General features: G+C 45.7%; 1 protein-coding gene across 1 annotated transcript; it reads right to left on the bottom strand.

Annotated features, from left to right (window-relative positions):
• Positions 1-30,570: 30,570 nt before the first annotated feature.
• SNRNP70 (small nuclear ribonucleoprotein U1 subunit 70) lies at positions 30,571-48,012 on the bottom strand. The gene is made up of 10 exons (XM_077259704.1): positions 47,838-48,012; positions 42,528-42,683; positions 42,250-42,312; positions 41,848-41,902; positions 41,659-41,723; positions 41,442-41,504; positions 40,843-40,924; positions 33,060-33,161; positions 32,572-32,659; positions 30,571-31,669 (listed from the first exon to the last, which is right to left on the bottom strand). The coding sequence occupies exons 2-10, from the start codon at positions 42,672-42,674 to the stop codon at positions 30,901-30,903; spliced, it is 1,434 nt and encodes a 477-aa protein (XP_077115819.1). The 5' UTR covers positions 42,675-42,683; positions 47,838-48,012; the 3' UTR covers positions 30,571-30,900.
• Between the last annotated feature and the right edge of the window lie 16,215 nt (positions 48,013-64,227).

Here is a 64,227-nt window from a genome sequence, read left to right as displayed (position 1 = left end):
GGTGATGATAGGCTGCAAGGGAGCCCTTTGGCTGTCACGGTCCTTCCTGCGTAGGCTACATGGGCCACGCTCTTGACACCACTTCTCGATGGCTTTCTTCATGCCGATCCAGTAGAACTTCGCGCGGAGTAGACTCTCCAACTTCCTCCAAAGTGTCCTGCCCCATCGTGGTACGATCCCAGAACCATTGGTGCGTCTTGCCGTGGGACTACTATCTGCCATACCAACTCATGAGTGCGGGGGTCAGTGCTTCTTCGGCACAGCTTACCATCGTGAATGAACAGTTTGCCTCTCCCTTTCCACAGTTGTTGGGTCTCTTGTGGATCATCCGGGCCGGGATGCGAACCTGCCTGTGTCAGGAGCTCTTTCACCCGACGGACCGCAGGGTCACCGTCCTGGGTCTCTGCCCATCCGTGGTGGGGCAGGGGATTTAGCATGGCGTCCTGCTTGTTCTTGCGCCTATTCTCCACCTGATGGGAACACTGGGTGGCCTTGGGGCGATGGAACGCGGGCAACTCTATCTCTTCAAGTGCTTCCGAGTCTTCTCCCATTTCCGGCAAGTTGGGCATCCTGGACAAGGCATCGGCATTCGCATTCTTGTGCCCTGCCCAGTACTTGATGGTGAAGTCGAAATTGGACAACCGGGCCATCTACCGCTGTTCCAAGGTGCCAAGTTTTGCCGTGTCCAGGTGTGTTAGAGGATTATTGTCCGTGAAGACGGTGAATTTTGCCGAGGCCAGGTAGTGCTTTAACCTCTCCGTCACTGCCCAAACGATGGCAAGGAACTCCAGCTTAAAGGAACTGTAGTTGTCAGGGTTCCTTTCAGTGGGACGAAGCTTCCTGCTGGCGTAAGCAATTACCCTCTCCTTGCCTTTCTGGACTTGGGACAACACGGCCCCCAATCCCACGTTGCTGGCATCCGTGTACAGCACAAACAGTTGGTCATATTCAGGGTAGGCCAGTACCTCTTCTCCCGTTAGCGCCGACTTTAAGCAAGTGAAGGACCCCTCCAGTTCGTCATTCCAGTCAAAGGGGGTATTCCTACACTTGGTCTTCTTGGGCTGGCACACCAACAGGTTTTGCAATGGCATGGCTTTCTTGGTGAAGTCCTTGATAAATCTCCTGTAGTAGCCTACCAACCCGAGGAACTGCCGGACTTCGTGGAGGTTGCTGGGCTTCGGCCAGTCCTTGATCACGGTGACCTTGTCGGGGTCTGGGGCCACTCCCTCAGCACTCACCACATGGCCCAGGTACTGCACTTTGGGTTTTAGCAGATGGCACTTGGACGGTTTTACCTTTAAGCCGAAGTTGGACAGGGCTTCAAACACCTCGGCTAGGTGCTTCAGATGGTCTTCATAGGTCTTGGAGAAGACAATGACATCGTCCAGATAAAGTAGCACGGTTTCAAAGTTCTTGTGTCCCAGACAGCACTCCATCATCCTCTGGAACGTTCCCGGGGTGTTGCACAGCCCGAAGGGCATGTAGTTGAACTCGCAGAGACCCATCGGCATCGTGAAGGCCGTCTTTTCCTTGTCCGCCTCTGCCATGGGAACCTACCAGTACCCACTGGTGAGATCCAAGGTAGAGAAGTACTTAGCAGATTTTAGAGCGGCCAAGGACTCTTCTATCCTAGGCAGTGGGTATGCATCCTTATGTGTAATGCGATTTAGCTGCCTATAATCAACACACATCCTCATTGTGCCATCCTTTTTCCTAACGATGACTAATGGAGCTGCCCAGGGGCTACAACTGTCTTTCACTACCCCAGCCTCCTTCATCTCTCGCAACATGTCTTTGGCACACTGATAATGAGCTGGGGGTACAGGACGGTATCTCTCTTTTATAGGTGGGTGATCTCCTGTGGGGATATGATGTTGAATCCCTTTTACCTGTCCAAAATCTAGGGGGTGCTTGCTGAATACCCGCTCATACTCATGAACCACGCTGTAGGCTCCCTGTTTCTGGTGTCATGGGGTTGAATCAGTGCCCACATGCAATTCCCGACAAAAAATTTACCGTTTGTCCTGCAGAGCTGTTGTTTTCCGCCTGGGTGGATGGACGCAAGGGTTCTGGTGCCTGTACCACATTATTACCAACAGTAAACAGTTTAGCAAGTGAGGCATATTTGGTTAGGTGGACCTCTTCCTCTCCACAATTAAGGATACGTACTGGCACCCTCCCCTTGCGGACTTCAACCATTCCCCTGGCGGTCAGGAGGGTAGGCCTGCTATCTGAATACACAGGTTCTACCAGGGCCTGGTAGTCCTTACCCCTGAGGCCTATTGCCGCTCGACACAAGATTAACATTTCACTCCTGGGGGGTATTGCAATGGGGGTTGAATCACTCACGGTGACACAACCAATTTCACCACCAGTCAGCTCTACCTGTTGTCTCCGCATCAGAGCCCGAATTTCCTTCTGCAGGGCCCGTTGCTCACTGTAACCAGCTGTTTCTGCTACCTGCTGTAACAAGACAATGACTTCTGCAAGACAATTTTCTATGACATTAGTACCAATGGTCATCATGGGGTTACATTCACGCTGATCAATATCAACAATTACAATTCCTTGGGCCTCCAATTCTACCCGCCCACTTTAATGGTGACCTCTTTGTACCCCACTTGTGGCAATGGCTGACCATTACTGGCTATTATGGTGAAATCATCATCGGGGGCACGAGTGATGTCGGTGTCCTCCCAATAACGTCTATAAAGGATGTAGGGCATAGTTGTCACCTGAGAACCGATGTCCAACAAGGCATTCATGGGGATACCGTCGATCACAATGGGGAGAACTGGTCGTCCTCCAATGTATTTGGCTCTCCAATTTTGCGGGCCTGGTCGTCCTACTCCTGGGGGTTAGCCCTCTGCCCCAGGGGTTGCTCGTTTAAATGACAGTACCTTGCGATGTGGCCCACCTGGTTGCAGTGGCGGCAGATGGGTCGTCCGTCCTGATGAAAGCGATCGCTTCTGGTCAGCGGAACCCTCCTCTGTCGTTGCCAGGGAACGTCCTCCGGTCCGGAAGCCAACTTGATCTTCTCCTTGGGGGCCTCCTGTAGGGACTGGACGGTCCGGGCTAAGGCAGCAACGCTCTTGGTCAGCTCCTGCATCTGGAGGCATAGTCCTGCAGGGGAATCATCTTCTAGGATCTGGGCATCGGCCTCGGCAGAGACTGGAGCATCGGATGCCACCTCCTGGTGGTACGTGAGAGCTTGATGCCTAGGAAGTACTGCACGGCTGGGCTGTCGCTCCTGGAGTATCTGGATGGCTTTGTCTTTAAATTGCGTGAAGGGCAGGTCAGGGTTCTGCATAGCCATGAGGTGCAGCTGGGCCCTTTGATGACTGCACAGGAGCCCCTCGATGAACCGCTCCTTTAAGAGTTTATCCTCATCTTGCATGCCGTTTGGGTCATCCTGCTTAATGGCCCGTAATGCCTCTTGGAGATTAAGGGCATAGTCCCGTAAGCTATCCTGCGGTCTCTGTTTGCACCCATAGAACGTCAATTTAATTTCTGTGGCGGTGTGGGTGTCAAAGGTGGTTTTAAGCTTTGCAAAGACCTGCTGCGCAGTTCTCTTATCCACAGCGGGCCAGGACTTTACTTCCCTCAGGGCCGCTCCAAATAGTTGGCCCGTTATCATGTGAACTTTCTGAGGCTCGGTCAGGGGATAAAACTCAAGCAGGCTGCAGATCCCTTCTTTAAAGTCAGTTAAGGTATGCGATTCTCCCGAGTATCGCGGGAGCCAGGCTGCTCCAGGTATGTATGGTATGGAGAAGGGCATTATGGCCACCGTAGCTGCGGCAGTGTCCGGCTGGCTGATGGGGGCGGCAGTCTCTGTCGGGACCGGTGGCGGTACCAGGCCCACGGCTGCGTCTACCGCGGGGCTCAGTGGGGCTTCTGCATCTGCGGCTGCGGCCACCGTTGCCTTCCCTTCCAGGTTGGACATGGCCGTTCCTCCCTTCTGCTAACCTGGTGGAAGTTGGGAGGGGGAAATCCTCTCGGGGTCAGCACTTCACTGCGTTTCCACTTCCAGCTTTCCCGGCAGCAGCGCGGCGCCGGCCTTCCCGTTTTGCGCTCTTTTCAGCCGGCTCCACCCACAAAGCTGTGGCTCCTCCCCTCGCGCTCCGCGCGGCAATGGCGGATTTTGGCAGCAAGTGGCAATACACAGTCTTTGCAATAAATCACAATTCAAGCACAATTTAGACACAGTTCCAAGGCACACATGACCTGATTCTCAGGCTTAAGTAGATCCTGTTCGTGACGCCAAATTTGGAGCGCCCCCAGACGCAGGGCAGCGGGGTACCAGGTACCGGGTCTCTCTGTCTCGGTCTTGGGGATGTCACGGTGGCTAGACCTGGTCCGTGGCCCTGCTAAGGGGCGTCCACTTAAAGGTGATGGTGAGTGGTGCAAGGCGCAATGAATAACGAAGACACAGGGTTGCAGTCTCTTTACCTTTTTACTGAAGGCTTCGGCATCCGCAATCCAGAGCACTGCTAACAGGGCTGGCTGAGACCGGCCGGTCCCAAGGCACATCCAGAGTTCCCTTCGCAGGTGGAAATCAGTAGCCTTCCTACTAGCGCCTGTGGGTTGTAGTACCTCCCTTCTGAGCACCACGGGATAGTCCTCACAACTGTCGTGTATATTTCTGTTCTTTCTCTCCGTCCCCCAGATGGTTTGGATAGGACGCACCCGTATGACGGGGTCGGCCTGGACTTATTTTATAGGGACCCTAGGTACGCCCCTCTCCCACAACTTGCCTCCGTTGTCTTCGTAGGTGTAAAGGGTGGACAGCCAACTTGGAATTAGCTGCCCCTGCCGTGATCTGGAGTAATGCATGTAGTCAGTACTCCCTCGGTGTTCCGGCCACCTGCTACGCGCCTCAGAAGGATGTTGCCGATCTCGGGGCACGACTCCTCCTGGTTCTATCTCCTAGTGCTGTGATCTCGGTTCTCACTTCTCCACAAAACACTTCGCTTCTTGTCCTTTCTTAGGAAACTGCCGCGATGCAGTGCATGCGCAGCTCCGTAACGATCTCTCTGTGCTAGGCCGCTGTCAGGATCCCACACCTGACAGGTCCTCCCTGTAACTCTTCCAGGCTGCTTTCTGACTAACTTCCTATCCAACCCCCAGTTTTACCCGTGTGTGAGGAGTGGCCTAGTAGATAGGACCTTTAGCTCCCCCTGGTGGCCGGAGTGTGAAGTGTAGTGTGTGACTGCAATACCTGGTCAGGTGAACTCCTTTAGTGCCATCAGACGTACCATCACTCCCCTTAGCGGCAGAGCGACAATACTGCAACGACCAGGACTCTGGGGCGCTGCACATTGCACTCGCCTGTAACTCTGCACCTGGCACACCCACTCCAAAACACACCCCAACCCCTCCCTCCTCTCCCCCTCTATCTTCAAAAAGATTTGTGATGTCATTTCTGTCCAACCTCCTCTTTTACATTTGTCCAACCCACACTCCATTACACACATATAGATGGATGGATGGATGGATGGATAGATAGATAACAAATAGATAGATAGATGAATACATACAGATATATCTATGTCTATTTCCATAGAAATGTCCATAGCCATGTTTCTAAACCCCTTCACTCCTGGAGCTTTTTTTGTTTTCGTTTATCGCTTCCCTTCTTTCCAGAGCCATAATTTTTCCATCAAATAGACGTCGTGCACAAATTTCACAATGTGCGACGGTACGTAGGCCCGACGCATAGCGACGGACCTGTACCGACGCAAGTGTGAAAAAGGCCTTACTGAGCATTTAATTTAACCCCTTAAGCCCCGAGGGTGGTTTGTACGTTAATGACCGGGCCAATTTTTACAATTCTGACCACTGTCCCTTTATGGGGTTATAACTCTGGAACGCTTCAACGGATCTTGGCGATTCTGACATTGTTTTCTCGTGACATATTGTACTTCATGACAGTGGTAAAATTTCTTTGATATTACCTGCGTTTATTTGTGAAAAAAACGGAAATTTGGCGAAAATTTTGAAAATTTCGCAATTTTCCAAATTTTAATTTTTATGCAATTAAATCACATAGATATGTCACACAAAATACCTTCTAAGTAACATTTCCCACATGTCTACTTTACATCAGCACAATTATAGTACAGTTATAAGGGTTAAAAGTTGACCAGCAATTTCTCATTTTTACAACACCATTTTTTTTTAGGGACCACATCTCATTTGAAGTCATTTTGAGGGGTCTATATGATAGAAAATAACCAAGTGTGACACCATTCTAAAAACTGCACCCCTCAAGGTGCTCAAAACCACATTCAAGAAGTTTATTAACCCTTCAGGTGTTTCACAGGAATTTTTGGAATGTTTAAATAAAAATGAACATTTAACTTTTTTTCACAAAAAAATTTACTTCAGCTCCAATTTGTTTTATTTTACCAAGGGTAACAGGAGAAAATGGTCCCCAAAAGTTGTTGTACAATTTGTCCTGAGTACGCCGATACCCCATATGTGGGGGTAAACTACTGTTTGAGAGCATTGCAGAGCTCGGAAGCGAAGGAGCGCCATTTGACTTTTCAATGCAAAATTGACTGGAATTGAGATGGGACACCATTCTGCGTTTGGAGAGCCCCTGATGTGCCTAAACATTAAACCCCCCCCCACAAGTGACACCATTTTGGAAAGTAGACCCCCTAAGGAACTTATCTAGATGTGTGGTGAGCACTTTGACTCATTAAGTGATTCACATAAGTTTATAATGCAGAACCGTAAAAATAAAAAATCATATTTTTTCACAAAAATGATCTTTTCGCCCCCAATTTTTTATTTTCCCAAGGGTAAGAAAAGAAATTGGACCCCAAAAGTTGTTGTACAATTTGTCCTGAGTACGCTGATACCCCATATGTGGGGGTAAACCACTGTTTGGGCGCATGGGAGAGCTCGGAGGGGAAGGAGCGCCGTTTGACTTTTCAATGCAAGATTGACAGGAATTGAGATGGGACGCCATGTTGCGTTTGGAGAGTCACTGATGTGCCTAAACATTGAAACCCCCCACAAGTGACACCATTTTGAAAAGTAGACCCCCTAAGGAACTCATCTAGATGTGTTGTGAGAGCTTTGAACCCCCAAGTATTTCACTACAGTTTATAACGCAGAGCCGTGAAAATAAACATTTTTTGTTTTCCACAAAACTTATTTTTTAGCCCCCAGTTTTGTATTTTTCCAAGGGTAACAGTTGAAATTAGACCCCAAAAGTTGTTGTCCAATTTGTCCTGAGTACGCTGATACCCCATATATGGGGGGAAACACCGTTTGAGCGCATGGCAGAGCTCGGAAGGGAAGGAGCGTCATTTGGAATACAGACTTAGATGGATTGGTCTGCAGGTGTCACATTGCGTTTGCAGAGCCCCTATTGTACCTAAACAGTAGAAACCCCCCACAAGTGACCCCATATTGGAAACTAGACCCCCCAAGGAACTTATCTAGATGTGTTGTGAGAACTTTGAACCCCCAAGTGTTTCACTACAGTTTATAACGCAGAGCCGTGAAAATAAAAAATCCTTTTTTTTTCCACAAAAATTATATTTTAGCCCCCAGTTTTGTATTTTCCTAAGGGTAACAGGAGAAATTGGACCCAAAAGTTGTTGTCCAATGTGTCCTGAGTATGCTGATACCCCATATGTTGGGGTAAACCCCTGTTTGGGTGCACGGGAGAGCTCGGAAGGGAAGGAGCACTGTTTTACTTTTTCAAAGCAGAATTAGCTGGAATTGAGATCGGACGCCATGTCGCGTTTGGAGAGCCCCTGATGTGCCTGAACAGTGGAAACTCCCCATTATAACTGAAACCCTAATCCAAACACATCCCTAACCCTAATCCCAATGGTAGCCCTAACCACACCCCTAACCCTGACACACCCCTAACCCTAATCCCAACCTTATTCCCAACCGTAAATGTAATCCAAACCCTAACCCTAACTTTAGCCCCAACCCTAACTGTAGCCTTAACCCTAGCCCCAACCCTAACCCTTGCCCTAACCCTTGCCCTAACCCTTGCCCTAACCCTAGCCCTAACCCTAACTCTAGCCCTAACCCTAACTCTAGCTCTAACCCTAGCCCTAACACTAACCCTAATGGGAAAATGGAAATAAATACATTTTTTAAAATTTTTTAATTTTTCGCTAACTAAGGGGGTGATGAAGGGGGGTTTGATTTACTTTTATAGCGGGTTTTTTAGCAAATTTTTTTGATTGGCAGCTGTCACACACTGAAAGACGCTTTTTATTGCAAAAAATATTATTTGCGTTACCACATTTTGAGAGCTATAATTTTTTCATATTTTGGTCCACAGAGTCATGTGAGGTCTTGTTTTTTGCGGGACGAGTTGACGTTTTTATTGGTAACATTTTCGGACACGTGACATTTTTTGATCGCTTTTTATTCCGATTTTGTGAGGCAGAATGACCAAAAACCAGCTATTCATGAATTTCTTTTGGGGGAGGCGTTTATACCGTTCCGCGTTTGGTAAAATGGATAAAGCAGTTTTATTCTTTCGGTCATTGTGATTACAGCGATACCTCATTTATATTATTTTTTATGTTTTGGCGCTTTTATACGATAAAAACTATTTTATAGAAAAAATAATTATTTTGGCATCGCTTTATTCTGAGGACTATAACTTTTATTTTTTACTTGATGACGCTGTATGGTGATTTGTTTTTTGCAGGACAAGATGACGTTTTCAGCGGTACCATGGTTATTTATATCCGTCTTTTTGATCGCATGTTATTCCACTTTTTGTTTGGCTGTATGATAAAGCGTTGTTTTTTGCCTCTTTTTTTTTTACGGTGTTCACTGAAGGGGTTAACTAGTGGGACAATTTTATAGGTCAGGTCGTTACGGACGCGGCGATACTAAATATGTGTACTTTTATTGTTTTTTAAAAAAAATTTAGATAAAGAAATGTATTTATAGGAACAATATTTTTTTTTGGGGGGGAATTTTTTTAAATTTTTTTACACATGTGAATATTTTTTTTTTTACACTATAACATTGCCCCAGGGGGGGGCATCATGTTATAGTGTAAGATCGCTGATCTGACAGTTTGCACAGCACTCTGTCAGATCGGCGATCTGACGTGCACAGCTCCTGGAGGCTTCCCGGCGCCTGCTCTGAGCAGGCGCTGTGAAGCCACCTCCCTGCAGGACCCGGATGTCACGGCCATTTTGGATCCGGGCCTGCTGCAGGGAGGAGGAAGTAAGAGACCCTCAGAGCAACGCGATCACATCGCGTTGCTCCGGGGGTCTCAGGGAAGCCCACAGGGAGCCCCCTCCCTGCGTGATGCTTCCCTATACCGCCGGAACACTGCGATCATGTTTGATCGCAGTGTGCTGGGGGTGGTCCGTGACCGCTACTGGCACATAGTGCTGGATGTCAGCTGCGATAGTCAGCTGACACCCGGCCGCGATCGGCCGCGCTCCCCCCCGTGAGCGCGGCCGATCGCATATGACGTACTATCTCGTCACTGGGAATTTAGTCCCAGGTCACCTTGAAGGGATAGTACGTCATATGGGATTAAGGGGTTAATAAAAAAACTGGAAAAAACGGCGTGGGCTCCCGTGCAATTTTCTGCACCAGAGGGGGAAAGCCGACGGCCGGGGGCCAATATTTGTAGCCTGCTATGAATATCAGCCTGCAGCTGTCTGCGTAGCCTTTACTGGCTATTAAAATAGGGGGGAGGCCCCAAAAAAATGACGTGGGGTCACCCTATATTTTATAGTTAGAAAGGCTATGCAGACAGCTGCGGGCTGATATGTTGATCTGTAAGATGCACCAATTCCGGCACTTAGCCCCGCTCTTCCCACTCCCGTGTAGCGGTGGGATATGGGGTAATAAGGGGTTAATGTCACCTTGCTATCGTAAGGTGACATTATGCCGGGTTAATAACGAAGAGGCGTCAATAAGACGCCCATCCATTATTAATTCAATACTAATAAAGGGTTAATAAAACACACACACATTAGGAATATGTATTTTAATATTCTTCATTTAACCATACTTACCATACTTCAGCGCCTGCAAAAAACGTAAAATAATAAACCGTATACTACCTGTCCGTCGTAGTCCAATTAATAACGAATGTCCCACGACGATCTCCCCTATAGAACAGTGACATCGGGTGATGTCACTGCTCTATAGGACCCTCAGTGACACACTGACAGGAGACAATGGCTCCTGCAGTGCATCACTGAGAGGTTACCTTAGGACAAAGTCTCACTTTATGGCAATTGCTACCTGGGAAAATTTCTCACACAGCAATGCCATAAGTGAGACTAGGGTCTATTTTCTCACAGGGGAGTAGGAATACATTGTGAGGAATACATTGTGGAAGGATACCTTCCATCATTGTATCCCTGGAGCCCCTGGAGAGCGGTCACATCAGATGATGCTCCTGCTCTCCACGGGAGATCGTCGAGGGACACTCGTTTTAAGTGGATTTCTGCGGATCAGGGAGTATAGTGTTTGTTTATTATTTTAATATTTTTTACAGATGACACTGGCTTCGGGGATCAAGGTGACAAGTGATGGTGAGTATGTACTCTGTTATATGTACTGTATGTCTATATGTATGTTGTATGTATGTACTGTTAATATGTTAATATGTACTGTATGTGGCATGTCGCATGTCATGTTGCATGTCGTTGCATGGTGCATGTCGCATGTCATCGCATGTCGCATGCTGCTTGTCATTGCATGTTACATGTAATCGAATGTTGCATGTCGCTGCATGTCACATGTTGCATGTCGTCGCATGTTGCATGCTACATGTTGCATGTCATCGCATGTTGCATGTCACATGTTGCATGTCGTCGCATGTTGCATGGTGCATGTCGTTACATGTTGCATGCCGTCGCATGGTGCACGTCGTCGCATGGTGCATGTCGTCACATGTCGCATGTCATCGCATTGTACATGTAACATGTTACATGTTGTCGCATGTTGCCGCATATTGCATGTCGTCGCATGGTGCATGTCGCATGGTGCATGTCACATGTTGTCACATGGTGCATGTCGCATGTCATCGTATGTTGCATGTCACATGTTGCATGTAGTCACATGTTGTATGTTGCATGTCGCCGCATGTTGCATGTTGTCGTATGTTGTCACATGTTGCATGGTGCATGTCACATGTTGCATGTCGTATGTTGCATGTCGCATGTTACATGTCGTTGCTTGTTGTCACATGTCGCATGATGTCACATGTTACATGTCACATGGTGTGTGTTGTATGTATGTACTGTATATGTTTGGGTTTTTTTTACATTCAACACATTAGCCGGATGATGGGACTACTACTGTCCCATCATTGGCTAATGTTTCACTCACTGTCACTGTAGCAGGCAGAGCCCGATGGGACTTGTAGTCCCATCGGACGATGCCTGCACACAGAGACACACACACACACACCAATGACCACCCCCCGCAGCAGACCCACCGCAGACCCCAACACCGCCCGCACATACCGGCACCGGCCCACAGATACCGGTGCCGGCACACATACCCCCGGCGTCCGCACAATCATCCCTGCCTAGCCCCGCCAGCACAGCCCCGCCCGCCCCCAGCACAGCCCCGCAGGCAGCTCCGCCCCCAGCCCAGTCACTCTTGAGTGACTGCTGTCTGTGGAGGCTGGGTCACGCCTGCTGCTGACGTCACGTCAATTTTCAGAGTCTGGAAATTGACGTGACGTCATGGGAAATAATCGGTGGCTGCAGCCTGGGGGTCACGTGACCCGGACTCAGCCGCCGGAATAGCGCCGCTCACAGGCGAAAACGGCAACGGAAGGTATTTGCACAATTCATTAGGGGCCCCGGGGGGATACATTGGGGGGGTTAATTGAAAGTAGTGGACAACCCCTTTAATGACTTGCCTGTGAGGCCAAATATTTCACCCCAGACCGAAAATTTCCTCCCCCACTTAGGCTACTTTCACACTAGCGTCGTGCACTGCACGTCGCTATGTTTCGTTTTGCAGAAAAAACGCATCCTGTAAAAGTGCTTGCAGGATGCGTTTTTCTCCATAGACTTTTATTAGCGACGCAGTGCGACGCCACCGTTGCTTGTAATGTTTTTTGGTGCGTCGTCTGCAGCATTTCCGACCGCGCATGCGCGGCCGGAACTCTGCCCCCACCTCCTCGCACATCACAATGGGGCAGCGGATGCGTTGGAAAACTGCATCCGCTGCCCTCGTTGTGCGGCGCTTTCACAGCTAGCGCCAGTGCGCCGCAACATCACATAGCGACGTGCAGTGCACGATGCTAGTGTGAAAGTAGCCTAAGGCTTAGTTCAGACGCTGCGTTTTTGAAGCGTTTTTCAACTTTAACATTGCTTTCAACCACTACAAATGCATTTACTGGGAAATGTCATTGTAACATTTAGGGTACGTGTCCACTTTCAGGATGGCCGGCGGTTTGGATGGAGCGGCGAAGCCGCTCCGCCCCCTTCTGTGACGCGATGATGCCAGATGTGTTCATTGCACACATCCGGCATCATCGCACCGCACACATAGGGCCCTGTGATTTACCTTGCAGCGGCGCAGCGGCGCCGCAAGGTAAACGGACATGCTGCGATCTTAAAAGACGCGCATGTCTGGAATCGCAGGGCCACCGGGTGTGTGTTACCACGCATAGTGGAGACGGGATTTCATAAAATCCCCTCCACTACGCTGTAACATGTGGACGCTGCGTGTTTGATGCGGCCGCTCTGCGCGTCAAACACACATTTCCTGAACGTGGAAACATACCCTTAACACCCCTAGCTGTCCATGTGGTGTGTGACACATAAGCAGACCCATCTTGTTTCAAGTATGGAGGAGGGACTCAAAGTCACAGAGCCTATTTTTCCTGGTGCATCAGGCGGCATTAATCTTCTTAAAGGGCCATTATGAAACAGTGGTTCTAGTAAGCTTTTGTAGCCTATGCTGCGAGTGGATGGGCTGCCAGGAACTACGATGCACTACAATACCCCTCTCATAACATGTCCAGGGGGGTGGGGGACTCCTGAAAAAATGTTGCATTGAATGCAAGGCCTGCCCTGTCAACAATTCATATGCCCCCCCCCCCCCCCTTACTCCTTGGAACCCACATAGTGGATGGGCCCATGAAAATCCACTTCACAATATGCATTTTGTACTCCCGTACTCCTTTGTTTTACACATTGGCAGGAAGGCCAGCTCTGCTACATGGTCAGTCATATGCACCCCATTAGGCCTTGGAACCCACATAGTGGATGGGCCCATGAAAATCCACTTCACAATATGCATTTTGTACTCCCGTACTCCTTTGTTTTACACATTGACAGCAAGGCCAGCCCTGCTGCATAGTCAGTCATATGCACCCCATTAGGCCATGGAACCCACATACTGGATGGGCCCATGAAAATCCACTCATATTTTGTAATGGTATGATGGTTCCCTCTTTGAACAATTATTTACAGGAGAATTTGGCAATTTTATTTGCCATGATGTTAACACTAAGGTTCAGATACAGCTTTAAAAAAGGCTAATACTTGCAATACAACGCAATTTTATTGCTAACAACAAAATTGGATTGCCATGCCCAATTCCCCAATGTGGTGTCCTTTTTGGACTTATTAAAATAGTGCCATCACAGCCCCCTAACCCAAAATTCAGTGGCCTATAAGAGTACAGAGCACGTTCACCCTGGTGATCTAGTGGCAGTTAAAGGACACATTGCAGGAGACAGAATGAAGAAGTAGCCCAATGTAATGTCATGGCCAATTCCCCAATGTGTTGTCCTTTTTTAAAAAAATAAGAGTGCCATCACAGCACCCTTGGCCAAAATGTACAGCACAGACCACGTTCACCCTGGTCAGCATTTTCAGTTGACAGGCAGATGCGCTTGTTATAATTCCACCAGCGGCACTAAAAACCCTCTGACAGAACGCTAGCAGCAGGGCAGGCCAGGACCTCCAAGGCATAGAGAGCCAGTTCATGCCACGTGTCAAGCTGGGATACCCAATAATTAAAAGACACAGAAGAATCACGGAGGACGTTTGTACGATCTGCAAGGTACTCCCTCATCATCTTCCCATACATTGCACTTCTTGTGACAGCACCCCTTGCCTCTGTGCCGCCACGATGGGAGGGTCTGAGAAAACTGGCCCAGAACTTGGCCATAGTTCCCCTGCCGGAGCTGGATTGTACTTCTGTCTCTCTCGCTTGCAGTCTTTGGTTGTACAACAAACTCTGACGTCTGCTGCCAGCGTTCTCACATGGGAATTTTCTAAGTAATTCCGCTTCAAGGGCCCTCTGGTACTGCAACATTTTAGTACACCTCTCTGCCTCAGGCAGAAGAGACTGAAAGTTCTCCTTGTAGCATGGGTCAAGAAGTGTCACCAACCAGTAATGAGTGTCACCGAAAATTTTGATAATCCGAGGGTCACGTAAAATGCAGAGCAACATAAAGTCAGCCATGCGTGCCAGACTGCTAACAGACAAGACTTCCGTGTCCTCACCAACAGGACAACTGACCATGCTGTCCTCTTCCTCCCTGTCCTCAGGCCATCCCCGCTGGACAGAAGCTAATACAGATGTGTTTGTAGTACCGTCTATAGCACATGAAAGTAGCTCCTGTTCTTCCTCCTCCTCCTCATTGCCTACCAATCCACGTTGAGAAGACATGAGGCTGGGCTGAGTGTAATCCCCCTGTATGTTTCCTTGCTCCATGTCCTCATGCTGCTCCTGCAATGCATCCTCTTTGATTGTGAGCAGAGTTTTTCAGAATGCTGAGAAGCGGGATGGTGATGCTAATTATGGCGTCATTGCCATTGTCATATATGTCTGACATCCATGTCTACTCCTGAGGTCTTATGTGTGGAGTCTGACCTGAAATTCGATGGCCTTGTTGATGTTGGTAGTCAACAACGGCCCTCTTCTGCTCACAAATCCTTTCCAACATATGCATCGTAGAGTTCCAGCGCGTGGGGACATCACACAACAGTCAGTGAGCTGGAAGCTGAAAACGCTGCTGAAGCACGGCAAGGGCGGCTGAAGCTGTAGCTGACTTTCTAAAATGGGCAGACAGATGGCGTACTTTCACTAGCAGATCCGGCAGCTCCGGGTAGCTTTTCAGAAAACGTTGAACCACGAAGTTAAGCACATGGGCCAAGCAAGGTACCTGTGTAAGCTCACCTTGCCTCAGAGCCGCCACCAGGTTTCGGCCATTGTCACACACGACCATGCCTGGCTGTAGGTTCAGCGGTGTCATCCAAACATCTGACTGCTCTTTCAGCGCTGTCCACAACTCTTCTGCATTGTGCGGTTTGTCCCCTATGCAGATTAGCTTCAGCACAGCCTGTTGCCGCTTGGCTGAGGCAGTGCTGCAGTGCTTCTGAATGATGTGTTGATTTCAGAGATGGAGGATGAAGAGGAGGTGGTGCAGGAGCTGTAGACTGTGGGGTCAACCCTGATTGACGTAGGGCCAGCAATCCTCGGCGTGGAGAGGATGTGTTCCATCCCAAGGTCCGACTGGGTCCCGGCTTCCACTATGTTAACCCAGTGTGCTGTCATTGAGATGTACCATCCCTGCTCCCAAGCACTTGTCCACATGTCCGTGGTTAGGTGGACTTTCCCAGTAACAGCATTGATGAGGGCACGGGTAATGTTGTGGGACACATGCTGGTGTAATGCCGGTACGACACACCTGGAGAAATAGTGGCGACTGGGGACAGAGTACCTTGGGATGGCCGCCGCCATCAGGTTGCGGAAAGCTTCCGTCTCAACAAGCCTAAAAGACAGCATTTCTAGTGCAAGCAGAAGAGAAATATTAGAATTGAGGACTGTGGCCTGTGGGGAGTTGTCTGGGTACTTCCGCTTGCGTTCCAAAGACTGGGTTAGAGACGACTGAACGCTGTGCTGGGACAAGGACGGGCTTGCTGATGGTGCTGCTTGACTGTGGGCCACAACAGATGCAGGGCTAGAGGCATCTTCACATGCACGGTGGCCTGGGGATTGGCTTCTACGCAAAACAGTGGAAGCAGTGGTGTGACCAGCAGGCAGTGATCCTGGAGTTCGGCCCACAAAGTCAGGTGCTTTACTTGCATGTGCCTGATCATGCTGATGGTGGTCAGGCTGGTTGTTTTGCTACCCCTGCTGATGCAGGCATGGCAGGTGCTGCAAATGGCCTGTTTGGGGTTATCGGCAGAGTGTTTAAAAAATAGCCAGACTCGGGAAGATCTCACAGGTGGAATGGCAACTTCACTCATGTTGGTGTTACGGGTAAGGCTGGGGTCACACATGGCGTAAGACAATACGCCACGTATTATACGTCCGTACTACGGCCGTAATACGGAGAAATGTTCCCAAAATAGTGATCCGTAGTCAGGGTGTGTCAGCGTATTTTGCGCATGGCATCCTCCGTATGTAATCCGTATGGCATCCGTACTGCGAGATTTTCGCGCAGGCTTGCAAAACCGACATCTAATGGATTTATGTGCTCAAATGTTCGGGAAAACATATATACAGTATATATATATATATATATGTCATTGTGACACATATATATATATTCTGTATTTAGATTTCAATCAGCGCGATATCTGTGAACAGCCGGTAATTCAATTGCCGGCTTTTCATTTCTCCTGCACAAACCCGACAGGATATGAGACATGGTTTACATACAGTAAACCATCTCATATCCCCCTTTTTTTTTGCATATTCCACACTACTAATGTTAGTAGTGTGTATGTGCAAAATTTCTGCGCTGTAGCTGCTAAAATAAAGGGTTAAATGGCGGAAAAAATTGGCGTGGGCTCCCGCGCAATTTTCTACGCCAGAATGGTAAAGCCAGTGACTGAGGGCAGATATTAATAGCCAGGAGAGGGTCCATGGTTATTGGCCCCCCCGTGGCTACAAACATCTGCCCCCAGCCACCCCAGAAAAGGCACATCTGGAAGATGCACCTATTCTGGCACTTGGCCACTCTCTTCCCACTCCCTGTAGCGGTGGGATATGGGGTAATGAAGGGTTAATGCCACCTTGCTATTGGAAGGTGACATTAAGCCAGATTAATAATGGAGAGGCGTCAATTATGACACCTATCCATTATTAATCCAATTGTAGGAAAGGGTTAAAAAACACACACACATGATTGAAAAGTATTTTAATGAAAAAAACACAGCGGTTGTTGTAATAATTTATTGTTCTCTCAAATCCATTTGCAGTCCCTCGCTTGGCAACATAATAAACGCACAAGATACATACCTTCTGATGTACTGTCAGGTCCAACGATGTAATCCATCTGAAGGGGTTAACTAATATTACAGGCAGGAGCCCTGCTAATGCAGCTGTGCTCCGTGCTTGTAATTCCCCTGCGAATGAATGAAATGTAGGTCATTGACCTACATTTCATTCATTCGCGGTGAGGCGCCCTCTGGTGGATGTTCTCATGAACTGCAGCCTGGGAACTTTTTCCCACGCTCCAGGTCATATGAGGACATCCACCAGGGGGCGCATCACCGCGAATGAATGAAATGTAGGTCAATGACCTACATTTCATTCATTCGCCGGGGATTACAGGCATGGGGCACAGCTGCATTTAGCAGGGCTCCTGCCTGTAATATTAGTTAACCCCTTCAGATGGATTACATCGTTGGACCTGACAGTACATCAGAAGGTATGTATCTTGTGCGTTTATTATGTTGCCAAGCGAGGGACTGCAAATGGATTTGAGAGAACAATAAATTATTACAACAACCGCTGTGTTTATTTCATTAAAATACTTTTCAATCATGTGTGTGTGTGTTTAACCCTTTCCTACAATTGGATTAATAATGGATAGGTGTCATAATTGACGCCTCTCCATCATTAATCTGGCTTAATGTCACCTTCCAATAGCAAGGTGGCATTAACCCTTCATTACCCCATATCCCACCGCTACAGGGAGTGGGAAGAGAGTGGCCAAGTGCCAGAATAGGCGCATCTTCCAGATGTGCCTTTTCTGGGGTGGCTGGAGGCAGATGTTTGTAGCCACGGGGGGGCCAATAACCATGGACCCTCTCCTGGCTATTAATATCTGCCCTCAGTCACTGGCTTTACCGCTCTGGCGGAGAAAATTGCGCGGGAGCCCACGCCAATTTTTTCCGCCATTTAACCCTTTATTTCAGCAGCTACAGCGCTGAAATTTTGCACATACACACTACTAACATTAGTAGTGTGGAATATGCAAAAAAAAAGGGGATATGAGATGGTTTACTGTATGTAAACCATGTCTCATATCCTGTCGGGTTTGTGCAGGAGAAATGAAAAGCCGGCAATTGAATTACCGACTTTTCACTAACAGCGCTGCGTATTTCTCGCAAGTCACACTGCTGGTCCGTGTGGAATCCGTATTTTTCTCGCCCCCATAGACTTTCATTGGCGTATTATTTGCGCAATACGCTGACAAACGCAGCATGCTGCGATTTTGTACGGCCGTAGAACGCCGTATAATACTGAACCGTAATATACGGCTAATAGGAGCAGCCCCATTGAGAAGCATTGTGCCGTATGTAATGCGAGTTTTACGTACGTAGTTTTTGCGCTCTTACGTACGTAAAACACGCATGTGTGACCCCAGCCTAACGGATGCACGCCTTGTCTGTGGCCACCACACTGCTTCTTCCTGCCTCTTGGGAGGATATGCCCCTTTCCCCATTTGTGCTACTGTCCTCGCTATGCATGTCCTCCTGCCAAGTTGGGTCAGTCACTATGTCATCCACCACCTCATCTTCCACATCCTGCTCCTCCTCCTGACTTTCTGGCAATTGTGTCTCATCATCGTCCACCTCTTGTGACACTTTCCCCATCATCACCTTCGTGTGACTGGGGCTGGTCAAAGTTTTGGGCAGCTCTACATGTGATCACATCTTTTCCCACTTCAAGTTGACCGGCAGAGATTTCTGAATCTTGAAATGGAAAACTGAACAGCTCTTCAGAGTGTCCAAGTGTGGGATCAGTTGCCTCAGGGCACTCAGCATGGTGGAAGGAGGATCAGGGTGAGGAATATCCTGGCCACACTCACGGCTACTCAGACTTGACCGTGTGGAAGACATGGTGGTGGTGGCTAAGTGACTGGAGGGGGCAAACACTATCATTTTTTAGTTTCTTACTATTTATGTAAAGAATATTTTGGGATTATTTTTACTCTCTCTGGTAATGAGTGTCTCAATCTTTGCTGCCTTGATTTGCTTTTTACAGAATTTATTTAAATTTCTGTATTTATTTAATGTTTCATCACTACCCACTTCCTTTAATTCTCTAAATGCTTTCTTTTTGTCGCTTATTGCTCCCCTAAGGGTATGTGTCCACGTTCAGGATTGCATCAGGATTTTTCATCAGTATTTGTAAGCCAAAACCAGGAGTGGGTGATAAATGCAAAAGTGGTGCATATGTTTCTATTATACTTTTCCTCTAATTGTTCCACTCCTGGTTTTGGCTTACAAATACTGATGAAAAATCCTGACCAAATCCTGATACAATCCTGAACGTGGACACATACCCTTACAGCTCTATTTAGCCATATTGGTTTCCTCCTTTTTCTAGTGTGTTTATTTCCATAAGGTATATACTGTGCACAGGTCCTATCCAGGATGCTAATAAACGTCTCCCATTTTCTTTGTGTATTTTTATGTCTCAGGATATCGTCCTAGTTAATTGCACCAAGATCATCTCTAATCCATTGGAAAAATGATAATTACTTACGGGTAATTTGATTTTCCAGATCCATGACAGCACCGGTACATGAGAGATGGTCCCGCCCCCAAGAACAGGAAACCTGCATAGGAGATAAAAGATGGGGGCGGCACCTCTCTCCTCAGTTTGTTTACAGAGAATGTAAGGTAACCGCTATGTTAGTTTTGGGCATATAAAAAATTATATTTAACTCTAAGACTATTTATCTATTGTTATGTTAAGTGGGTTAGTACCCCATCTTTCATTTGTGTCTTTTTTTTTTTTTTTTTTTGAGAATTTTTTTTTTTTTTTAAGATTTTTTTTTTTTTTTTGAATCACACACCATCACCAAGATAGGGCGGGAACTAGAGCAGGGCTGTCATGGATCTGGAAAATCAAATTACCCGTAAGTAATCATTTTTTCCCTTCCCCATGACAGCACCGGTACATGAGAGGAAGAAATAGAAAGAACCTCTAGGGTGGGACAACAGCAGATAGTACTTTCCTACCAAAGGCAAGATCTGATAGCCCCAGATTCAATCTATAATGGCGGAAGAAAGTAGAGGGTGAAGACCATACTGCTGCATTACAGATTTGCTCTATCGATGCATTTGCCCTCTCTGCCCAAGATGTGGAAATAGCCCTCGTAGAGTGGGCCGTAACACCAGGTGGAGGGACCTGTCCCGAAGAGGAATAGGAAAGTGATATAGCCATACGGAGCCAACGTGCAATAGTCGATTTTGTGGCCTTTTTTCCCCTGTTTGCCCCCTGAAAGGAGACAAAAAGGGCTGTAGACTGTCGCCATGGTTTTGTCACTTCTATATATTGAAGAAGGCAACGTCTGACGTCCAAGCAATGGAAGGTTTCTTCTCCCTGGGATTTTGGATTGGCACAGAATGAAGGCAAGATTATCTCCTGGTCCCTGTGAAATTTCGAGTTGACCTTAGGTAAGAAGGCCGGATCAGATTTTATAATTACCCTATCCTCCAGAATTTCAGTATACGGAGGGTCAATAGATACAGGTCCTTCTCAAAAAATTAGCATATAGTGTTAAATTTCATTATTTACCATAATGTAATGATTACAATTAAACTTTCATATATTATAGATTCATTATCCACAAACTGAAATTTGTCAGGTCTTTTATTGTTTTAATACTGATGATTTTGGCATACAACTCCTGATAACCCAAAAAACCTGTCTCAATAAATTAGCATATCAAGAAAAGGTTCTCTAAACGACCTATTACCCTAATCTTCTGAATCAACTAATTAACTCTAAACACATGCAAAAGATACCTGAGGCTTTTAAAAACTCCCTGCCTGGTTCATTACTCAAAACCCCCATCATGGGTAAGACTAGCGACCTGACAGATGTCAAGAAGGCCATCATTGACACCCTCAAGCAAGAGGGTAAGACCCAGAAAGAAATTTCTCAACAAATAGGCTGTTCCCAGAGTGCTGTATCAAGGCACCTCAATGGTAAGTCTGTTGGAAGGAAACAATGTGGCAGAAAACGCTGTACAACGAGAAGAGGTGACCGGACCCTGAGGAAGATTGTGGAGAAGGACCGATTCCAGACCTTGGGGAACCTGAGGAAGCAGTGGACTGAGTCTGGTGTGGAAACATCCAGAGCCACCATGCACAGGCGTGTGCAGGAAATGGGCTACAGAGAAGCAGCACTGGACTGTTGCTAAGTGGTCCCAAGTACTTTTTTCTGATGAAAGCAAATTTTGCATGTCATTCGGAAATCAAGGTGCCAGAGTCTGGAGGAAGACTGGGGAGAAGGAAATGCCAAAATGCCTGAAGTCCAGTGTCAAGTACCCACAGTCAGTGATGGTGCGGGGTGCCATGTCAGCTGCTGGTGTTGGTCCACTGTGTTTCATCAAGGGCAGGGTCAATGCAGCTAGCTATCAGGAGATTTTGGAGCACTTCATGCTTCCATCGGCTGAAATGCTTTATGGAGATGAAGATTTCATTTTTCAGCACGACCTGGCACCTGCTCACAGTGCCAAAACCACTGGTAAATGGTTTACTGACCATGGTATTACTGTGCTCAATTGGCCTGCCAACTCTCCTGACCTGAACCCCATAGAGAATCTGTGGGATATTGTGAAGAGAAAGTTGAGAGACGCAAGACCCAACACTCTGGATGAGCTTAAGGCCGCTATTGAAGCATCCTGGGCCTCCATAACATCTCAGCAGTGTCACAGGCTTATTGCCTCCATGCCACGCCGCATTGAAGCAGTCATTTCTGCCAAAGGATTCCCGACAAAGTATTGAGTGCATAACTGAACATTATTATTTGATGGTTTTTTTGTTTGTTATTAAAAAACACTTTTATTTGATTGGACGGGTGAAATATGCTAATTTATTGAGACAGGTTTTTTGGGTTATCAGGAGTTGTATGCTAAAATCATCAGTATTAAAACAATAAAAGACCTGACAAATTTCAGTTGGTGGATAATGAATCTATAATATATGAAAGTTTAATTGTAATCATTACATTATGGTAAATAATGAAATTTAACACTATATGCTAATTTTTTGAGAAGGACCTGTATAGCCTGAAGCTCACTAATGCGTCTGGCTGAGGTAAGGGCAATCAGGAGAACTGTTTTTAGGCCATGTGCACACGTTCAGTATTTTTCGCGTTTTTTTTGCGTTTTTCGCTATAAAAACGTGATAAAAACGCGAAAAAAACGCTAACATATGCCTCCTATTATTTTAAGTGTATTCCGCATTTTTTGTGCAAATGTAGCCTTTTTTTCCGCGAAAAAATCGCATCGCGGAAAAAAAAGCAACATGTTCATTAAAATGCGGAATTGCAGGGGATTCCGCACACCTAGGGGTCCATTGATCTGCTTACTTCCCGCACGGGGCTGTGCACACCATGCGGGAAGTAAGCAGATTATGTGCGGTTGGTACCCAGGGTGGAGGAGAGGAGACTCTCCTCCACGCACTGGGCACCATATAAGTGGTCAAAAAATAAGAATTAAAATAAAAAACAGTCCTATACTCACCCTCGATGTCTTCCCGCCTCCACTGCACGCTGCCGTTCGGTTCCTGTAGCTGGTGTGCGGCGAAAGACCTGCCGATGACGTCACTGTCCTGTGATTGGTCGTGAGCGGTCATGTGACTGTGACGTCACGGAAGGTCCTGTGCGCACAGACCAGCTATAGGAAGAGGAGCCGGACGCCGGTGAGGAGATGTCTGGGTGAGTATAAGCATTTTTTTATTTTTTTTATTATTTTTAAACATTCTATCTTTTACTATTGATGCTGCATAAGCTGCATCTATAGTAAAAAGTTGGTCACACTTGTCAAACGCTATGTTTGACAAGTGTGACCAACCTGTCAGTCAGTTTTCCAAGCGATGCTACAGATCGCTTGGAAAACTTTAGCATTCTGCAAGCTAATTACGCTTGCAGAATGCTAAAAAAACGCGAAAAAAACGGAAAAAAAACGCAAAAAAAAAAATGCGGATTTCTTGCAGAAAATTTCCGGTTTTCTTCAGGAAATTTCTGCAAGAAATCCTGAACGTGTGCACATACCCTTAGAGTTAGCGCTTTTTCCGATATGGAGGAAAGAGGCTCGAAGGGAGAGGAGGTCAAGGCGTTTAAAACTAAATTTAAATCCCAGGGAGCGACCTTTGGACGAGGTTTGAATGGTCTGGCTGTAAAGGAGGCCCGAATGAACCTACACACCCTGGGGTGATCAGCCAATTTTTGGTCAAACAAGGCGCTAAGCGCCGAGACTTGCACTTTTAGAGTGCTGGTAGATAATCCCCTCTCCAGACCCTTTTGGAGAAACTCTAGGATTTGAGATATAGGGACCTTCTGAACGGTATCAGTTATCCCTCGGCCTGAGAATTCTAAAAATTTTCCCCATACCTTTTGGTATTTATCAGTTGTGACTTTTTTTCTACTGGACAGTAGAGTAGTAATTAACGGATCCGAGAACCCCTTTGCTAGCAGAAGTCCCCTCTCAAGTTCCAAGCAGTGAGGTGTAGGCTGTGAACCTGAGGATGTGTCACCGGACCCTGGTGCAGAAGGTCTGGGACCTCTGGAAGTATCCACAGGTCCGAGATGGACATACGTCTGAGCCAAGTGAACCAAGCTCTCTTTGGCCAGAAGGGTGCGATTAAGATTATGCGTGATTTCTTTTCTCGGATCTTCTTCAGGACTGTAAGGGATCAATGGGATTGGGGGAAACGCATAGGCTAGTTGGAATTTCCATTGGTGTAGTAACGCATCTACTCCTTCCGGGTTCTCTTTCGGGTTTAGAGAGTAGAACCTTTTTACTTTTCGATTCTGCCTTGTGGAAAAAAGATCCACTTGAGGAAGCCCCTAGACTGCACAGATTTCTCCAAATATTCTTTGATTTAGCGACCACTCGCCCTGGGGCAGGACGTGAGGACTCAGAAAATCTGCGACAAAGTTTTCCGACCCCTTTAAGTGTGTACTTGTGAGGGATAAAAGGTGGTTTTCGGCCCAAAGAAATAGTCTTCCTGCTTCTTCCATTAGGGAACTTGATCTGGTTCCTCCCTGTCGATTTATATACGACACCGTTGTGCTGTTGTCGGACAATACTACTAAATGTTTTCCTTTGAGATCATCTTCTGATTGAAGAATTGCTTGCCTTACTGCTGTCAATTCCCTCAGGTTTGAGGAGGCTGATTGCATCTGTGGATTCCATAGACCCTGTAGGATCCGATCTGATAGGTGTGCTCCCCAACCTAATGGGCTCGCATCTGTGGTCAGTATCACCGGATTCTGGATTGACCATGGGACCCCTTTTTTTAGATTCCCGGAATCTAGCCACCAGCTTAGAGAGTCCCAGACATGTTGTGACAATACGATTTTTCGGTTTAGATTGTAGGGTATTCTTGTTTGTTCTGACAGGATCTCCCACTGTAGGTCCCTTGAATGAAGTTGTGCCCATTGGACCGCCGGAATTGTTGCAGTAAGCATGCCTAGGAGGGACATGGCTTCCCTCACCGAGACGTATTGGGCCACCTGTATTTGTGTTATTCTTTGTTTTATGACCTCGATTTTCCTGTCTGGAAGGATACAGATCTGTTTGATTGAATTTAATTGGATCCCCAGGAACTCCTGTATCTGGGCCGGAATCAATCTTGATTTTTTTAAGTTTATTATCCACCCTAGTTTGGTTAGTAGCTCTCGTACTGTTGTAACTGCTTTTATGCAATCTTCTTGATTGTCTGCTATCAAGAGGAAATCGTCTAAATAGGGCACTAGCAGAATGTTTTCTCTCCTTACGAAGGATGCTACTTCCGAAATTATTTTTGTAAAAATACGAGGAGCTACCGATACCCCAAAGGGGAGACATTGGTATTGTAGATGGGTGTAGACCTGCCCCAGCTGCACAACCAACCTCAGGAATTGTTGATGCTCTCTGCTGATTGGCACATGATAATAGGCATCGGTAAGGTCTATCACTGCCATATAACATCCTGGATACAGCAGTTTTACCGCCGTTCTCAGAGTCTCCATTTTGAATTTTTCTACTCGGATGAATTTGTTTAATTCTTTTAGATTGAAAATAGTTCTTAAAGATCCATCCGGTTTTGGAGTGAGGAAAAGGGTGCTGTAAAATCCCCTTCCTATTTCCTGTGAAGGTACTCTTACCAGGACTTTTTTGTCTAGAAGAAGACGAACTTCTTTTTCGAGAACTGGTTCTTTTTGGCCACACGAGTAACTTTTATTCGGTGGGGAGGAAGGGAGATGAAATTTAACCGTAGACCGTCTGATAACAAGTTGATTATCCATTGGGACGGCTGTAAGGTTACCCACTGATGGACAAAAAACCGTAACCTTCCTCCCACCTGGAATATGGCGTCATTGTTTAGGATCTGGTTTTGGGGGTTTATTGAAAAGAAAACCTCTTTCTCTTTTCTCACCCCAGGGTTTCCCCCGTGTGGTTCTATCCGTTGGGCGGCCTCGGCCCCTACCTGATCCTCGAAAGGACCGACGATTGTCATACCAACGTCGTCTAAAGGGAGGTGGAGGGAAGTGTTTTTTCTTGTCCGCCGCTTTTTCTAAAATCTCATCTAAAGCGCTGCCGAATAAATATTGGCCCTCACAGGGGACTGCACAGAGCTTCACTTTGGATTGGAAATCAGCATTCCAGTTCTTTAACCATAACGCCCTTCTTCCTGAATTTGAAAGGGCACTAGCCCGGGCAGCAAACCGCACAGAATCAATGGCAGCGTCCGCCAGGAATCCCGCTGCATTTTGAAGTGGAGGGATGACTTCTAGAAGTCTGTCTCTTGGACATTTGTTTTTTATTTGGTCGCCAAGTTCCTCCAGCCATTTAACCATGGCACGGGCAGTACAAGTAGCCGCTACTCCAGGTTTAAACGCCCAAGTTGAGGCCTCCCAGGTTGATTTTAGAAAGGCATCCGCCTTTTTATCTAGGGGGTCTTTTAGGGCCCCCATGTCCTCGAAGGGAAGTGCTAAGCCCCTGGAGGTACTTGCGATAGCCGCGTCCAACTTAGGCGCCTTTTCCCATTTCTCGCAAATTTCCTCACTAAAGGGATATTTACGTTTTAAGGCCTGGGGAACTGAAATCTTTTTATTCGTTTTTTTCCATTCTTTTTTAATGAGATTTAGAATGTTATCATGAAACGGGAAAACTTTTCGTTTCTTATCCTCCAAATTACTGAACATAGAGTCCTGAACTGTTTGCTTCTCTTTTGGCGTCTCAACCCCCAGGGTGGACCTGACCAGTTTTAGCAACTTCCCCACATCTTCTGATAACACATAAGGCCGGCCACACTCTTCATCTGAAGAGTCCAGGTCCGAACCCTCGTCGGGCGGAAGCTCACCCAGTTCACCCTCGGATTCTACGTCAGATGCCTGGGCAGACGTAGGGAATGGGTTTACGGAGCTCTGCAGTCCATGATGTTTTAACTGCTCCTTTACAGTGCTTTGTACTTCGCTTCTAACAATATCTTTTATATTCTGAAGCAAAGATGACTCTTCAGACACAGTTTTTTCTATGCATGAGCGGCACATACGCTTTTCATACGTTTTGGGGAGGCTTCTATCACAGAGTGCACATACTTTATGCTTTTGTTTAGAGGTGACTTTTTTTCCCTGCATATATACAAAAAACACAGTGTCACTGACATGTTTTTTGCCTTACAAAGGCACTCACCCACCGGACCCTTAGTACCACGACAGGCTGTGGGATTTCAGCTGGGATCGTCGATTCCTTCAGATCTGCCATCCTGCAGGAGACTGTTCCCAGCGCCTGCTTGCCGCCTTGCAGTTTTAAATATGGCGGGCAGGAAGCGGTGTGTGCGCCTCTGAACTTTCTCCCCCCCGGGGAGTGTCAGCACACCGCCTCTTCAGCGTGTAGCGTCACTTCCGGTTCAATCCCGGAAGTTCCCCCATTCAGTCGGCGCCAGCGTCGTGATGGGTACGCTCACTTCTCCCTCGCCCCAGCCTCCGGCCAGGAGCGGACGCCGGGGAGTCCCCAGTGGGAAAGACGCATCTGCAGCTCCAGGTATGGAGGCGATGCGCACACGCCGCCACCGCTGCTCCCACCGCGGACCTCGGTCAGAGACCGGCAAAGCAAGGGAGACCTCTCCCCATGCAGCACCGCAGGTTCCCCGCAAGAACAGGAAACCAAACTGAGGAGAGAGGTGCCGCCCCCATCTTTTATCTCCTATGCAGGTTTCCTGTTCTTGGGGGCGGGACCATCTCTCATGTACCGGTGTTGTCATGGGGAAGGGAAAATTTGCCTTCCTGAAGTTTAGTGTCCTTGAAACCCCTCCACTACACATCTTATTAAAAGGTGCTATATACATAAATAACCAAAAACTTAAATATCAGGCTATAGCTTAAGCATCATGGAAGGCTTATTATTATTGTACATTTTTATGGCGCCATTTATTCCATGGTGTTTTACAAGTGAAAAGGGGGCAAATATTGACAAATACAACTAAACATGAGCAAAAAAAAGGCAGTTACATAAGAAAGGAGGACCCTGCCCGTGAGGGCTCACAGTCTGCAGGGGATGGGTGAGGATACATTAGTAGAGGGTATAGCTGGTTGTGCGGCGGTAGGTTCAGTAGGTTGAGGATCACTGCAGGCTTGTCTGAAGAGGTGAGTCTTCAGGTTCTTTTTGAAGGTTTCTATGGTAGGCGAGAGTCTGATGTGTTGTGGTAGAGTTCCAGAATATGGGGGAAACACGGGAGAAGTCTTGGATGCGGTTGTGGGAAGAAGAGATGAGGGGAGTAGAGAAGGAGGTCTTGAGAGGATCAGAGGTTGCGTGTAGGTAAGTACCGGGAGACCATGTCACAGATGTATGGAGACCGGTTGTGGATGGCTTTGTATGTCACTGTAAGGGCTCATTTCCACTTGCGAGGAAAACGGACGAGTGCAATCCGATAAAAAAAAATCGGATTGCACTCGGACCAATGTTAGTCAATAGGTGTCTTTTCATTTGCGATTTTTTTCTCAGCCGAAATCGGACTGAGAAAAAAAAAATCGCAGCATGCTGCGAGTCTCGGACAAGACTCGCCAATGCAAGTCAATGGGTGCGAGAAAAAAAACGCATGGAATACGGACCATCCGTATTCCGTCCGTTTTAAGGATACATTACCATTCGGTGGCATAGAACACTGTAAATGGTCCTGTAAATGACTATTAAAATAGTTGCAGAGAAAAAAAACAGATTGCATACGGATGTAAAACGGATGATGCGATTAAAAATCGCATAACACTCGCATGACAATCGCATACGCTAAATCTGTTTTTTCGGTCCAGATTACAGACCGTTTTTTCTCTTGCAAGTGGAAATGAGCCCTAAGGGTTTTGAACTGGAGTCTTTGGGCGATAGGAAGCCAGTGAAGGGCTTGGCATAGGGGAGAGGCTGGGGAATAGCGGGGAGACAGGTAGATTAGTCGGGCAGCAGAGTGTAGGATGGATTGGAATGGTGCCAGAATGCTAGAGGGGAGGCCAGAGAGTAGGAGGTTGCAGTAGTCAAGGCGGGAGATAAGGGCATGCACTAGTGTTTTTGTGATGTCGCGGTCAAGGAATGCGCGGATCCGGGAGATATTTTTGAGTTTGAGATGGCAGGAGGAGGCAAGGGCTTGGATATGTGGCTTGAAAGAGAGGACAGTCGAAGATCACCCCGAGGCTCCGGGGCGTATGGGACTGGGGAAAGTGAGCAGCCATTGACATTGATAGATAGGTTTGGTGGAGGGGTAGAGTGAGATGGGTGAAAGACAATGAATTCCGTTTTGTCCATGTTCAGTTTTAGAAAGCGAGCAGAAAAGAAGCCCGAGATAGCAGACAGACAGTGTGGGATTTTGGTAAGTAAGGAGGTCAGGTCCGGATAGGTAGATCTGTGTGTCATCGGCGTAGAGATGATACTGCATACCGTGGGATTCTATGAGCTGTCCCAGGCCGAAAGTGTAGATGGAGAAGAGTAGGGGGTCCTAGAACAGAGCCTTGAGGCTTAAATGAAGAAGCATCTAAATTTTTCCCTCAAACATACCATAGATAAAAAAAACAGATGTATCTTTCAAGAAAACCATATCCTTAAGGGTAGAAACTTGCACCACAGAAGCTATTATTTTTGGCTCTTTCCCAACAGACTAGCTCCTCCTTATCAAATTATATATCCTTTTTCACCTAGGGAAGTAGAATTTCCTATTACATTTATTCCTTTTTGGTTTTCCATCCTCCTAAAGCACTCCACCAGACATACCACAGTGGGTGACATGAGCCCACCAGTCACCAGAAGGTGAGAGGGATGCATGCATCCATCCATCTGCTCAGGGGAAGATGGAAACAAGGGCCATCCAAGACTACAAACTGCTCTTTGAATTTACTAGTTCAGCAGAAGTCTCTTCTGTCTGTAACACCTGGTGGATTAGAGGTCTTGTACATCATCCAAAGAGAGCAATTACTGGCAAAGGAGGTTATGGTCAGAAGAATAAAAAGAACTAGGAAGACCAGCAACCTGATGGCTTGATACTATCAAGATAACCTGATTAAACCCTAGTGGAGCTATGTAGGCTTGCAAAAGATTTGTCTTCATACAGATCGATCATCCATCAAGTCGCCATGGCTCAAAATTAAATCAAGCACGGCTTAGAAAACAAAAAAAAAAACCCAGGAACTCCTAGAAGAACAACAAGTTTCTCCAAATTTGTCCACTGACAGGAACTGAGGAGAGTGGGGGAACAGTCTCCCCTTTAAAAAGATACTGAGGTAAGTTGGGTTCCTGTTTATTGCCCAGATTCATGGACGTTAAGGAACCAAGTCATTGCTGTGGCAGAGATCCTCAGGACCATTTCTAGGACCGAAATAACAAGCAAGCCAGAACTCCCATGCTGGCCAGAGATGGGCCATAACTAGTGATGAGCAAGTGTACTCGTTGCTCGGGTGGTCTCCGGGTATTTGTTAGTGTTCGGAGATTTAGGTTTAGTCAACTCAGCTGCATGATTTGCGACTGCTACACAGCTTGATTACATGTAGGGATTCCCTAGCAACCAGGCAACACCCACATGTATTCAGGCTAGCTAGCAGCTGTAAATCATACAGTTGGGTCAAGAAAAACTAAATCTCTGAAACACTAACAAATACTCGGACATCAACCGAGGGTGCTCGGGAAAACCCGAGCAATGTGTACACTCGCTCAATCACTAGCCATAACTTAAAGAGACCTAAGTTGCACGGTCAGCCAACTGAGTATAGCGCACAAAAAGAGGTTATGGTTATGGAAGGAAAAGAACTGGAGTAACCAGGAGTCATGGGCTACACCACAAAACATCAATTCCATGACAGAATATGACCCATTACTGGCAAAATAAATGAAAGCACACATCCCCAAAACAGACCAACATTAAAATGATTTTATTTTTGAGAGGCCGTAAAAAAGGAAATAAAATAAATGCAACTTTACACAAATTCAGGGATGATTTTGTTACATAAACATGTAAAGCATACCCACCTACAAGACAAAAAAAAATTTCCAATGGCGAAGTCCGAAACTGATGGTAAATAGCATTACTGTTTAGTAAATGCACATTTAATCACGGTTGTGGGGGGATCCAAGTTGTATTCACAAGCGAGAAACAGTGGATGTGGCTTCTTGAATGTACACTACGAAGTCTGGCTACAGAAGAAAAAGTTCATTTGAGGATGGAGAGTTCGTCAGGTTAGACAAGGTCACTCCATAGGAGGCTCCATCACATAGCCATTCTCTGTGGATAAATAGCCATCTCCAGACTGCATGGACTCTTGGTCTAAGTATATATCTTGGCTGGTCTCCTCAGCTTGCTCCTGAATCATACCGTTATCTGGAATTCTCTCCTCCCTTTTCTCACTGCGGTCACCACGGTCTCTATCCCGTTTGTGATCTCGGTCCCTGTCCCTATCTCTGTCCCGCCTGCGATCCCTGTCCCGATCCCTTTCCTTATCTCTATCGCGGTCTCTATGGCTGCGTCTCCTGTCTCGATCCCGGTCTCTATCTTTATCCCTGTCCTTTTCTCTATCCCTCTCTCGGTCACGATCCCTACTCTTCTCTTCTGGCTCCGGCTTGAACTCAATTCCATCCAAGCCTGTATCAACACCCTGTAAGTCTTCAATAGTAACTTCAGCAGCTTCTTGACTTTCCCCTTCAACACGCTCTTCTTTCTTTTCCCGGTCACGGTCTCTATCCCGTTTCCGGTCCCTACTACGACTCCTACGTTTGCGATCTCGGTCCTTATCCTTATCTTTGTCCTTATCCTTGTCCTTATCCTTGTCTTTATCCTTGTCTTTATCCTTGTCTTTATCCTTATCCCTACTCCTTTCCCTGCTACGTTTCCTTTCATCCTTTTCACGACTGCGGGACCTTCTCCGACGTTCCCTGGAACGGCTTCTACGCCTCTCACGATCCTTATCGCGCTCCCGGCTCCTTTCTCGTCGGTCCCTTTCCCTTTCTCGGTCACGATCCCTGTTAAAAGAAGATGAGCCTTAAAATCATAAGGTAAACATTGAAAAAAAAAAAATGTATATAATATATATATTTATTTGAATATTACTAGTGATGAGCAAATAGCATTGTGCTCGGGTCTTTCCGAGCATGATCTCCGAGTATTTTGTAGTGCTTGGACACTTAGTTTTCCTCGCCTCAGCTGCATGATTTACGGCTGCTATCCAGGCTGAATACATGTGAGGAATGCCTGTTTGTTAGGGAAATCCCACATGTATTCATGCTGTCCAGCAGCCGTAAATCATGACGAAAAAAAAAAATATCCGAGCACTACAAAATACTCGGAGATCACCCGAGCACAATGCTATTCGCTAATCACTGGAAATTACAAAAAAGGACACAAGTGAATTATTTACAGTACTAAGCGTGTGCGGAATAGGAAAGGGATTTGAATATTTATATAATCCCGGCCTACATTAAAAGGGGGTTTCCACTACTTTTCTTACCTGCACGGTGTTTATGGGCCATGGACTTGAAGAGGCCTAAGTTGAACGGTCAGTAAAAAATTGTGTGATCCACATAACCCTTTATCAACATTGAGCCACCGCTTTTTAATCTACTTCCAATCTGGGCACCAAAATCGCACAGAATGAGAAGAGGAGGTCACTAATGGGGTCAACACAACCTTTCCATGATGGATACGAGTCTGAGCAGGCAAGCTCAGCTTATTGTTAAGACATATGAAAGGAGATCATGTAGTAGTGGAAAACCCCTTTAAACTTTTGAGGCACTGGACAGCTGACAAATATGGTTAAAAAAAAAAAATAGTTGTTATCTTAAAAACTTTCTTTTTGTAGGCCACAATTAGTTTACAGTGGTCGGTTGTACACTAGTGTCATTATACCTATGGATATAATCCTTACCGCTCATCATATCTAGATGTATCATCTCTGCCAGAGTGCCGTATGTTAACATCTGCTCCCCCACGTCTGGTGCCCCCGAGACCACCACCTAAAACATTTGGCAAGTTTAAAGATCGAAGAACATTTAATAAAGGCATCCTTTTGCTTCTGTTACTTGTGAAATTAAATTGCACCTATCTTAAAATTATGGTGTGTAAAAATGAGTATAAAAACAATGCCAACGGCTCCACTGCCTTCAGTTGGGCTAGTAGAGAAGCCATTTTCAGATTCTTTGCACCGCTGATGAGAGCAGGTTCCAAGACTAATAGGGAAATTTGCTCAATGGCAAATCGGTAAATTTTGTCACGAGAAGTCTCCAATTTTAGGTGCTCTAGAATTTATACCTACAAAAATGTAAGTATTATACATGTTTTTTTTTATGATGCCATCTGTTTACAAACTGCAGCTCCTTCAAGGGACCAGGCAGCGACTGACAACGATGTTCTTACCAAGTCTGCGTGGGCGCCAGCCTTTCACAGTACGTCCTCTCTCAACATCAACCAAAACACGCCTTCCATCAATTTTCTTTCCATCTGCATGCTTGTATGCCGCTGTAACACATTGTTTCCAGAAGGGGCAGAACAAAAGAAATTAGCCCGGGTGACCACCACATCTCCCCCTTTTCCCAGAACCTTAAAATTTACACAAGAAAAATAAAACCAGAATACTAAACGCAGGACATCAAGCGAGTTGCTCTTCCACGCTGTTCGAGGAACGGTTTAGAGCCGGCGGTGCAGCGTCTGGTGATCATACGGTCAATGTTCTCACCGTCTTCAGCAACTGCTTCCTCACATACCCAATTAAACACACAATACTCTGTACACTTAGACTGTTTTGATTAAAACCCCAAGCTAACGGGTTGAATTAAGTCAGGAAAAACCATGTCTTCTTAAAGAGACACGGCCACTACTGGCCATGTCACTGGGATGGCGATGAGCTGCAAGCTATGTTAACCTAATCTCATACAACCCCTTTAAGGTGTTTTGCATTTCATAGTAAAACATCCCAATCATAAGCGACTGAAGTTTGAATAACTGTACTTAGGGCTAAAAGTGACCAATGCTTTACATTTTTAGCTCATAAATCAAAAGGACACATGAATATAAGTAACTTTGTAATGTATTTTATCACAGAAATTTACTTCTTTCTCAGCCAGGATCTTTAATTTTCAAAATTCTCATTTCCCAGGAAAAATCTGTATTTTTTTACATTACTGCGAAAAGATGACTGTTGGTGCTCATAAGATTCTATGCAGATAGGAGGAGCCAGAGGCAGCTCCTCCCCTCTACATAAATGACAGTTGAAGCTAGTAAGATTTAATATAAATGGGGGAGGAGTTAGACAGAGCTCCTCCCTTCAAAACTGTCATTTCCTATGTAGAGGGGAAGAGCTCCTCCCTCAATCTACATAGAATCTTATGAGCACCAACTCATCTATTGCAGCAATTTAACATTTTGTCTTCACCGATACACATTTTACACAGGAATTGAGAATTTTGAAAATGATCGATCAGTCCTGGCAAAGCAAAAAAAAAAAGCAGATTTCTTGTTAAGATGAAATACAAAGTGGCTTATTTTGATATGTATTACTAATTTAGGAAATAAAAAATTAAAACATGGTTACTCTAAGCCATAAAACATGTCACCATTACACTGCCCAATTTTTATTTTTTTCTACTCACATGTTGCAACTATCCAAATAAACGGACATGTGATGTAGCAGAGGACTGGTATGTTCTTTGTCCGAAAGACAAATATGACAGCCAATGTAGCACTAACCTTAGGGAAGAGTCGGATGGCCATATAACTCCGATGAGGATCGCAACGCAATGCTTGGACTGGCCGTCGGGCTCTCCTGACCCCGATGGCTTATATTTCTATGCAGCTGTTATGCTCGGGTCAGGAGAGCTGATGGCCAGCCCGAACATTGCGTTGCGATCCTTGTCCAAGTTTTACAGCCGTCTGACTCTTCCCTTATAGCAGTGTTCCCCAAGTTCGGTCCTCAAGAGCCACCAACAGGTCATGTTTTCAGGATTTCCTTAGTATTGCCCAGGTGAGAATTCCATCATCTAGACAGGCAACAATTCCATCACCTGGGCCATACTAAGGAAATCCTGAAAACACAACCTGTTGGTGGCTCTTGAGGACCAGAGTTGGGGAACACTGCCTTATAGGAAAGAGTTTCACTAATCTGAAAACAAAATGGATACAGGGAATCGTCTCAACTTTTGCAAAATTTTCTTTTTTTTTTAAACAGACTTCATAATATACCCCCACCAGCTGAAAAGGAGAAAGCATATGTTATAAAAATAGGTTTCCTATTCTCCAGATAAAAAGAACTTAAATGTATGCCAACTTGTGTGCTTTTTTGGGTCCCATTTGGAAAAAACAAAAACAAAAAAAAAACAACAACTTTATGTGTAAGGCAGCTACATGTTTACCTTCAATGCTCGCAGGTGTCTACAGAATTAAACACACTGGTAAGTGAAGCGCTACAATAATATACGGCAAGAAGCACTAGACAAGACCACTAAAGTAATAAAAAAAGTTTACCTGATGAAACTACTTACAAAAACCTTTTCAAATTACCGCCTCAAATTCAACGAATTTCATGACGATATCTTGGGAAATGAGGTTTGAATCTTGGAAGGTCCGTTTTATTTTATTTTTTTATGCTGATCGGATGCATAAGGTCAAAGCTGAGAAAAGCTTACCTGTCTCAGCTGCTCTACTTATCTCCGGTATAATCATGATATAAAAGCTGGATCGGCACCCGACAGATAAACGAGGGCTCCATTTAAAAGTCTCTGCTTCGAAAATTGGCAAACAACCTGCCATCTCCTAGTATAAGAGTCCATAGAAATGTCTTTCCTGCGGATTGAACCGCCCGTCGGATGAATTTTTGTTTGGCAGGAATGACCCGTACATACCGGCCAAACTTCCCGGAAAGTTCAGGAGGCTAAACTAAAAAAATTTGCACATGGGTCGACAACACGGAAATCTTCTTTCTTAGTGACAGTTTATGAACCTCTACCAAGATTACCAAGCTTGGTAGATGGAAACCTCAGCAGTAGGATAGTCCTTTACCCCGGGATATTGATCATCATTACCATACCATACAGTTAAAACTTCAGCACTGGTAAGCTGGTACATATTTTAAATGCAAGCTTAGAAAGATCCCATGTCAACATTTGCAAGGACAGATCTATACCAAAAGTTTACAAAACTTTACGTTAGTGAATTGCATTGTGAGCAATTCCTTAAAAAAAAAAAAAAAAAAAAAAAAAAAAAAAGGCCTTGCATTGGAGCTGTTCCCTTTAAAAAGGGCCAGATGAAATTCGGGTGGCTAGCTAGCAGTAGGGTCAGATGAAATTCAGGTGGCTAGCTAGCAGTAGGCAAATCAAAGGGACTGTCTTTTCAAAGGCCGACATGACTCATCACCGATTTTCAGATTTCTTTTCCACGCAAAGGAAAAATGTATGCATGCTCTCTTGAAAAGAGAATTCCTTTGACGCCCCTACTTCAGTACTATTAGGGAAATTGCCCATATTGCAACTCCCTAACATACAAGTTTATCAAAAGGTGAACCTTCACGTTAAGTGGATGTAGAAACCTGGCCAAAGGACCGTAGTGGAGACAGAATGTTGTTCAGAACAGGTTGGATAAAAGAGGGGGAAAAACTGTGAATAAGGGTGGAAGGGAAGGTTGGGGAGAGAGGGCGCATTGGTATTAATTGCATCCATGGTCAAGGATGGGATAGAGGCCCAAGGAAGTTACAAACAAGAATACCAGGAACCCGATCAGGTGGTCGTGATTGTAACATCAGAATGAGAGGAGACAGTGCCTTACCACTGACCACAAACCTATTTCCCGCACCTACCCCTCTCCATCCAAGCAGTCTTCGGCTTCATCCTTTTAAAAAAAAGTGAAGATTTACCATTGCTGTTGGGCTGCCGATTCGTTATTGCCTCTATTTGATTGAAGCATCATGCGCCAATGAGAAGGCGAAAGGATGACTCCACGCAGTTCCTGTGGCTTACCTGGGCCCTAGGCCTCGCTTTGCTCAGGCTAACCTTACCTAGGCATGCTTTAATGCGACCAAAAACTTCTCGCTCTATGTCTAAGACCCTACAGTAATGAGCACGGAGGACTTGTGCTGCAAATTGCAACACTGCATCCCACAAGACACAGACTAACCGGGCTGCACCGTTACACGACTGTCACCACAAGGACAATGGAAACAGTGTGAACATGTTCTAAAACCGGGGACTGCCGAGCTACCCTAACCCAGGCCGTAACTTCATCCAGAAAATCTAGTTCCTGTTCCAAAAATCTTTTAGTGATGAGCGAATATACTCGTTATTCGAGATTTCTCGAGCATGCTGGGGGTCCTCCGAGTATTTTTTAGTGCTCGGAAATTTAGTTTTTCTTGCCGCAGCTGAATGATTCACATCTGATAGCCAGCATAAGTACATGTGGGGGTTGCCTGGTTGCTAGGGAATCTCCAAATGTACTTATGCTGGCTAAGAGATGTAAATCATTCAGCTGCAGCGAAGAAAACAATCTCTGAGCACTAAAAAATACTCGGAGGACCCCCAGCATGCTCGAGAAATCTCGAATAACGAGTATATTCGTTCATCACTAGTTAGGCTACGTTCACATTAGCGTTGCGCCAGGCGCAGCCGCGGCGACATGCGCCCCTATATTTAACATGGGGGGGCGCATGGACATGCGTTGCACTTGCGTTTTGTGACGCATGCGTCACTGTGGTGCATGCGTCAGGGCGCAGAGGACGCTGCATGATGCAGTTTTTTCTGCGCCAAAAACCATGCAAAAGTGAACGCATGCGTCACAAAACGCTGCGTTGTGCATGCGTTTACATTTGCGTTGTGTCGCCGACGCTGCACCTCACAACGCAAATGTGAACGTAGCCTTTCTATGTAAATGCATGTGTTTTGGGCTAAAAAAAAATAAAAAAATCATGTTTGATTTCACTTGATCCTTGCCGGTTGCAGAATAAGTATCAGTCAGTGAGTGCTTAACTCTTGTGTGTCCTCTTTAAGCTGAACTCGGTGGTCATGATTCAGCTTATTTTGTGATGATTTATGATAAACAACCACAACAAAAGATCAGGAAAAAAAAAGAAGAGGTTTCAAACTCTCCTGCCGGATTCTTCTATAAACTTGTTCATCAGCCGGCAATAGACTGTGCAAAACAAACATAAGTTTGCAAAATACAAAATTTATAAAGAAATCTAATTGAGAAAAACCCTCGACTAGATTTCATTACAAATTTAGCCCAAAATAAATTTTTTCTTCCTTAAAGCCCCCTCTAAATGCTCCGTTTTGCAACTATAGCTGGATACAAGTAGGACATAGAAGGACTGATGATTACCAGGACTCAAGCTTGTGATAACTATTGCTCCTACGTCCTCATATGCACACGAACATATCAGGAAGCCATGTGGCCAAGATCTCAAATATGTTCAGAATGCCTATCTCTTCTATAGGAGTGATCTCAGCCTGTTCCCTCGAATGCTACATGTCAGACCATATTCTACCTCGGAAGCACTATTTCTTGTGCTCCTAATGAGGGCTTTGTAGTGTTACGTAACAGCAAAGAATTACTTTTAGGCTACGTTCCCATGATGACTTTTTTTACGCTACGAATTTTTGAACAAATGTAAGAAATTAACCTATTTTACTTAATGGGAGCAGAAAATCTGCATCAAAAACTCTCCAAAAGTTCATTGTGGGAACGTAGCCTTACTTTGAAATCTTACCTTTCCAAGTAGTATTGTAGGTAAATATTGCAAAGCAGAAGTTTTAGCACAAGTGGAGGCTTACCGGCCAAATCAATGGCCTGATTCTTTCATTGCAATCTAATTTTAGCTATAAAAAAACCCTTTAAAACTCTACTGTAAGCAAACTAAGGCTCTGTGCACATTGCATTTTAAGCCCGACATTTAGAAAACAAGGTAATAGGGCTCCCAAAAAAATCTCTATTGGTACAACTTTTTAAACTATGTAGGAAAGTGCAACAAACTGCACTTTCCTACACAGAGGGCTATCAAAGACATAAAAATAAAAAACTAAATACATCCCCCCCCCCCAGTGTGCTGTGTACTTAAGCTATGGCTGCCGTGTGACATCGGAGGACTGTACGCCTATACGGTGGCATGCCGTGAAGCCTTCTGTCATGAAATATTCATCGAGAATGTCTACCTCATACAGAAGGCTTGATCGCCGTGTGCACAGAGCCTTAGACAATTATGTGTCATGATAATGGAACTAATTGTAAATGCTATTAAAAAAATAAATAAAAAGAAACAAACAAACAAAAACAAAAAAAGCAGTGTAGAATATCTGTAGGTGTACCTCAACAGTTTATCTTTGATGTATGGAATGGTGTGTCAACATAAGAAAACTACAGATTTCTAGCCTCTGCTCTGATCTCATGCTACATGACCCTAAGATGAAATTTTAGGCCGGTCACTCAAGTCTCCTATTCAGGGTTCCGAAAAAAATTATTAAATTAATAATAATTATAAAAATAGATCGGATTCAGTATTTCTTTGCAGAAAGCTGTGAACCTGTCACTAGATTTAGAAGGAATCAAAACATTTTTAAGAAAGGTCAGCAGTGGACTGTAGGCCGAGATGGGACTAGTCCGGCACGTCCGGTGGCTATTTTCTCCCAGTTCTAGGAGATTTCCAGGTCTCTTACTGTATATGGAGCAATTGCTGAGCCGAACTAGTCACATCTCTCCCCTGAGGTCCCTTTCCAAACTATGCATTTGCGAAACGCGACCGAAAAGGGTCCTGGCAGCAGTTACACAGCTTTTTATATAGAAATCCTGGAGGGTTAAGTAGGAGACCTGATGGTGCCATTTTAAAAGGGTAATTCCACCCAAAACAAAAAAAAGTTTGAAGTGAACAAAGTTAGTCTAAAACTAATTAAAAAAAAAAAAAAAAAAGATTCAGTGCACTAATACTTTATGAGCTGGCAATGTATCTACCTGCTTACTGTATAAAGGAAAAATAATATCTGCAAAGCTAAAGACATCACGGCTGCTAAGTTTTGGGTGGAGTTAGCCAGGACCAATGCCACTTGCACTGTCCTCCGTACCTTGACTGGCTGACCCTCCCTATTCGACATGGTGACAGTGATGGTGTAGTAAGTGACTTCTAGACTGATCTTGCTCGCCTGTGTCTCGTGTGTAAATGCTGCAAAGTCTTACCCATCATACAAACCCTTATACCAACCATACAATGAGATGTTGTAAAGGGGAGCATTAGCATCAGCTGCAAGCCAGCAGTGGCAATTGCCATCACAATGGTGGCTGCAGTGGCAATAAGAACACAAAATTAATACACCCCACTCACAATTGGATACTTTTTTTTGTAGAAAACAATTTACAGTACAAAGATGGGCAACAGATGGCTAATGTGGATCTTACATCTATGGTCATCAAGTGGAGTTGGGAAAGTAAGGTGAACTCCAACGTATACTTTAGGATTCAATGCATAAAACTATGTGGATTTAGGGCCTAATTCATGGCATTAATAACTACAGCAATGTTGCCCATCATAACGTCAATTTAGAGCAGGACCCGTGTTACATTAATCCCGAGTATATTTTCTTTTTAGCTTTATTTGGATTACAGCTAACCCCACTCTCTGACATCTGTATATTAGGGATTGCTCAGACAAGCGTATATTCGGTCAGGGTGCTCAGGCAGCACACTGACCCAATAAACTGAAAGCAAATTTTCACTATTTATAGGGAAGAAAAAAAAAGCATCCAACAGTCTGGTCTGTTTTACAAACCAGCATAGTGTATATGTCAAAGGCAGGAATCTCCTACACCGGTGAGCTGGACAGAGAAGCACACCGAGCCAGTCTTGTCCACAAAATGATTAGCTCTTTGTTGTCTCCCCCCCACCCCCATCACAGACGAGATGAATGAGTTAACTGAAATTAACTACATGGAGAATTCTATCCAATGGAAGTATAAAAAAAAAAAAAAAAAATGAAATAAAACACAGGGGATCAGCCAATAATAATGTCTTGCCTCGTGTGTTGAGTGCAGTGGTGGGATTAGTGGAAGTCGGGTACCCACATAATGCAATAACTTACCTTCTGGAAACAAACCCTTAAAGGGCTTTTATTTTTATTTTTTACATATTTAGACTGACAAACATATAACAAAATAAATTATCAGAAGATACTCACAGTGCATGTCTCGTTCATGCTCATACTCTATAAAGGCATATCCACGGGGCTTTCCTGATCGCTTGTTATAAACCATGTGAATCTGTAGGTTTGGAAACAAAACAGATGCAAGTAATATACTAGAAAAGCTCCACTTCACCTAAAAAACTGACACAAAAGCACAAAAAGAAACAAAACTCTACATTATTGAAGATCAAATGTGCACTCAAAAGAAAGTTTAATTCGGATGGGAAATATGCAGAACAACAAGGGGTATGTGCACATAAAATCTTTTAGATACGGATGAGTGGCATTTTTAGTGCTTTCTCAGGCGGTGTGCACATATCCTAAAGCTGCAGCAGCTCCAGAAAAATATTCACTGAAATTGGCATGCTTTGTGTATTCTTAAATCAACAGCATGTAAAGTCTTTCTGTGGAATTTTCTTTTTACAGACGATTTATAAAAATGACAGGGAATGTATCTTAAAAATAAAAATCAAAGACTTTTTTGGGGGAGTGGGTGAAGGATGACGTTTCAGATGAACTAGAATATTAACAGAATACTAAAGCAATTGAGACAAGCAGCAATTTAAAAACTAATAAAAATAAATAAAACATACCCGTTTGATAGGTCCGTATACTTCAAATTCTCTTCGCAGCTTAGATTCGGTTGTGTCATAGTTCTGAAACATGATTTTAAAAAAAAATTAAAACAAAATATGGACAATAAGACGTGATTAATTAAAATACATCTCATCTAGTCGAAAACACAAGTACTCCCGAAACAAACTTTTTCCCCCCAAATCAATAACAACCAGAGACAACATGGAAACTCACCACTCTGGCGACAAATAGCGTTTTGAAGGCATCTCCTTGAGCATTCGCATCATTGTGAGGATCCCCTGGTTGGGAAAGAAGAGAAACGTGACGTTACAAAGTTTTTACGTTGTGGATAAATAAGGAAATTTTACCCCAAAACAAAATGGCAGAAAATATCTGGATAAAATATCGAGTTCAGACACTTACAAACTTTCAGCTCATTTTCCACTTCCTGTTGTCTTCTCTCAATCTTCTCTCTCCTCTGCGCAGGGGAAAATAGTTGGAAATATCTAGCAAGCCTTACTTACATGTACAAATCGTTATGCTGCCAGTAACCTTAATGTCATTTATTATAATGCTCAATACCATTAGTTTTTGCTATACTGTTAACATACCTACTATTACTACAGCTTTCCATAATTTTGCTGCGCTGTCAAGAACCCTTTAGTAATTTAATGGTCTTAATACTCTTTTCTTTACAAGTAATGGATATAATCAATCTACTGTAAAAGTTCTCGGAAAGACTAAATCAGATGTCACTGGTCTGTACTGACCTCACATGAATCAGCCAATGAACACTATAGATGTATAGTAACATGAAGCCTGTACCTTTCTTTCCATCCGCTCATCACGAGTCTCTGCTCTTGTCGGTGGTGGAGCATCTCTGGGGTCCTATGTAGAGTGGAAAAGAGCAGAGTAAGGCCTCATTCACACATCCATTTTTGGAACGGCTTCCATCGAAGTGTGACAAGTTTGGTCCTACTCTGGCACCCAACATTAGCGTTTTCATGAGCGGAGACTCCTGATGTGTAGGGACTAAACACCAGTGCCATATGCTGCCACAGACGTGTGAATTCAGCCTAACGGAAAAGATTAATTTAGCTCACCTCAAATTCTCTAATGTAAGGAGCTATTCCACAGTACGGCTGGTTGTGGTGCTTTTCGTGAGGTAGTTTCTCCAACGGTGGCAGGTAAGGAACTGGATCTCTGGGAGCAAACAGAGCCAGCAAGTTGGGGGGCAAAAACTGCGTCATTTTGAAGACCTGGAAAAACACAAACAATTCAATGTGCAACGAATAACAAAGATAACAACCGTACTGTAGCTTTCTTCTAACTGTGCTTTGATTAAAAAAAAATAAAAAATCAAAGTCTGATCAAACTCATCAGTCTATACATGAGAACATCTGAATAAGCCCTAAGGCTACTTTCACACATCAGGTTTTTTGCATCAGGTACAATCCGGCGAATGCTGGAAAAACAGGTTACGGCACAGATTGTGAAAAATTGATGCGACGGATCCGTTTTTTCAACGGATTCGGCTAGCATATCTAGATTATTGGATAAAAAAAAAAAATTGGAGCATGCTCAGTTAAAAAACAACAACAAAAAAACAGAATCTGGTGCCGGAATCCGTCATTTTCCGGCTCCGGCACCTTCCGGCTCCCATTCTAGCAAACAGCCAGAAGCGCCGGGCTTTTTCGCCGGAGACAAAAAACGTAGCTATGGACTTTTTTTGCAGAAACAGCAGATTTGCCGGATCCGTCGAAAACCGGATGAAACGTAATGTCATCCGGCGCAATCCACCACTAATACAAGTCTATGGGGAAAAAAAAAAACGGATCAGGTGGCAACATTCGCATTTTATGAAATTTAGCCTGACAGCGAAAGCCTGATGTGTGAAAGTAACCCAACACAGGAAGCTGCCAGGAATCATTTCTCCAATTCTGCTTGTTGTAACATTTCGGGGTATGTGAACACAATGTGTTTTTCAGGTAGATGAGCTCCGAAACCTGCCCGAAAAACGCTAACTAAAACACAAGAAAAAAAAAAAAAAAACATGCATTTTTAAATAAAAACGACTCGCTGTTAAGACACTCAAAAAACAAAGTATGAATGGCTTTACATTTCCAAAGATACAGCGTGGTTAAAAAGTGACCGGTCCATTCTTCTTTTCTGCTCCCAAGACACGAATACTTCATACTATTGTCTTAAAAAAACAACCATGTCAAAAAACTAAGAAAAAAAAAAAAACACTCAGGAAACGACCAAAAAAAAAAAAAAAATCAAGTGGAAAAGAACAAAAAATGTTAGCTTCTTGGCAAACTCAGCAGGTTTGCTTGCATGAACAAAACCATTGTGCGCACATCAAATCCAAAAAGCCCTGTTCACATAAATCGTTTTGACAAAAAAAAAAAAAACACACCTGCGTCTCCATTTTTGTGCATAACATCTGCTGTGTTTTACGGTACAAGTAAAGCAAATGTGATTTAATGGACACTCGCGCCCACTACACGTTTACAGTCGCTGTTAAATTGTGCAACTTTTGTGCATTTTTGGGATTTTTCGGCAATTCTGAAAATGCAGCAATAATCCAAATTTTATACAATAAAAACTATTTTTAACAAATTGTGTCTTGAGTGGTACTAAAACACATAAAAATGGCAATTAGCAGACTGCTACAGTGTATTTTGATGCCAACACCTAGGCGCACAAAAAAAAAAAAAGGTGAAAAACCGCACTGAACGCTACATGGGAACATGGCCTCAAAATATTTACAAACAAACCAAGCCCCCCCCCCAAGATGAAGACTGAGGCCATGTGCACACGTTGCAGATTTGGCTGTGAATCAGCAGCGGATTAGGCCCTGCGGATCCGCAACAGTTTTCCATGCGATGTACAGTACCATGTAAACCTATGGAAAACAAAAACCGCTGTGCACATGCTGCTGAAAAGTCCACGAGGATTTGCTGCATTTTTTTTCCGCAGCATGTCAACTCTTTGTGCGGAAACGCAGCGTTTCTGCACCCATTGACTATACATTGAGTAAGGCAAATCTGCACATCAAAAACGCATGACAATCTGCAACAAATCCGCATCAAAAACACACCTGCGTTTTCTGCCTAGGGATGCGGATTCTGTGTGGAAAAATCTGCAACGTGTGCACATACCCTAAAAGCCCTTAGTCTTAAGTGGAATACTTTAGGGGAAAAAGCAGAAACATTTCTGCAGTCAGATGACTTCCCAGATTCTGCCCTCGGGCTGCGGACAAAGGTCAATGGCAAACTGTTTGCTGCATAAGGGTATGTTTCCACGTTCAGGAAACGCTGCGTTTTTGACGCTGCGTTTTTCTGCTGCGTCAAAAACGCAGCGTCCAGATGTTACAGCATAGTGGATGGGATTTTATGAAATCCAGACTCCACTATGCGTTTAAAAACGCATGCGTTTTTGCCGCGAAAACGCATGCGCTGTGCGTTTTTTTCAAAGCGCTGCATGTTGCTACTATGAGCAAAACACGCAGGTACACCACAGGTGACCTGCCAGTGACCTCAGGTGCAGTTTTGGTCAGGATTTTACTTGCATAAAATCCTGACCAAAGACTGATGCAATCCTGAACGTGGAGACATACCCTAAGAGTCTCAGAGCTACATCACGTCTTGGACAAGGCAACTATTCAGCAAGATAAGGCTGCAATGTTGCCTTGTGGGAGCAGAGGGTTCGTAATGCCGATTATGGCTGCTACAGACCCAAACTCTACAGTCCTATATATGCCCACGGGGGCTGTCGTGTTGCAATCCGTCCTTGGACAGAGTTTTGCGGTACGTCGGATCCCTTCAATCACTAGAAATCTCGAAAAACCTCACACTACACATCACTGATGAGACAACTATATGCTGGGCTTGTGCAGCGCTCAATTCCTGGGCTAGTCCTATCTGGGAGACCTACAGAATCTTTTAAAGCCTGATGTGGACATAGATGGACTTCAAAAGCCCCTTAAAGGGATTATCCAATACCTGAACAGTGATGAGCTATCTTAGGGTACTGTCTCACAGTGGCACTTTTGTCGCTAAGACGGTACGATCCGTGACGTTCCAGCGATATCCATACGATATCGCTGTGTCTGACACGCAGCAGCGATCAGGGACCCTGCTGAGAATCGTACGTCATAGCAGATCGTTTGGAACTTTCTTTCGTCGCTGGATCTCCCGCTGTCATCGTTGGATCGGTGTGTGTGACACCGATCCAACGATGCGTTCGCTTGTAACCAGGGTAAACATCGGGTTACTAAGCGCAGGGCCGCGCTTAGTAACCCGATGTTTACCCTGGTTACCATCGTAAAAGTTAAAAAAAAAAAAACAGTACATACTCACATTCCGGTGTCCGTCAGGTCCCTCGCAGTCTGCTTCCCACTCTGACTGACTGCCGGCCGTAAAGTAAGAGCAGAGCACAGCGGTGACGTCACCGCTGTGATCTGCTTTCACTTTACGGCGGCACTCAGTCAGAGCGGGAAGCAGACGGCAAGGGACCTGACGGACACCGGAATGTGAGTATGTACTGTTTTTTTTTTTTTTACTTTTACGATGGTAACCAGGGTAAACATCGGGTTACTAAGCGCGGCCCTGCGCTTAGTAACCCGATGTTTACCCTGGTTACCCGGGGCCTTCGGCATCGTTGGTCGCTGGAGAGCGGTCTGTGTGACAGCTCTCCAGCGACCACACAACGACTTTCCAACGATCACAGCCAGGTCGTATCGCTGGTCGTGATCGTTGGAAAGTTGCAGAGTGTGACAGTACCCTAAGAATAGCAACAACGCAGATAAGACAAGTGTCATAAGATAAAAAAAAAACAAGAAAAATAAATTCATGATATCTTAAACCCCAAGTGCCATTTTCTTACTTTGCATTGGAATAATCTTTAGGACTATGCTCACACAATATTATTGCCATATGGAAAAAATAACGCCAAAAAGCTGACAAGTTGTAGATCAGCGGCCTGTAACCCGTCCAACACACAGGATGAAGGGCCTCAGATTCAGATTCTATAGGTCTCCTGTAATACCACTTTACCCCAGAGACAACACCAGAACCCCCCGCTCTAGACCAGGTTAACGCCGGCCGAACCCCCCCACCAGGTCTAACTCCAATGGAATCCCCCAAAGATCCTAACCAGAGCTAACCCCGGCAGAGCCCTCACTCGTCCTGAGCCAGCTGCCAATACGGTCTAACACAGACGCCCGCCCTTTCGGGGTGATTGCTCTCTCCCTCAAGCTCACAAACTGAATATATCCGACAGACCCCACTCAAAATCCCAACCGGTCTAACACACAGAAGTCCCTCCAAGCTCCCAACCTGGCTATATCCGACAGACCCCCAAATCTAGCACTTACCGTAGCTCCCACCCGGCCTAACTCCAACAAGCTCCCACCCGGTCTAACAAGGACTCTGACGTGCACCCTCCATCCCTGGGTCTAACACGAATGCGCCCCCCTCCCCCCCGTCTGGGCTAACTCTGATGGTCCCCTCCATCAAGCTCCCAACCTGGCTATATCCAATAGACCCCGCTCCCCCCCTCAATCTAGCACTTACCCCGGCTCCCGCCTGAGCCAAGGCCAGGGGTACCCCCGGCTCCCGCCTGAGCCAAGGGTCCCCCCGGCTCCCGCCTGAGCCAAGGGTCCCCCCGGCTCCCGCCTGAGCCAAGGGTCCCCCCGGCTCCCGCCTGAGCCAAGGGTCCCCCCGGCTCCCGCCTGAGCCAAGGGTCCCCCCGGCTCCCGCCTGAGCCAAGGGTCCCCCCGGCTCCCGCCTGAGCCAAGGCCACGGGTCCCCCCGGCTGCCGCCTGAGCCAAGGCCACGGGTCCCCCCGGCTCCCGCCTGAGCCAAGGCCACGGGTCCCCCCGGCTCCCGCCTGAGCCAAGGCCACGGGTCCCCCCGGCTCCCGCCTGAGCCAAGGCCAGGGGTCCCCCCGGCTCCCGCCTGAGCCAAGGCCAGGGGTCTCCCCGGCTCCCGCCTGAGCCAAGGCCATGGGTCCCCCCGGCTCCCGCCTGAGCCAAGGCCACGGGTCCCCCCGGCTCCCGCCTGAGCCAAGGCTAGGGGTCACCCCAGATTCCACACAGGTTAATGCAGGGGGAGCCCCCAGCGCCCACCCGAGCTAACGTTAGGAGACCCCCAGCTCCCATCACAGGTCACACCAGGCCCCAGCCTACTCCTGCCCGGGTGTAGAGATTCTGGGAACAGTTGGTCAGTGCTAGCTCCGGGGGGACTATAAGTCTCAGCATGCTCTCCCAGTTATCCGCCTCCTATTACACGTGTATGTGAGGGGTAACCAGGCCTCAGTCATGGCTGTACACGGCCGCCATACGTTCCCGCCCAGCACCGTCGCGGAATAAAGCCGCCGCCTCACAGCCCCCGACTGCCCGCTCTTACCGAGGCGCCGTCCGCTGTGGCGCCGCTCCAGCCCCGCTGTCCTCAACGCTCGCCCGCAGTCTCTCCGTGTCACTGGCAGTACAGCTAGGCCGCACGGCGTGTGAATAGGCCACAAGGCGTCATGCGCGCGAATCCATCCGCCAACAAAAAACAGCGCCTAAAACTGAGCCACGCCCCCTCCGGTTCTACATTCATCTCTTCATAGTCTGTGGTGTTCCTCCGCTGTGGTGACGTAGCCTGGAAGAGTCCGCGCTCTGGTCGGTGTGTGTGACCGGGGCTGGAGCGTCAGCTGCGGTTCTGCTCTGCCCGAGAAGCCGGTTGTTCCCTTTTCTCCTCAGTGATTATTATATTATACACAACTGCCCTGTATATAATTATGTCATTGGTGACAACCAGCATTGCCGCATTCTTGCCCCGTCACTGGTTGTCACCTTTTCATTTTTGGCGTTCACCGTATGAGGCAAACTTTATTTTATTATTTGACGCTTACACAACCGACGACGATAACAAAAATGTCATTTTTATTTATTTTTAGACTTTACGTTGCGGGAAAAGGAAGGTAATATTAATTTACATATATTTATCATGTTTACGTATTTTTTATATATTATAGATTTTAGCTTTACATTTTAAATATTTTAAATTTTTTTTTTTTTTTTTTTTTTTAGTTTTTTCCTCCTTGTTCGTGAAAATTGGAAAAATGACGGATAGGGGGTTCAAATTACCGAGAGGCTAATATAGGAGACCTCCAAAACTACATATAAAATATAACTTTTAATGTTCACAATTAAAATGATAGAACCACACAAACACCATATAACTGAAAAGAAGACTTTAGTCTGAGCCCATTTTGGTGGAGTCGGAGTCATGTAAATTGAGAAGTCGGAGATTTGGCTTATGGACTGTTCGGCGCTGGGATTCTCTCACTGCACAGGATAGATCCCAAGCCATGGGAGCTGCTCATTCAAGATGTCGGCCTTGTCTGCATGTGATCAGGACAGGCATATAGCATTTAGAATTCCGGCACCTCCGGAGAGGAGTTTGGGTGAATTCAGGACAGGTGTATAGCCTGTAGAATTCCGGCACCTCCGGAGAGGAGTTTGGGTGAATTCAGGGCAGACGTATAGCCTTTAGAATTCCGGCACCTCCAGAGAGGAGTTTGGGTGAATTCAGGACAGGTTTATAGCCTTTAGAATTCCGGCACCTCCGGAGAGGAGTTTGGGTGAATTCAGGGCAGGCGTATAGCCTTTAGAATTCCGGCACCTCTGGAGAGGAGTTTGTGTGAATTCGGGACAGGCGTATAGCCTTTAGAATTCCGGCACCTCCGGAGAAGAGTTTGGGTGAATTCAGGACAGGCGTATAGCCTTTAGAATTCTGGCACCTCTGGAGAGGAGTTTGTGTGAATTCAGGACAGGCGTATAGCCTTTAGAATTTCGGCACCTCCGGAGAGGAGTTTGGGTGAATTCAGGGCAGGCGTATATCCTTTAGAATTCCGGCACCTCCGGAGAGGAGTTTGGGTGAATTCAGGGCAGGCGTATATCCTTTAGAATTCCGGCACCTCCGGAGAGGAGTTTGTGTGAATTCAGGACAGGCGTATAGCCTTTAGAATTCCGGCACCTCCGGAGAGGAGTTTGGGTGAATTCAGGACAGGTTTATAGCCTTTAGAATTCTGGCACCTCCGGAGAGGAGTTTGGGTGAATTCAGGGCAGGCATATAGCCTTTAGAATTCCGGCACCTCTGGAGAGGAGTTTGTGTGAATTCGGGACAGGCGTATAGCCTTTAGAATTCCGGCACCTCCGGAGAAGAGTTTGGGTGAATTCAGGACAGGCGTATAGCCTTTAGAATTCTGGCACCTCCGGAGAGGAGTTTGTGTGAATTCAGGACAGGCGTATAGCCTTTAGAATTCCGGCACCTCCGGAGAGGAGTTTGGGTGAATTCAGGGCAGGCGTATATCCTTTAGAATTCCGGCACCTCCGGAGAAGAGTTTGGGTGAATTCAGGGCAGGCGTATATCCTTTAGAATTCCGGCACCTCCGGAGAGGAGTTTGGGTGAATTCAGGACAGGCATATAGCCTTTAGAATTCTGGCACCTCCGGAGAGGAGTTTGGGTGAATTCAGGACAGGCGTATTGTCATGTCGGACGCTATTCACACTAGGGCGTCCGACAGACAGCGGTAATTCCACATTCGTCCACTATACGCTCAGTGGCGCCGGCTAGATTTTTATCCAGGTTGCCCAGGGTTAATCTAGCTGGTACTCGGGTTGGAGGCTGGGTCACGCCCACGGCCATAAATAATCACCGTCAGGAATCGTCTGGGGAGTCCCCGTTCTTTTGTGTTTACGGGCACCATCCTCAATTTTGTACTCTGCGTCAGGGGGGCTCTGCTGGCGTCCTGGAGGAGGACCAGCTAGGAGCACAACTGTGAATCCATAGAAGAAAAGAGAGAGCACTCACCATCCGTGTGTTCAAGTCCGGTCTTTATTAAAGTGGCTTTACGATAAAAAACAGAGCATGGCAGGGAGATGCAGTGGAGGGACGACAGCTGTTTCGCGCTCCTGCGCTTCAACAGGTCCGATGGAGCACAACTGTCATCTGTCTGGAGGAGAGTGAAACAGCGTTTGCTGAGCGTGGGTGCTAGGTACAAACGTGTGGCTGACAGTAGACGTATGCCAGGTCCGGACCTGAGTGTGGGTGACTGGGTGTGGTTGTCCACAAAAAACATAAGAGTCAAAATACCATCCCTGAAATTAGGTCCAAGGTTTATTGGTCCATTTAGGGTCACCGCCATCATTAACCCGGTAGCCTACCGATTGGAGCTCCCTACAGTATATAAGAAACACAACGTGTTCCACAGATCTTTATTAAAAAAAGGTGGTGGGTTCCGTGGACGCGGCGCCGATGCCACCTCCGATCTTGGTGGATGGCAATTTGGAATTTGAAGTCTCCAAGGTGGTTGACTCTCGAGTAGTGTGCCGCACTTTACAGTACCTGGTACACTGGCGGGGTTATGGGCTGGAGGAGAGGTCTTGGGTACCAGCCTCGGACATACATGCGGACTGGCTGGTCAGTATGTTTCACCGCCGCCATCCGGACAAGCCAGGTCCTATAAGTCGTGAGGGCCCTGTGGTCCCTCGTAGAAGGCGGGGTACTGTCATGTCGGACGCTATTCACACTAGGACGTCCGACAGACAGCAATAATTCCACATTCGTCCACTATACGCTCAGTGGTGCCGGCTAGATTTTTATCCAGGTTGCCCAGGGTTAATCTAGCTGGTACTCGGGTTGGAGGCTGGGTCACGCCCACGGCCTTTAAATAGTATTGCTGGACTTTGGGCGTCGCCGATTATAGCTTGTGCCTAGTGATTCCGGTCTGGAGTGGTGGTCTTGGAGTATAAATATCGTATCTGGTGGTGTATTATCCTTTGTTATATTTCTCCTTCCTATATTTGTATTTGTTTTGCCCTGGGCACATTATTGTGTTTTCCTGTGTGTCTGCGGCGTGGTGCGTTTTTTAGTTTTCCCTGTCTGTGCTTTCTGTGGGGGTTGGTGTGTGGTCTATTCACTGGGTGGCGGGTGGTGGTTTCAGCATAGGGCTGAAACAGGAGTCAGGGCCAGGCCTGGTGGACCAGACAAGCACACCATTAGTGTAAATTCTGGGAGAGGGACAGACAGGGTTTTCCCTAGTCTGAGGGATATTGCAGGGGCCCGGGTAACCAGCCTTAGCTTACCTAGTCTCCCCGTGACACGTATAGCCTTTAAAATTCCGGCACCTCCGGAGAGGAGTTTGGGTGAATTCAGGGCAGGCGTATAGCCTTTAGAATTCCGGCACCTCCGGAGAGGAGTTCGAGTGCGTGCACACGCTGTGTTTGTGTCCACTACCTGTTCCCTTGCCCCTGTGAGAGTTACATTCTCCTGTGTGGTTAACAGTTTGAGTTTAGCGCCATACCTGTTGTTGTGTGCGAATGACACAGCTCTACTGCAGAGCACCTTTTCCGTTACTGTGTGCGAGTGACAGTCTTGAGTTCTATACATTGAGTGGCTTTTAACTCAGTGCGAGCCAGCTATCGCTCGATGTGTGCTCTGCCAGTGTTCACATTAGCTGCAGTTTTCCATCTCTGCGCGGTGGACCCCGGGTTGCGATCGCACTTCATTATAATTAGGGCGATCCACATACCCTAAAATTGACTCCACAGCCCTGGCAGGGCTGTGCAGTCAGAGACCATTTTTGTGGAGTTGGTGTCATAGAAATTGAGGAGTCGGAGTCAGAGGTTTGGCTTACCGACTCCACGGCCCTGGTTTAGGTTCACCCTACAATAAGGGCCATTATCTTAGCACCTGCCTACCAGCAGAGGTTATGAAAAATAGATATTGGCGTGCACACCGAGGTATTTCAATATTTCTAATGGAGGTGCCAATTGAGGGGATTGGTGAGGTCCCTCATAAATTATATAGAATTAATATCAATTGCACACTCCTTTTGAAAGCAAAGATTTCTTTTATTACATAAGAACAACCTTTGAGTGTCAACGTGTTTCGGCCAAACAGTGTGCACACTAAAGCAATCACCCGGCCCGGGACATGTGAAATATAGGCTTTTCAACCCACTCATAGATATCTCTTGAACAATACCCTCCAAACATTACAAATTGCTCCGCCAGGGAAGAGAAAATCCCTGACTAGAAGAGAATACTGACTGAATGCAACTTGTTATGACCTGGTGGTAACGAAGCAGCACTGATATGACCTGGTGGGTACGGAGCAGCACTGATATGACCTGGTGGGTACGGAGCAGCACTGATATGACCTGGTGGGTACGGAGCAGCACTGATATGACCTGGTGGGAACGGAGCAGCACTGATATGACCTGGTGGGTATGGAGCAGCACTGATATGACCTGGTGGGTAAAATAGATCATGAACTAGCTCTGAGGAGGTGGTAACTTTACTGACCGCAATCCCTAATCCTAACACAAACACTAGAAATAGCCGTGGGACGTTCCTGTCACTCCCTAGACCAGTGATGGGCAACCTTTTGAGCTTGGTGTGTCAAAATTCGCCAAAAAACCGAGCATAACTTGGGTGGTGTGTCACCTTGATAAAAAACCATAATTTTGCGACATGTATAGTTTAAATAACAAATATGTATAATTAGAATTAACTTACCTGCTTAGTGACTTCTTTGTTCATCTGTCAGTTGGTTTCTTTTGTTGGTCTTGCTATTATTTAACTTGTGTGGGGTGCCGTGAACTAAGATAAGTGAGGGGGAGGGGGAATTCTTCCAGTGATGGCGAACCTGTGGCACTCCAGCTGTTGCAAAACTACAATTCCCATCATGTCTTCACAGCCAAAGCCTTTGCTTTGAATGGCCAGCCATGATGGGAATTGTAGTTTTGCAACAGCTGGACTGCCACAGGTTCGCCATCACTGATGCCTCCCTCTCACTTATCTCAGTAATGGCCAATGACACCCCACAGTTCACTGGATGATGGTTGCTGTAGTAGTCACAGGGCCTGCAGACAGCAATCACAGGGCCTCCAGACAGCAATCACAGGGCCTCCAGACAGCAATCACAGGGCCTCCAGACAGCAATCACAGGGCCTCCAGACAGCAATCACAGGGCCTCCAGACAGCAATCACAGGGCCTCCAGACAGCAATCACAGGGCCTCCAGACAGCAATCACAGGGCCTCCAGACAGCAATCACAGGGCCTGCAGACAGCAATCACAGGGCCTGCAGACAGCAATCACAGGGCCTCCAGACAGCAATCACAGGGCCTGCAGACAGCAATCACAGGGCCTCCAGACAGCAATCACAGGGCCTCCAGACAGCAATCACAGGGCCTCCAGACAGCAATCACAGGGCCTGCAGACAGCAATCACAGGGCCTGCAGACAGCAATCACAGGGCCTCCAGACAGCAATCACAGGGCCTGCAGACAGCAATCACAGGGCCTCCAGACAGCAATCACAGGGCCTCCAGACAGCAATCACAGGGCCTCCAGACAGCATTCACAGGGCCTCCAGACAGCAATCACAGGGCCTCCAGACAGCAATCACAGGGCCTCCAGACAGCAATCACAGGGCCTCCAGACAGCGATCTCCTCAGGCCTCAGAAGTGCAGCCTGGGACTTCTGGCCGGCGCAGCAGGGAGCAGCGCAATGCCGCCCAAACAACACAGATCCGACGCAGAGGCCTGGGACTTCCGGGAGCTGCGCCTGGCCTACCGGAAGTCCCAGGCCTAGACGCTCTGCACCGGAGCTCTGTTGTTTGGACCCACAGACCTCCTGCATGGCATCCGATCCGCTAAAAAATCGGATCGGATGCCATTGTTTAGCATTCCGATACCGCAAGTATCGGGTATCGGCCGATATTTGCTGTATCGGAATTCCGATACCGAGATCCGATACTTTTGTGGTATCGGGTATCGAAACAACATTAATGTGTAAAATAAAGAATTAAAATAAAAAATATAGCTATACTCACCTCTCCGACGCAGCCTTGACCTCACCGAGGGAACCGGCAGCGTTGTTTGCTTAAAAATCGCGCTTTTCCTTCCTTACGTGAAGTCCCGGCCTGTGATTGGTCGCGCGCCGCCCACGTGGCCGCGACGCGACCAATCACAGCAAGCCGTGACGTAATTTTAGGTCCTTCAGGATTTTAAAATCACGTTCTGGCTTGTGATTGGTCGCGTCGCGGTCACATGGGCGACGCGACCAATCACAAGCCGGGACGTCACGGGAGGCAGGACAAGCGCGCATTTTAAAATGGTGAAAATGCTTTAAAATTCAATAGTTATCTCAGAAAGGTGGGTGCCCGCAGGGTCTGCAGCCTGAGTAAAGACTAATGATGCCAAACCGGAGAATTGAGCCCACTTAGCTCTTAACCTAATTGTGGAGTAAAAGGAATTCTGTGACTTGTAGGATCGCTACTTCCAATAGGTGACGCTATACAGTTCAAGTCCTCTTTTTCTCTGAAGAGGCAATTTGCATATTAAATTTCCCAGAGGAGCATTGCATGGCGAATAAGCCTCCTTACCTTGACAACCAGCCAGAGCTGGTATGTTACTCTCCATAAGGAGAAACGTTACCCCTTAGACCCCAGTCCAGAGCCTCTCACCTAGCCAAATCAATTCTCATGCTTCGCACTAATGAGGGCCAAGAGCCCGAAACACCATGTCTGCAAATAGAGATACTGATTTGTCTTTTGTTAACCCCTTCCCGACATTTGACGTACTATCCCGTCGAGGTGGGGTGGGCCCGTATGACCGCCGACGGGATAGTACGTCATCACCGATCAGCGGCGCTCACGGGGGGAGCGCGGCCGATCGCGGCCGGGTGTCAGCTGCATATCGCAGCTGACATCCGGCACTATGTGCCAGGAGCGGTCACGGACCGCCCCCGGCACATTAACCCCCGGCACACCGCGATCAAACATGATCGCAGTGTACCGGCGGTATAGGGAAGCATCGCGCAGGGAGGGGGCTCCCTGCGGGCTTCCCTGAGACCCCCGGAGCAACGCGATGTGATCGCGTTGCTGCGAGGGTCTCCTACCTCCTTCCTGGCTGCAGGTCCCGGATCCAAGATGGCCGCGGCATCCGGGTCCTGCAGGGAAGGAGGTGGCTTACCGAGTGTCTGCTCAGAGCAGACGCTTGGTAAGCCTGCAGCCCTGCACAGCAGATCGTCGATCTGGCAGAGTGCTGTGCACACTGCCAGATCAATGATCTGTGATGTCCCCCCCTGGGACAAAGTAAAAAAGTTAAAAAAAAATTTTTCCACATGTGTAAAAAAAAAAAAAAAAAAAATCCTAAATAAATAATAAAAAAAAAAAATATATTATTCCCATAAATACATTTCTTTATCTAAATAAAAAAAACAAAACAATAAAAGTACACATATTTAGTATCGCCGCGTCCGTAACGACCCAACCTATAAAACTGCCCCACTAGTTAACCCCTTCAGTAAACACCGTAAGAAAAAAAAAAAAAAAACGAGGCAAAAAACAACGCTTTATTACCATACCGCCGAACAAAAAGTGGAATAACACGCGATCAAAAAGACTGATATAAATATCCATGGTACCGCTGAAAACGTCATCTTGTCCCGCAAAAAACAAGCCACCATACAACATTATCAGCAAAAAAATAAAAAAGTTATAGTCCTGAGAATAAAGCGATACGAAAATAATTATTTTTTCTATATTTTAGTTTTTATCGTATAAAAGCGCCAAAACATAAAAAAATGATATAAATGAGATATCGCTGTAATCGTACTGACCCGAAGAATAAAACTGCTTTATCAATTTTACCAAACGCGGAACGGTATAAACGCCTCCCCCAAAAGAAATTCATGAATAGCTGGTTTTTGGTCATTCTGCCTCACAAAAATCGGAATAAAAAGCGATCAAAAACGGTCACGTGTCCGAAAATGTTACCAATAAAAACGTCAACTCGTCCCGCAAAAAACAAGACCTCACATGACTCTGTGGAGCAAAATGTGGAAAAATTATAGGTCTCAAAATGTGGAGACGCAAAAACTTTTTTGCTATAAAAAGCGTCGCTGTTTTCACACTTGCGTTTTTGTCTGCAGCGTTTTTTGCACAAAAAAACGCATGCGTTTTTTCCCTATATTTAACATTGAAAACGCATGCGTTTTTTTTGTACGCGTTTGGTCGCGTTTTCAAACGCATGCGTTTTTTTTCTGCATGCGTTCATTTTCAGAAATACAACCTGCAGTATTTTCTTGCGTTTTTAAGCACATGCGTTTGTTTGCGTTAAAAACGCATGCATTTTTATCGAAAAAAACAGAAAACACACTGAAAAGCCACCCACCACCATCAAGGTGATAAAGGGATCCAAACCCTAACCCTAACTCTACCCCTAACCTCACCCCTAACCGTTTAATGAACATTTTCTGACAGTCATAGTGCCACGTATTTCAGTGCCACGTATTTCAGTGCCACGTATTTCAGTGCCACGTGTTTCAGTGCCACGTATTTCAGTGCCACGTATCACATATTTCAGTGCCACGTATCACGTATTTCAGTGCCACGTATCACGTATTTCAGTGCCACATATTTTAGTACCACGTATTTCAGTGCCACGTATTTCAGTGCCACGTATTTCAGTGCCACGTATTTCAGTGCCACGTATTTCAGTGCCACATATTTCAGTGCCACGTATTTCAGTGCCACGTATCACGTATTTCAGTGCCACGTATTTCAGTGCCACGTATTTCAGTGCCACGTATTTCAGTGCCACGTATTTTAGTGCCACGTATTTCAGTGCCACGTATCACGTATTTCAGTGCCACGTGTTTCAGTGCCACGTATTTAAGTGCCACGTATCACGTATTTCAGTGCCACGTATTTCAGTGCCACGTATTTCAGTGCCACGTATCACGTATTTCAGTGCCACGTATTTCAGTGCCACGTATTTCAGTGCCACGTATTTCAGTGCGACGTATTTCAGTGCCACGTATTTCAGTGCCACGTATCACATATTTCAGTGCCACGTATTTCAGTGCCACGTATTTCAGTGCCACGTATTTCAGTGCCACGTATTTCAGTGCCACGTATTTCAGTGCCACGTATCACGTATTTCAGTGCCACGTGTTTCAGTGCCACGTATTTAAGTGCCACGTATCACGTATTTCAGTGCCACGTATTTCAGTGCCACGTATCACGTATTTCAGTGCCACGTATTTCAGTGCCACGTATTTCAGTGCCACGTATTTCAGTGCCACGTATTTCAGTGCCACGTATTTCAGTGCCACGTATTTTAGTGCCACGTATTTCAGTGCCACGTATCACGTATTTCAGTGCCACGTGTTTCAGTGCCACGTATTTAAGTGCCACGTATCACGTATTTCAGTGCCACGTATTTCAGTGCCACGTATTTCAGTGCCACGTATTTCAGTCACGTTTAGGGTTAGGGTTAGGGGTAGGGTTAGGGTTAGGGATAGGGCTAGGGTTGGAGGTAAAGTTAGGGTTGGGGCTAAAGTTAGGGTTGGGGCTAAAGTTAGGGTTAGGGTTTGGATTACATTTACGTTTGGATTAGGGTTGGGATTAGAATTATGGGTGTGTCAGGGCTAGGGGTGTGGTTAGGGTTACCGTTGGGATTAGGGTTAGGGGTGTGTTTGGGTTAGGGTTTCAGGTAGAATTGGGGAGTTTCCACTGTCCAGGCACATCAGGGGCTCTACAAGCGCGACATGGCGTCCAATCTCAATTCCAGCCAATTCTGCGTTGAAAAAGTAAAACAGTGCTCCTTCCCTTCCGAGCTCTCCCGTGCGCCCAAAAAGGGGTTTACCCCAACATATGTGTTATCAGCGTACTCGGGACAAATTGAACAACAACTTCTGGGGTCCAAGTTCTCTTGTTATCCTTAGGAAAATAAAAATTTGGGGGGCTAAAAATCATTTTTGTGGGAAAAAAAAGATGTTTTATTTTCACGGCTCTGCGTTATAAACTGTAGTGAAACACTTGGGGGTTCAAAGTTCTCACAACACATCTAGATAAGTTCCTTGGGAGGTCTAGTTTCCAATATGGGGTCACTTGTGGGGGGTTTGTACTGTTTGGGTACATCAGGGGCTCTGCAAATGCAACGTGACGCCTGCAGACCAATCCATTTAAGGCTGCATTCCAAATGGCGCTCCTTCCCTTCCGAGCTCTGTCATGCACCCAAACAGTGGTTCCCCCCCACATATGGGGTATCAGCGTACTCAGGACAAATTGGACAACAACTTTTGGGGTCTAATTTATCCTGTTACCCTTGTGAAAATACAAAACTGGGGGCTAAAAAATCATTTTTGTGAAAAAAAAAAAGAATTTTTATTTTCACGGCTTTGCGCTATAAACTTTAGTGAAACACTTGGGGGTTCAAAGTTCTCAAAACACATCTAGATAAGTTCTTTGGGAGGTCTAGTTTCCAATATGGGGTCACTTGTGGGGGGTTTGTACTGTTTGGGTACATCAGGGGCTCTGCAAATGCAACGTGACGGCTGCTGACCAATCCATTTAAGTCTGCATTCCAAATGGCGCTCCTTCCCTTCCGAGCTCTGTCATGCGCCCAAACAGTGGTTCCCCCCCACATATGGGGTATCAGCGTACTCAGGACAAATTGGAAAACAAATTTTGGGGTCCAATTTATTCTGTTACCCTTGTAAAAATACAAAGCTGGGTGCTAAAAAATCATTTTTGAGAAAAAAAATAAAAATTATTTTCACGGCTCTGCGTTATAATCTGTAGTGAAACACTTGGGGGTTCAAAGCTCTCAAAACACATCTAGATAAGTTCCTTAGGGGGTCTACTTTCCAAAATGGTGTCACTTGTAGGGAGTTTCAATGTTTAGGCACATCAGGGGCTCTCCAAACGCAACATGGCGTCCCATCTCAATTCCAGTCAATTTTGCATTGAAAAGTCAAATGGCGCTCCTTCCCTTCCAAGCTCTGCCATGCGCCCAAACAATGGTTTACACCCACATATGGGGTATCAGCGTACTCAGGACAAATTGCACAACATTTTTTGGGGTCCAATTTCTTCTCTTACCCTTGGGAAAATAAAAAATTGGGGGCGAAAAGATCATTTTTGTGAAAAAATATGATTTTTTATTTTTACGGCTCTGCATTATAAACTTCTGTGAAGCACTTGGTGGGTCAAAGTGCTCACCACACATCAAGATAAGTTCCTTAGGGGGTCTACTTTCCAAAATGGTGTCACTTGTAGGGGGTTTCAGTGTTTAGGCACATCAGGGGCTCTCCAAACGCAACATGGCGTCCCATCTCAATTCCAGTCAATTTTGCATTGAAAAGTCAAATGGCGCTCCTTCCCTTCCAAGCTCTGCCATGCGCCCAAACAATGGTTTACACCCACATATGGGGTATCAGCGTACTCAGGACAAATTGCACAACATTTTTTGGGGTCCAATTTCTTCTCTTACCCTTGGGAAAATAAAAAATTGGGGGCGAAAAGATCATTTTTGTGAAAAAATATGATTTTTTATTTTTACGGCTCTGCATTATAAACTTCTGTGAAGCACTTGGTGGGTCAAAGTGCTCACCACACATCAAGATAAGTTCCTTAGGGGGTCTACTTTCCAAAATGGTGTCACTTGTAGGGGGTTTCAGTGTTTAGGCACATCAGGGGCTCTCCAAACGCAACATGGCGTCCCATCTCAATTCCAGTCAATTTTGCATTGAAAAGTCAAATGGCGCTCCTTCCCTTCCAAGCTCTGCCATGCGCCCAAACAATGGTTTACACCCACATATGGGGTATCAGCGTACTCAGGACAAATTGAACAACATTTTTTGGGGTCCAATTTCTTCTCTTACCCTTGGGAAAATAAAAAATTGGGGGCGAAAAGATCATTTTTGTGAAAAAATATGATTTTTTATTTTTACGGCTCTGCATTATAAACTTCTGTGAAGCACTTGGTGGGTCAAAGTGCTCACCACACATCAAGATAAGTTCCTTAGGGGGTCTACTTTCCAAAATGGTGTCACTTGTAGGGGGTTTCAGTGTTTAGGCACATCAGGGGCTCTCCAAACGCAACATGGCGTCCCATCTCAATTCCAGTCAATTTTGCATTGAAAAGTCAAATGGCGCTCCTTCCCTTCCAAGCTCTGCCATGCGCCCAAACAATGGTTTACACCCACATATGGGGTATCAGCGTACTCAGGACAAATTGCACAACATTTTTTGGGGTCCAATTTCTTCTCTTACCCTTGGGAAAATAAAAAATTGGGGGCAAAAAGATCATTTTTGTGAAAAAATATGATTTTTTATTTTTACGGCTCTGCATTATAAACTTCTGTGAAGCACTTGGTGGGTCAAAGTGCTCACCACACATCTAGATAAGTTCCTTAGGGGGTCTACTTTCCAAAATGGTGTCACTTGTAGGGAGTTTCAATGTTTAGGCACATCAGGGGCTCTCCAAACGCAACATGGCGTCCCATCTCAATTCCAGTCAATTTTGCATTGAAAAGTCAAATGGCGCTCCTTCCCTTCCAAGCTCTGCCATGCGCCCAAACAATGGTTTACACCCACATATGGGGTATCATCGTACTCAGGACAAATTGCACAACATTTTTTGGGGTCCAATTTCTTCTCTTACCCTTGGGAAAATAAAAAATTGGGGGCAAAAAGATCATTTTTGTGAAAAAATATGATTTTTTATTTTTACGGCTCTGCATTATAAACTTCTGTGAAGCACTTGGTGGGTCAAAGTGCTCACCACACATCAAGATAAGTTCCTTAGGGGGTCTACTTTCCAAAATGGTGTCACTTGTAGGGGGTTTCAGTGTTTAGGCACATCAGGGGCTCTCCAAACGCAACATGGCGTCCCATCTCAATTCCAGTCAATTTTGCATTGAAAAGTCAAATGGCGCTCCTTTCCTTCCGAGCTCTGCCATACGCCCAAACAGTGGTTTACCCTCACATATGGGGTATCAGCGTACTCAGGACAAATTGTACAACAACTTTGGGGGTCCATTTTCTCCTGTTACCCTTGGTAAAATAAAACAAATTGGAGCTGAAATAAATTGTGTGTGAAAAAAAGTTAAATGCTCATTTTTATTTAAACATTCAAAAAATTCCTGTGAAACACCTGAAGGGTTAATAAACTTCTTGAATGTGGTTTTGAGCACCTTGAGGGGTGCAGTTTTTAGAATGGTGTCACACTTGAGTATTTTCTATCATATAGACCCCTCAAAATGACTTCAAATGAGATGTGGTCCCTAAAAAAAAATGGTGTTGTAAAAATGAGAAATTGCTGGTCAACTTTTAACCCTTATAACTCCGTCACAAAAAAAATTTTGGTTCCAAAATTGTACTGATGTAAAGTAGACATGTGGGAAATGTTACTTATTAAGTATTTTGCGTGACATATGTCTGTGATTTAAGGGCATAAAAATTCAAAGTTGGAAAATTGCGAAATTTTCAAAATTTTCGCCAAATATTCGTTTTTTTCACAAATAAATGCAAGTTATATCGAATAAATTTTACCACTAACATGAAGTACAATATGTCACGAGAAAACAATGTCAGAATCGCCAAGATCCGTCAAAGCGTTCCAGAGTTATAGCCTCATAAAGGGACAGTGGTCAGAATTGTAAAAATTGGCCCGGTCATTAACGTGCAAACCACCCTTGGGGGTGAAGGGGTTAAAGTCACAAAGTGCAAAATATTTAAATAAGTGCAAAATGAATCTTGATCTCATCTATTCATTAACATCTTAGAAAACTACAGGTTGGAGAATGATCATTGAGATAATGTAATTCTGTGGATCACCAGCTCCTCCTCACTATGCTCTGCTCCATCAGCCTCAAGGACACAAGTTATCTCCTGGTTCTCATCCTACCTCTCTGACAGTACAAGCAATTGTTACCGTCCACCTTTCGTGTCGCCCCTATATCCTCATAGATTGTAAGCTTGCGAGCAGGGCCCTCACTCCAGTTGGCATATGTTGATTTATGTGATTATTGTTATTCTGTAATGTCTTTTATTGTCTGTAAAAGTCCCCTCTAAAATGTAAAGTGCTGCAGAATTTGTTGGCGCTATAGAAATAAAGTTAGTATTATTATTATTAATGCATAAATCCTACAAGTATTGGGTCACTTATAATTATTCATAAATTCTATGGAGTCGCTTGAAGTGTCTTGAATAAGAACATCCAAATTGGGACAGATGTGATTACAATGTGTTCACAATGTGTTCACAATCCAAGCAAAAATAAATAAATATTGTCAAATTATTCTTTTCTTTTTCACCCTTAGTTTAGCCGCTAGGTGGCACTGTTTGTTCACTTATGTGGGTCTGTGCTTGTGAGTAAAAATATATAAATACGCACGCTAAATGGACAAAGGTATTAGGACACCTCTTCTAAAGATAATAAGATGTGACCATTGCACCAAGTCACTTTGTCAAATTTCTTTTTTTATGTAAATATTAATCGATTTACTTGTAGTGAAATTATTGAAAAGTGCAAGTGTTTAGGAACGTCAGCAACAAAGTGGCAGACTGCGTAACGTTACAGAGCGGGGTCACTGCGTGCTGAGGAGCAGAGGGCAGAAAAGTCGCCACCACTCTGCTGACTCCATAACTGCAGAGTCCAGACCTCCTCTGGTATATACATCAGCACAAATATTGCGCTTCATGGCCAAGCAGCTGCATGCAGCCTTACATCCCCAAGCACAATGTTGAGTGTCGGATGGAGCCACCACCACTGGTCTCTGGAGGAGACGAGTTCTATGCAGTGACAGATCACACTTCTCTATCTGGCATCTGGGTTTGGTGATTCCAGGAGAACGCTACCCTCTGACTGCATTGTTCCTGCTGTACAGATGGTGGAGGAGGATAATGCTACGGGCTGTTATCAGGGGTCGTCCGAGGCTCTTTAGTTTCAGTAAAGGGGAATCTTAATGCTTTTGCAAAAGACATTTTGGATAATTGTAGCCTCCAGCTTTGTGGAAACATTTTGGTGAAGACCCTTCTATGTTCCCCATGACTGTGCTCAGTGCACAAGGTCCATACAGACATGGGGGGAGAGCATGAGTGTCCGCACAGAGCCCGTACTTCAGCCCCATCCAACAGCTAGACCGGAGTTTGTGAGCCGACCTCTCCCCAACATCAGGGTCTGACCTGATACCCGGCCACAGATGCCTCCAAAATCTTGTAAAAATCCTTCCTGGAAGAGCATGAGCCATTATATCTGCAGAGGAACCGACTCGATATTAATGTCTGTGGACTTAAGCAATGTAACAAAAGTCCCTGTAGGTCTATTGTGTTGGTGTTCCAATACTTTTGTCATATTGTGTTTGTCCAGCATTATCTTTACGATCAAAATAACATTTTAACCCCTTCATGACCTTGGAATTTTCTGTTTTTCCGTGTTCGTTTTTCGCTCCCCTCCTTCCCAGAGCCATAACTTTTTTATTTTTCCGTCAATTTGGCCATGTGAGGGCTTATTTTTTGCGGGACGAGTTGTACTTTTGAACGACATCATGGGTTTTACCATGTCGTGTACTAGAAAACGGGAAAAAAATTCCAAATGCGGTGAAATTGCAAAAAAAGTACAGTCCCACACTTGTTTTTTGTTTGGCTTTTTTGCTAGGTTCACTAAATGCTAAAACTGACCTGCCATTATGATTCTCCAGGTCAGACACCTAACATGACTGGGTTATTTTTTATCTAAGTGGTAAAAAAAAATTCCAAACTTTGCTAAAAAAAAAAAATTGCACCATTTTCCGATACTCGCAGCGTCTGCATTTTTCATGATCTGGGGTCGGTTGAGGGCTTATTTTTTGCGTGCCGAGCTGGCATTTTTAATTATACCATTTTGGTGTAGATACATTCTTCTGATCGTCCGTTATTGCATTTTAATGCAATGTCGCGGTGACCAAAA

Source organism: Ranitomeya variabilis, chromosome 4 (assembly GCF_051348905.1).
Source record: "Ranitomeya variabilis isolate aRanVar5 chromosome 4, aRanVar5.hap1, whole genome shotgun sequence".
In the NCBI taxonomy this organism is placed as follows: Eukaryota; Metazoa; Chordata; class Amphibia; order Anura; family Dendrobatidae; genus Ranitomeya; species Ranitomeya variabilis.
Note: the sequence above shows the minus strand (reverse complement) of the source record. Positions and strands in the feature narration are given on the sequence as shown.

What these genes read in the sequence shown, in the direction of transcription:
- SNRNP70 (XM_077259704.1), bottom strand. Translation starts at nt 42,674, where the DNA reads ATGACGCAGTTTTTGCCCCCCAACTTGCTGGCTCTGTTTGCTCCCAGA. An exon ending in CTTACATTAGAGAATTTGAG is followed by an intron (nt 42,313 to 42,527) that starts GTGAGCTAAATT and finishes CACTCTACATAG; the next exon opens with GACCCCAGAGATGCTCCACC. An exon ending in ATGAGCGGATGGAAAGAAAG is followed by an intron (nt 41,903 to 42,249) that starts GTACAGGCTTCA and finishes TCCCCTGCGCAG; the next exon opens with AGGAGAGAGAAGATTGAGAG.